Source organism: Somniosus microcephalus, chromosome 12 (assembly GCF_052327205.1).
Source record: "Somniosus microcephalus isolate GS21.2 chromosome 12, FLI_Smic_1.0, whole genome shotgun sequence".
Classification (NCBI taxonomy): domain Eukaryota; kingdom Metazoa; phylum Chordata; class Chondrichthyes; order Squaliformes; family Somniosidae; genus Somniosus; species Somniosus microcephalus.
The window spans coordinates 19,419,743-19,491,831 of record NC_140998.1 but is presented as its reverse complement, the minus strand read 5'-3'; the positions used below and the strand labels follow the sequence as shown (position 1 = coordinate 19,491,831).

The following is a 72,089-nucleotide window of genomic DNA, read 5'->3' as shown; positions in this document are numbered from 1 at the left end:
GAAACACTGCACCCTAGGCGTGAACAGTTGTATGCTCAGTGTGAACCATTGCATGCACAGCGTGAACCATTGCACGCTCGGTGTGAAACACTGCACCCTCAGTGTGAACCGTCACACACTCAGTGTGATGCATTGCACTCTCAGTGTGAACCATTGCACATTCAGCGTGAACCATTGCATCCTCAGTGAAGCATTGCACGCTCAGTGTGAACTGTCACACACTCAGCGTGAACCATTGCACCCTCAGAGTGAAGCATTGCACACTCAGCGTGAAGCATTCCTCCCTCAGTGTGAAACATTGCACTTTCAGTGTGAAACATTGCACTCTCAGTGTGAAGCATTGCACACTCAGCGTGAACCATTGCATCCTCAGTGTGAAGCATTGCATGCTCAGCGTGAAGCATTGCACACTCAGCGTGAACCATTGCATCCTCAGTGTGAAGCATTGCACACACAGTGTGAAGCATTGCACACTCAGTGTGAACCAATGCACACTCAGCGTGAACCATTGCAGCCTCAGTGTGAAACATTGCATGCTCAGCGTGAATCGTTGCACGCTCAGTGTGGACCATTGCACCCTCAGTGTGAACAATTGCACGCTCAGCGTGAACCGTTGCACGCTCAGTGTGAACCATTGCACACTCAGCGTGAACCGTTGCACGCTCAGTGCGAAACACTGCACCCTAGGCATGAACTGTTGCACGCTCAGTGTGAACCATTGCATACTCAGCGTGAACCGTTGCATGCTCAGTGTGAACCATTGCATGCTCAGCGTGAATCGTTGCACGCTCAGTGTGAACTGTTGCACCCTCAGTGTGAACCATTGCATGCTCAGCGTGAACTGTTGCACACTCAGCATGAACCATTGCACGCTCAGCGTGAACCATTGCACCCTCGGCATGAACCATTGCATGCTCAGTGAGAACCATTGCACTCTCAGTGTGAATCATTGCACTCTCAGTGTGAACCATTGCACGCTCAGTGTGAACCGTCACACACTCAGTGTGAAGCATTGCACTCTCAGTGTGAAGCATTGCACACTCAGTGTGAACCATTCCACGCTCAGTGTGATGCACTGCACTCTGAATTTGAAGCATTGCACTCTCAGTGTGAACCATTGCACGCTCAGTGTGAACCGTCACACACTCAGTGTGAAGCATTGCACCCTCAGCGTGAAGCATTGCACACTCAGTGTGATGCATTGCACTCTCAGTGTGAAGCATTGCACACTCAGTGTGAACCATCACAAACTCAGCGTGAAGTATTGCACACTCAGTGTGAATCATTGCACGCTCACTGTGAACCATCACACACTCAGTGTGAAGCAATGCACGCTCAGTGTGAAGCATTGCACGCTCAGTGTGAACCATTGCACGCTCAGTGTGATGCATTGCACTCTCAGTGTGAACCATTGCACGCTCAATGTGAACCATTGCACGCTCAGCATGAACAATTGCACGCTCAGCGTGAACCATTGCACCCTCAGCATGAACCGTTGCATGCTCAGTGAGAACCATTGCACACTCAGTGTGAAGCATTGCACCCTCAGTGTGAACCATTGCACGCTCAGTGTGAACCGTCACACGCTCAGCGTGAACCATTGCACCCTCAGCATGAACCGTTGCATGCTCAGTGTGAACCATTGCACACTCAGCGTCAAGCATTGCACCCTCAGTGTGAACCATTGCACCCTCAGTGTGAACTATTGCATCCTCAGTGTGAAGCATTGCACCCTCAGTGTGAAGCATTGCACCCTCAGTGTGAAGCATTGCACACTCAGTGTGAACCATTGCACCCTCAGTGTGAACCATTGCACGCTCAGTGTGAACCATTGCACCCTCAGTGTGAACCATTGCACCCTCAGTGTGAACGGTTGTACCCTCAGCGTGAACTGTCACACACTCAGCGTGAACCATTGCACCCTCAGCGTGAAGCAATGTACACTCAGTGTCAGGGGCAGAGCGGTACAACGAGCAGGAATGGGGAGTAAAGCTGAGACAGAGTGCATAGCAGCAGAAGGACGGGAGAGGAACTCAGTGAGACCGGGACCAAGGAAGACAGCCACTTCCAGCAGTTTTTATTCAATTTATTATCCCTAACGTGGGAGGCCATCAGGGCAGGAACTTTACACTGAAAGTACTCCCCGTTTCCTTGATTTTCCATTCCTCTCTCCACCGCCTTTTAATTTAAATTATTTTGATTGCTTCAGTTCCTGTAAAAGAAACCAGGAATCCTCAGCCAGAAAGTGGGTCCATATCAAAGATTCCGGCCCTGGGTGAATGCAGACTGTGTGCCAATGTACATTCCGACCAGCTCACATGGGACTCCCAGGAATTTCTCCAGCCAAACTGCCCCATTCTCTAAAGACCTGGCTTGTGTTACACCCGGCCAGGCAAGCAGGAATGGGACATTCCCACTTCTCTTCAGGCCGATCGATGTTTGATGAAAATTGACCGTCCTGTAGCGCTCCCCAGGTTTTCCAGAGACTGACAGATGCACGAGCCTGCGACATTCGCGAACAGTCAGCGACACTCTGGGTGGTAAGCTCCATTGTAACGTTGTCGTAAAACCCCATGCTGGGACTTGTCGCTTCACAACCAAACCAATTCACCCCTGCACGTGGAGCTGAGCCCTGCAGCCCAAAGTTTATCGGCTCTTCTTAAAGAAATCCTCATCGAAACTAGGAGGAAGATCGGACGAGGATACGTCGACATTGCTACATCTGGACCCAGCATCATTTCCCGGGCACCTCGGGTTGCGTGAAGTGAGCAGCTGACAGCGGGTCGCGCTCTCTTGCCTCTGAGTCAGAAGGTCGTAGGTCAAAGTCCCACTCCAGAGACTTGAGTGCATAATCCAGGCTGACACTCCCAGTGCAGTGCTGAGGGAGTGCCGCACTGTTGGAGGTGCCGCCTTTCGGATGAGACGTTAAACCGAGGCCCCGTCTGCCCTTTCAGGTGGACGTTAAAGATCCCATGGCACTATTTCGAAGACGAGCAGGGGAGTTCTCTCCGGTATCCCGGACAATATTTGTCCCTCAACCAATATCACTAAAAACAGATTGGTAATTTATCTTGTTGCTGTTTGTGGGAGCTTGCTGTGCACAATTTGCCTGCCACGTTCCCTACATTACAACAGTGACTACACTTCAAAGGTACTGCATTGGCTGTAAAGCAGTTTCGGACATCCTGAGGCTGTGAAACATAAGAACATAAGAAATAGGAGCAGGAGTCGGCTTTTTGGCCCTTCAAGTCTGCTTCGCCATTCAATAAGATCATGGCTGATCTTCTACCTCATCTCCACTTTCTTGCACTATCCCCATATCCCTTGATTCCCTTAATATTCAAAAATCTACCGATCTCTGTCTTGAATATACTCAACGACTGAGCCTCCACAGCCCTCTGGGGTAGAGAATTCCAAAGATTCACCACCCTAAATGGCCGACCCCTTATTCTGAGACTGTGACCCCTGGTTCTAGACTCCCCACAGCCAGGGGAAACATCCTCCCTGCATCTACCCTGTTAAGCCCTGTAAGAATTTTGTATGTTTCAATGAGATCATCTCATTCTTCTAAACTCTAGAGAATATAGGCCTAGTCTACTCAATCTCCCCTCATAGGACATTCCCCCCATCCCAGGAATTAGTCTAGTGAACCTTCGTTGCACTCCCTCTATGGCAAGTATATCCTTCCTTAGGTAAGGAGACCAAAACTGTACACAATACTCCAGGTGTGGTCTCACCAGGGCCTATATAATTGCAGTAAAAGGTGCTATATAAATACAAGTTCAAATCATAGGATGATACTGCACAGAAAGATGCCATTCGGCCCATCATGCCTGTGCCGGCTCTTTGAACGAGCTATCCAATTAGTCCCACTTTCTTTTCTTTTAACTGCATCTCACCTCACTTACTTTGTATGACTTTCTTAAGCTTCAGGTAAATTCAGCGACACCGCATCCCCAGCCTTGAGCCACGATGACGGGAGCACAGGTCAGAGATAAGACAATGGCACGGTGGCTCTGACACTCCAACCTGTGCTCACTCCAACCGTGGCTCCCTCTGGGAGTGAGGGATCACTGAAATTACCCGTTTGTAAGTATAACAACACCAACTTGCATTTATATAGCGCCTTTAAGGTAGTAAAACATCCCAAGTTGCTTCACAGGAGCGATTATCTGGCAAAATTTGACACAGAGCCACATAAAGAGATATTAGTACAGGTGACCAAAAGTTTGGTCTAGGAGGTAGGTTTTAAGGAGCGTCTTAAAGGAGGAGAGAGAGGTAGCGAGGCGGAGAGGTTTAGGGAGGGAGTTCCAGAGCTTAGGGCCCAGGCAGCTGAAGGCACGGCCGCCAATGGCGAAGCGATTAAAATCGGTGCACGAGAGTCCAGAATTGGAGGAGCGCAGAGATCTCGGAGGGTTATAGGGCTGGAGGAGGTTACAGAGATAGGGAGGGGGTGAGGCCATGGAGGGATTTGAACACAAGGATGAGAATTTTAAAATTGGGGCATTGCCGGACCGAGAAACAATGGTCGCAAGTATAGAGGTGATGGGTGAACGGGACCTGGTGCGAATTAGGACACGGGCTGCCAAGTTTTGGAAGACCTCAAGTTTTCGGAGGGTGGAAAGTGGGAGGGCGTCCAGGAGAGTGTTGGAATAGTATTTTTTGTTCCCACAGAGAGAGAAGAGCCAGAAATACAGACCAAGGGAGAATTTTCCACGTGCTACCAAATTTGGTAGGTTTTCCACTAGCCTGAATTTTCCAACCTGTACTTGAATGGCACATATAAGAACATAAGAAATAGGAGCAGGAGTAGGCCATTCAGCCCTTCGAGCCTGCTCCGCCATTCAATGAGATCATGGCTGATCTTCTGCCTCAATTCCATTCACCGGCCCTATCGCCATATCCCTTGATGCCCTTACTAGTCAGAACTCTATCGACTTCTGTTTTGAATATACCCAATGACTGAGCTTCCATGGCCCTCTGGGGTAGAGAATTCCAAAGATTCACCACCCTCTGTGTGAAGAAATTTCTTCAAATCTCAGTCCTGAATGGCCTACCCTTTATCCTGAGCCTGTGGCCCCTGGTTCTAGACTCCCCAGCCAAGGGAAACATTCTCCCAGCATCCACCTTATCAAACCCTGTAATAATTTTATATGCTCCAATGAGATCCCCTCTCATTCTTCTGAATTCAAGAGAATACAGGCCTAGTTTACTCAATCTTTTCTCATACGACAGTCCCGCCATCCCAGGAATCAATCTCGTGAACCTTTGTTGCACTTCCTCTATGGCAAGTACATCCTTCCTTAGGTAAGGAGACCAAAATTGTACACAGTACTCCAGGTGTGGTCTCACCAAGGCCCTATATAATTGGAGTAAGACTTCTTTACTCCTGTACTCAAATCCTTTTGTACTGAAGGCCATTTGCCTTCCTAATGGCTTCCTGCACTTGCACATTCACTTTCAGTGACTCATGTACAAGGACACCCAGGTCCCTTTGAGCATCTGCATTCCCCAATCTTTCACCATTTAGGAAATACTCTGCCTTTCTGTTTTTTCTACCAAAGTGGATAACTTCACATTTATCCACATTATATTCCATCTGCCATGTTCTCGCGCATTCACTGAGCCTGTCAAGATCCCCTTGAAACCTCTTCACATCCTCTTCAAACTGACACTGCCACCTAGCTTTGTTGTGGAGATGCCGGTGTTGGACTGGGGTGGACAAATTTAAGAAGTCACACAACACCAGGTTATAGTCCAACAGTTTTATTTGAAATCACAAGCTTTCGGAGCGCTGCTCCTTCGTCAGGTGGAGTGGAGAGATGCATAAAGACACAGCTTATATAGTCAGAGAATAATGCCAGATGATTACAGGTAATCTTTCTAACTGCCATTTATCACACCTCGGCAGAGAGATAATCACAGCAATCAAAGGTGTGAATGGTGTCCAAACAGATCAGTCAGGAAAACATTACATCAAAGAACAATGAGGTGGGGGTCACAAGGGGTCAAATGTTGCAGATGCTGGGGTCTGTATGAAAAACAAAAAACAGACAAAAAAACATTTTTTTTGCTGGAAATCACAGCAGGTCCGGCTGCATCTGTGTAGAGAGAACAAGCCAACGACGACTCGAGTCTGGATGACCCTACGTCAGGTGGGGTTACATGTAGCGTGACATGAACCCAAGATCCTGGTTGAGGCCGTCCTCATGAGTGCGGAACTTGGCTATCAGTTTCTGCTCTATGATTTCGCGTTGTCGTGTGTCTCGAAGGCCGCCTTGGAGAATGCTTACCCGAAGATCGGAGGCTGAATGTCCTTGACTGCTGAAGTGTTCCCCGACTGGGAGGTGTGATAAATGGCAGTTAGAAAGATTACCTGTAATCATCTGGCATTATTCTCTGACTATATAAGCTGTGTCTTTATGCATCTCTCCACTCCACCTGACGAAGGAGCAGTGCTCCGAAAGCTTGTGATTTCGAATAAAACTGTTGGACTATAATCTGGTGTTGTGTGACTTCTTACACCTAGCTTTGTATCATCAGCAAATTTGGAAATGTTACATTTAGTCCCCTCATCCAAATCATTGATATAGATTGTGAATAGCTGGGGCCCAAGCACTGATCCTTGCGGTACCCCACCAGTCACAGCCTGCCATCCTGAAAAGGACCCGTTTATCCCTACTCTTTGTTTTCTGTCTGTTCACCAATTCTCAATCCATGCTCGTATATTAACCCCAATTCCATGTGCCCTAAATTTTGTTCACCAACCTGTTGTGTGGGACCTTATCGAAGGCCTTCTGAAAATCCAAATACACCACATCTACCGGTTTCCGTTTGTCTACTCCACTAGTTACATCCTCAAAGAACTCCAATAGGTTTGTTAAACAGGATTTCCCTTTCATAAATCCATGTTGGCTCTGCCCAATCTTACTATTAGTTTCCATGTGCCCAGTTATTGCATCCTTTATAATAGATTCCAGCATTTTCCCAACTACTGATGTGAGGCTAACAGGTCTGTAGTTCCCCGTTTTCTCTCTCCCTCCTTTCTTAAATAGCGGGGTTACATTTGCTATCCTCCAATCTGCAGGAACTGTTCCAGAATCTATAGAATTTTGGAAGATGACAACCAATGCGTCCACTATCCCAATGGCCACCTCTTTCAAAACCTTAGGATGTAGGTCATCCAGTCCTTGGGATTTATCGACTTTTAGTCCATTAATTTTGCTAGTACTTTTTTTTACCAATAGTAATTTCTTTAAGTTCCTCATTCTCGCCACACCCTTGGTTTTCTCGTATTTCTGGGAGGTTTTTTTGTCATCCTCCTTGAAGACAGAAACAAAGTATTTATTTAATTTCTCTGCCATTTCCTCATATTTTCTGCACAATCCCCAGCACACATAAAGAGGGCAGACAGAGTCACCTTTAAACTAACAGTTCATACCTCGGGTGTGTGAACTTCAACCAGGTTTAAAAATACACAGTCTGTTGGTCTTTGAAATTGGTTGGGTCTCAACTGGAGTACAGCGCCCAATTCTGTCATCGTACTGCACTGGGGGTGTCCTGAGATAGTGGGGGCAGCAGAGGAGAGTAATAATCTGGAGACGAACAGAGGGAGAGGAGGAGTGTAGTAATCTGGAGACGGAGGGAGGGCAGGGAGGAGTGTAGTAATCTGGAGACGGAGGGAGGGAAGGCAGGAGTGTAGTAATCTGGAGATGGAGGGAGGGCGGGCAGGGAGGAGTGTAGTAATCTGGAGATGGAGGGAGGGAGGGCAGGGAGGAGTGTGGTAATCTGGAGATGGAGGGAGGGAGAGGAGGAGTGTAGTAATCGAGATGGAGGGAGGGCGGGCAGGGAGGAGTGTAGTAACCTGGAGATGGAGGGAGGGAGAGGAGGAGTGTAGTAATCTGGAGTTGGAGGGAGGGAGAGGAGGAGTGTAGGAATCTGGAGACGGAGGGAGGGAGGGAGGGCAGGGAGGAGTGTAGTAATCCGGAGAAGGAGGGAGGGCGGGGAGGAGTGTAGTAACCCAGAGATGGAGGGAGGGCGGGGAGGAGTGTAGTAATCCAGAGATGGCGGGAGGGAGAGGAGTAATCTGGAGAAGGAGGGAGGGAGAGGAGGAGAGTAGTAATCCGGAGAAGGGGGTAGGGAGAGGAGGAGTGTAGTAATCTGGAGAAGGAGGGAGGGAGCGGAGGAGTGTAGTAATCTGGAGATGGAGGGAGGGAGGAGTGTAGTAATCTGGAGAAGGAGGGAGGGAGAGGAGGAGTGTAGTAATCTGGAGAAGGAGGGAGGGAGAGGAGGAGTGTAGTAATCTGGAGACAGAGGGAGGGGAGGAGTGTAGTAATCCAGAGAAGGAGGGAGGGAGAGGAGGAGTGTAGTAATCTGGAGACGGAGGGAGGGGAGGAGTGTAGTAATCCGGAGAAGGAGGGAGGGAGAGGAGGAGTGTAGTAATCTAGAGACGGAGGGAGGGCAGGGAGGAGTGTAGTAATCTGGAGAAGGAGGGAGGGCAGGGAGGAGTGTAGTAATCCGGAGAAGGAGGGAGGGAGAGGAGGAGTGTAGTAATCTGGAGATGGAGGGAGGGCAGGGAGGAGTGTAGTAATCCGGAGAAGGAGAGAGGGAGAGGAGGAGTGTAGTAATCCGGAGAAGGAGAGAGGGAGAGGAGGAGTGTAGTAATCTGGAGATGGAGGGAGGGCAGGGAGGAGTGTAGTAATCCGGAGAAGGAGGGAGGGAGAGGAGGAGTGTAGTAATCTGGAGATGGAGGGAGGGCAGGGGGGAGTGTAGTAATCCGGAGAAGGAGGGAGGGAGAGGAGGAGTGTAGTAATCTGGAGATGGAGGGAGGGCAGGGAGGAGTAATCTGGAGAAGGAGGGAGGGAGGGCAGGGAGGAGTACTCTGGAGAAGGAGGGAGGGAGAGGAGGAGTGTAGTAATCTGGAGATGGAGGGAGGGCAGGGAGGAGTGTAGTAATCTGGAGATGGAGGGAGAGGGGGAGTGTAGTAATCTGGAGACGGAGGGAGGGAAAGGAGGAGTGTAGTAATCTGGAGATGGAGGGAGGGAGAGGAGGAGTGTAGTAATCTGGAGATGGAGGGAGGGCAGGGAGGAGTAATCTGGAGATGGAGGGAGGGCGGGCAGGGAGGAGTGTAGTAATCTGGAGTCGGAGGGAGGGAGAGGAGGAGTGTAGTAATCTGGAGTCGGAGGGAGGGAGAGGAGGAGTGTAGTAATCTGGAGATGGAGGGAGGGAGAGGAGGAGTGTAGTAATCTGGAGATGGAGGGAGGGCAGGGAGGAGTAATCTGGAGAAGCAGGGAGGGAGAGGAGGAGTGTAGTAATCTGGAGAAGGAGGGAGGGAGAGGAGGAGTGTAGTAATCTGGAGATGGAGGGAGGGCAGGGAGGACTAATCTGGAGAAGGAGGGAGGGAGAGGAGGAGTGTAGTAATCTGGAGAAGGAGGGAGGGAGGGGAGGAGTGTAGTAATCTGGAGATGGAGGGAGGGAGAGGAGGAGTGCAGTAATCTGGAGATGGAGGGAGGGAGAGGAGGAGTGGTGTAATCTGGAGGTGGAGGGAGGGAGAGGAGGAGTGTAGTAATCTGGAGAAGGAGGGAGGGCAGGGAGGAGTAATCTGGAGAAGGAGGGAGGGAGAGGAGGAGTGTAGTAATCTGGAGATGGAGGGAGGGAGCGGAGGAGTGTAGTAATCTGGAGATGGAGGGAGGGAGAGGAGAAGTGTAGTAATCTGGAGAAGGAGGGAGGGCAGGGAGGAGTAATCTGGAGAAGGAGGGAGGGAGAGGAGGAGTGTAGGAATCTGGAGATGGAGGGAGGGAGAGGAGGAGTGTAGGAATCTGGAGATGGAGGGAGGGAGAGGAGGAGTGTAGTACTCTGGAGACGGAGGGAGGGAGAGGAGGAGTGTAGTAATCTGGAGATGGAGGGAGGGAGAAGAGGAGTGTAGTACTCTGGAGATGGAGGGAGGGAGAGGAGGAGTGTAGTAATCTGGAGATGGAGGGAGGGAGCGGAGGAGTGTAGTACTCTGGAGACGGAGGGAGGGAGCGGAGGAGTGTAGGAATCTGGAGATGGAGGGAGCTGAGAGAGAAGCAGTAACTATTACTGCCGCATGTGATTCTTCCCACTAAACTCCAGATAACTTTGCAATCAATGCTCTAATGCTTCGCATATTTAAGGATATAGATTTGTTTTTACAATATTTTAGTACAGAACAAAGACAGAACAGTTTATGTTGCAGTTATGTTAAACCACATGAGTAAATCAGAATAGGTTTGACCTGTGCGCTGGCTGATTTTATCTTTTGATCACAGTGACACCCCTATAGTTCGGTAAGAGTAAATATTGGAAGCAAAGGTTGCTGAAGAATGAAACCATAGATAATGTAGCAGGATATTGAGCAGGATATTATCCAGGATATGAGGCCTTTTATCATTGTATGTTCGGTAATATAAGGAACACAGAAACAGGAGCAGACCATTTAGCCCCTCGAGCATGTTCCGCCATTCAATGAGATCATGGCTGATCTGCGACCTATCTCCACATACCCGCCTTTGCCCCATATCCCTTAATACCTTTGGTTAACAAAAATCTATCAATCTCAGTTTTAAAATTAACAATTGGCCTAGCATTACTGCCATTTGTGGAAGAGAGTTCCAAACTTCTACCACCCTTTGTGTGTAGAAACCGTTCCTAACTTCACTCCTGAAAGGCCTGGCTCTAACTTTTAGGGTAAGTCCCTTACTCCTGGACTCCCCAACCAACAGAAATAGTTTCTCTCTATCTACCCTATCTGTTCCCCTTAATATCTTGAAAGCTGCAATCAAATCACCCCTTAACCTTCTAAATTCCAGGGACTACAAGTCTAGTTTGTGTAATCCCTCCTTGTAATTTAACCCTTGGAGTCCAGGTATAAGAGGAATAAAACACCAAACAAAGTTGACCTCAGCAAGAATTAGACAATGAAAGCTTGTTTTTATAACAGTATAAAGGATAGATCGGAAGCAAAATTCAGTAGGAACTTCTAGGGGGAGAAATTCGTGTTCGCCAGCAAAGTTGACAGTGTCACCAGTAACTGGAGTTAACAGCCGCTGAAAATGGCCACAACGCTAATGGGACAAAATTGACCTGGGGGGGCATGGAGATTGACATGAATCTTGTCATTCATGTGGAAATTACTTATGAAGCAATACTGGGTGGCCTGCTGGTGGCGCTGTCCAGGGAGAGTATAAATACGCGGGCATGGGCCCAGCTTGCTCAGGACATTCTTTAACAGGAACTAGTGAAGGACACAACTCGATCTCCATGTTGAAAAACAGTTGATTAAAGCTTTGTTTAATGCTTAGACCAAGTGCCTAGTAGTTTTCTTGCATCAGAGATTGTTGGTGGCATTGCTGGAGGCATCCGAGGCAAAATTCGTGCGCAGGAGCGGCGTTGCAGCTTCCCACAGCCTCTGGAAGCGAGGCTGTGGAGCTCACAAGGAATTGTGGGCAATGAAGAGCTCTGAGAATTGAAGGGGCCACGCACAATGAAGCAATACGAATTAAAATGAAGTGAAACAATGCAGTTTTCTGCCCTTTCTGGCTTAAAAAAAAAAAAAATTAACGTTAAAAAGAAGTCCCAAATGTCAATATTCAGCTCTGAAAGCTGATTTCCCTTCCTAACCTCGAAAATGGGAAAAATGCCTCAGCACCAACACAAATGGCTCATCAAGCCGGGGAAGGGGCACCCAGGGTCTCGCACGCAGCACTCCAGCTTTCTGCAGGGGGTCAACACTGCAAGACAGTCCCTCTATGCACAGGGGGCCAGGAGGCCCTCCAGAAAGAAGGACGTGGGACCACATCACGGAGGCCGTCAACTGCCAGCAATATCGCCTCCGCCACCTGGCTCCAGTGCCCAAAGAAGCTTCATGACCTCAGACCACTGGTCAAAGTCAGTGAAAGCATCTTCAAAAGCCGTCTCCTACCAACTGCATCACTAGTCTCTTTCACACTGCTCAATGCACGACCACCACCCCCAATCACTCACCTACCAACAATCTGCACCAATCACGAAGCACATCTCCCATTTCTAGCCTCACCTCACCCCCTTGGAGGAGACGGTGCAGGCCATTCTTGGCAGGGGTATGACTGAACCCTTGGCCAGCGGCGGGGCTGAAAGAATGCAAGATGCTGGTATCCTCATACGTTATCCTCCTTCTGGCATGCACCTCTTGCTTTCCCACCCTCCCATCACCACAATTCCACCTTTGTGCCTTCCTCATTTCACACACCCAAGAAATGCAGCCTGCCCAGCCAGTGGGTCAACAAGAAGAGGCAGCCTGCCCAGCCAGTGGGTCAACAAGAAGAGGCAGCCTGCCCAGCCAGTGGGTGACAAGAAGAGGGAGAGGAGCGTGAAGAAGAAGAAGAAGATTGATCTGACACTTCCAGCCACTAACTCCTCAAGGTCAACCAACAAAGCCATTTGCAGTGTCCCCCACTGAAAGTCTGCAACCTTCTACCAGCCATGCTGCAGCCACTGGGGTAGCACTGCGTGACATCAGTAGGATAGGCAAAGGCTCACACAAGACAGTCACTAAGAGAATGCATACAGGTGATGAGTTGATTTCTTGATGTCACATTGGATGGATAGACGTATATAGGTGGATTGGAAAGTTTGCTTTGTGGTGGCTTTTATTTCAGCATCGTGACCAAGAGGACATTGTGATGGTCAGTAACAGATGGAAGGTAAGGTGTGGGACTAATTTTGAAAGGGTAATTGAGGTTGTGGTCACTGGGACCGCAGGCGGATGATTCCCTCCCAGATATCCGGTCACAAAGGGGCTGTCTGGGATGCATCCTTCCACCTGCTTCTTCTTCTCCTGCTTCCTCCTCTTCTGTGTCTTCATCTTCCCTCTGCAAGCGGTTGCTGTAAATGTGAAATGACAGCATAAAATGCTGGAAATACTCAGCTGGTTCGGCAGCATCTCGAACTGAGACGTTAACTCTGTTTTTCTCTCTACGGATGTTGCCTGACCTGCTGAGTATTTGCAGCATGTTCTGTCTTCTCAAAGGCCTTCATTTACCATCCGAGCCCTTGCAAGCATCCAGCAGTACTCCCTACACACTTAAAAAACTTTTCACATCTATTGCAGCAAGCCACCACTTCAAAAAGTGGAGACCAGAACTGTTCACAATACTTCAAGTGTGGTCTAACCAAGGTAAATTCATATTCACATTAATCTGCATTTTTTTATTTGGTCAGCTGGGTGCCTCCCCATAACCCTTGACTCAATAAAAAAATTTAAAAACCAGTCCAAAACCTTATATCCAAACTTACCTGAACGATGTGTGTGTCCCTTTACAAAGTGCTGACAGCGCCACTGTCAGCCTCCTTGCACGGCAGGTTAACCTGGCGTGCTTAGGACCCAGGGCCTAATTCAGCGCTAGGGTCGAAGTTCGCGTTTGTGACGTAGAGTTTGCGTTGTATGCCGATTTACGTCACAATGCCACTATTTTGTCCAGCATGGCACTGCCAGTTACCGGCAGCGTAAAGGTAACCACGGAAACAGTGGCTGCCGCAGGAACCACCAGCAGCTGGCAAAAGTTAAAAGCTCTATATCTGAATGCATGCTGCATTCATAGCAAGATAAATGAGTTGACGACACAAATAGACACAAATGGGTATGATCTGGTCGCCATTACGGAGACGTGGTAGCAAGGTGATCAGGGCTGGGAACTGAATATTCCAGGGTATATGATAATTCGGAAAGATAGAAAGAAAGGAAAGGGAGGTGGGGTGGCTTTGTTGGTAAAAGATGGGATCAGTGCAGTGGTGAGAAGTGATATTGGTTCAGAAGATCAAAATGTAGAATCGGTTTGGGTGGAGATAAAAAATAATCAGGGGAAAAGGTCTCTGGTGGGCATAGTCTACAGGCCCCCGAGCAGTAGCAATACCGTTGGACAGATTATAAATCAACAAATAATGGAGGCCTGTAAAAAAGGTATGGTAATAATCATGGGTGACTTTAATTTCCATATTGATTGGACAAATCAAATTGGCCATGGTAGCTTGGAGGAGGAGTTCATAGAGTGCATCCGGGATGTTTTCCTAGAACAGTATGTAATGGAACCAACCAGGGAGCAGGCCATCTTGGATCTGGTACTGTGTAATGAGACAGAATTAATAAATAATCTCATAGTAAAGGATCCTCTTGAAAAGAGTGATCATAACATGGTTGAATTTCAAATTCAGTTGGAGGGTGAGGAAGTTGTATCCCAAACCAGTGTCCTGATCTTAAACAAAGGCAATTATAATGGCATGAGGGCAGAACTGGCTAATGTGGACTGGAAAAACAAATTAAAGGGTAAGACAGTTGAAATGCAGTGGCGGACATTTAAGGAGATATTTTATTACTCTCAACAAAAATATATTCCAGTGAGAAAGAAAGATTTTAAGAGAAGGGAGCACCATCCGTGGCTAACTAAGGAAGTAAAGGATGGTATCAAATTGAAAACGAAGGCATACAATGTTGCCAAGATTGGTGGGCGACCAGAGGATTGGGAATTTTTTTTAAACCAGCAAAGAATGACTAAAAAAATAATAAAGAGAGAGAAGATGAATTATGAGAGTAAGCTGGCAAGACGCATTAAAACAGATAGAAAGATCTTCTACAGGTATATAAAAAGGAAGAGGGTAGCTAAAGTAAACGTTGGTCCCTTAGAGGATGAGACTGGGGAATTAATAATGGGGAACGAGGAAATGGCAGAGATTCTGAACAAATATTTTGCATCTGCCTTCACTGTAGAAGACACTAACAACATCCCAATAATGGATAATGGGTAGAACTGAGAAATACCAAGGGGCAGAAAACGTTAGTGGGAGTGGTATATAGACCTCCAAACAGTAATGCGGAGGTTGGGGATGGCATTAAAAGGGAAATTAGAGAAGCATGCAATAAGGGCACAGCAGTCATCATGGGTGACTTTATCTACATATAAATTGGGCTAACCAAATTAGTAACAATATTGTGGAGGAGGAATTCCTGGAGTGTTTACGGGATGGTTTCCTCGTGTCGAGGAACCAACCAGAGATCAGGCCATCTTAGACTGGGTATTATGTAATGAGAAAGGATTAATTAACAATCTTGTTGTACGAGGCCCCTTGGGTCGGAGCGATCATAATATGATCGAATTCTTCATTAAGATGGAGAATGAAGTTGTTGACTCAGAGACTAGGGTCCTGAATTTAAACAAAGGAAACTACGATGGTCTGAGGCGTGAGTTGGGTAGGATTGATTGGGGAATGTCACTCAAAGGGTTGATGGTGGATAGACAATGGCAAACATTCAAAGACCGCATGGATGAACTACAGAATTTGTTCATCCCAGTTTGGCATAAAAATAAAACAAAAAAGGTGACTCAACCGTGGCTAACAAGGGAAATTAGGGATAGCATAAGATCCAAGGAGAGGACATATAAATTGGCCAGAAAAAGCAGTAAACCTGAGGATTGGGAGCAGTTTAGGATTCAACAAAGGAGGACAAAGGGATTAATTAAGAAGGGGAAAATAGAATATGAGAGTAAGCTTGCAGGGAACATAAAAACTGACTGCAAAAGCTTTTATAGATATGTGAAGAGAAAAAGATTGGTGAAGTCAAGCATAGGTCCCTTGCAGTCAGAATCAGGGGAATTTATAATGGGGAACAAAGAAATAGCTGACCAATTAAATACGTATTTTGGTTCTGTCTTCACAAAGGACGACACAAATAACCTCCCAGAGGTGTCGGGAACATAGGGTCTGATGAAAGGGAGGAACTGAAAGAAATTGATGGGATTGAAGGCCGATAAATCCCCAGGGCCTGATAATCTACATCCTAGGGTATTTAAGGAAGTGGCCCTAGATATAGTAGATACATTGCTGATCATCTTCCAACATTCGATGGAATCTGGAACAGTACCCATGGATTGGAGGGTAGCTAATGTTACCCCACTATTCAAAAAAGGTGGTAGAGAGAAAACGGGGAATTACAGACCGGTAAGCCTGACATCGGTAGTGGGGAAAATGCTAGAGTCCATCATAAAAGATGTAATAGCAGAGCACTTGGAAAACAGTGACAGGATCGGACAAAGTCAACATGGATTTACAAAGGGTAAATCGTGCTTGACTAATCTACTGGAATTTTTTGAGGTAACTGGTAAAATAGATAAGGGAGAACGAGTGGATGTGGTATATTTGGACGTTCAGAAGGCTTTCAATAAGGTCCCGCATAAGAGATTAGCGTGTAAAGTTAAGGCACATGGGATTGGGGGCAAGGTACTGACTTGGATAGAGAACTGGTTGGCAGACAGAAAGCAAAGAGTTGGAATAAACGGGTCTTTTTCCGAGTGGCAGGCAGTGACTAGTGGGGTACCGCAGGGATCGGTCCTTGGACACCAGCTATTTCACAATATATATTAATGATCTAGACAAGGGAACTAGATGTAATATCTCGAAATTTGCAGACGACACAAAGCTGGGTGTGCGTGTGTGCTGTGAGGAGGATGCTGAGAAACTCCAGGATGATTTGGACAGGTTGGGTGATTGGGCAGAAGCATGGCAGATGCAATATAACGTGGATAAATGTGAGGTTATCCACTTTGGTGGCAAAAACAGGAAGGTAGATTATTATCTGAATGGCAATAGATTGGGAGAAGGGGAAGTGCAACGAGACCTGGGTGTCCTTGTGCACCAGTCGCTGAAGGTAAGCATGCAGGTGCAGCAGGCGGTTAAGAAGGCAAATGGTATGTTGGCCTTCGTAGCGAGAGGGCTTGAGTACAGGAACAAGGATGTCTTGCTGCAGTTGTACAGGGCCTTGGTGAGACCACATCTTGAGTATTGTGTGCAGTTTTTGTCGCCTTATCTGAGGAAGGATGTTCTTGCCATGGAAGGAGTTCAGCGAAGATTCACCAGGCTGATACCTGGGATGGCAGGAATGACGTATGAGGAGAGATTGGGTCGATTGGGCTTGTACTCGCTGGAGTTTAGAAGAATGAGAGGGAATCTCATTGAAACTTATAAAATTCTGACAGGACTGGACAGACTAGATGCAGGAAGAATGTTCCCGATGGTCGGGGAGTCCAGAACCAGGGGTCACAGTCTAAGGATAAGGGTAGGCCATTTAGGACAGAAATTAGGAGGAATTTCTTCACCCAGAGAGTGGTGAACCTGTGGAATTCTCTACCACAGAAGGCAGTAGAGGCCAATTCATTAAATATATTCAAGAAGGAGTTGGATATATTTCTCAAGGCTAAAGGGATCAAGGGGTATGGGGAGAAAGCAGGGACCAGGTACTGAATTTGGATGATCAGCCATGATCGCATTGAATGGCGGAGCAGGCTCGAGGGGCCGAATGGCCTACTCCTGCTCCTATCTTCTATGTTTCTATGTTTCTATAATCAAGGGGCCACAGGGAGTGGGGAACTAAAGACAATCACTATCACTAAGGAAATAGTACTCGGTAAAATAATGGGACTAAAAGACGACAAGTCCCCTGGACCAGATGGCCTGCATCCCAGGGTCTTAAAAGAAGTGGCTGCAGTGATAGTGGATGCATTGGTTGCAATATACCAAAATTCCCTGGACTCTGGAGAGGTCCCAGCGGATTGGAAAACCGCTAATGTAACACCCCTATTTAAGAAAGGAGGGAGACAGAAAGCAGGAAACTATAGACCAGTTAGCCTAACATCTGTCGTTGGGAAAATGCTGGAGTCCTTCATTAAGGAAGCAGTAGCAGGGCATTTGGAAAAACATACTGCAGTCAAACAGAGTCAGCATGGTTTTAGGAAAGGGAAATCATGTTTAACAAATTTGCTGGAGTTCTTTGAGGATGTAACAAGTAGGGTGAACAAGGGTGAGTCAGTGGATGTGGTGTATTTGGATTTCCAAAAGGCATTCGATAAGGTGCCACATAAAAGGTTACTGCATAAGATAAGAGCTCACGGAGTTGGGGGGTAATATATTAGCATGGATAGAGAATTGGCTAACTAACAGAAAGCAGAGAGTCGGGATAAATGGCTCATTTTCTGTTTGGCAAATGGTAACTAGTGGGGTGCCACAAGGATCGGTGCTGGGGCCCCAACTATTTACAATCTACATTAATGACTTGGATGAAGGGATCGAGTGTAATGTAGCCAAGTTTGCGGATGATACAAAGATGGGTGGGAAAGCAAGTTGTGCAGAGGACTCAAAGAATCTGCAAAGGGATATAGACAGGCTAGGTGAGTGGGCAAACATTTGGCAGATGGAGTATAATGTGGGAAAGTGCGAGGTTATCCACTTTGGCAGGGAAAATAAAAAAGCAAACTGTTATTTAAATGGAGAGAGGTTACAAAATACTACAGTTCAGAGGGACCTGGGGGTCCTTGTGCATGAAACACAAAAAGTTAGTGTGCAGGTACAGCAAGTAATCAAAAAGGCAAATGGAATGTTGGCCATTATTTCAAGGGGGTTGGAGTATAAAAGCAGGGAAGTCCTGCTACAACTGTACAAGGTATTGGTGAGACCACACCTTGAGTACTGCGTACAGTTTTGGTCTCCTTATTTAAGGAAGGATATACTTGCATTGGAGGCAGTTCAGAGATGATTCACTAAGTTAATTCCAGAGATGAGGGGTTTGACTTATGAGGAAAGGTTGAGCAGGCTGGGCCTATACTCATTGGAATTTAGAAGAATGAGAGGTGATCTTAACGAAACATATAAGATACTGAGGGGGCTAAACAGGGTAGATGCGGAGAGGATGTTTCCCCTCATGGGGAAATCTAGAACTCGGAGGTACAGTCTCAGAATAAAGGGTCGCCCTTTTAGAACTGAGATGAGGAGGAATTTCTTCTCTCAGAGGGTCGTAAATTTATGGAATTCTCTGCCCCAGAGAGCTGTGGAGGCTGGGTCATTAAATACGTTTAAAGTGGAGATAGACAAATTTTTGCAAGATAAGGGAGTGAAGGGTTATGGGGAGCGGGCTGGGAAGTGGCTTTGAGCCCAAGATCAGCCATGATCTTATTGAATGGTGGAGCAGGCTCAAGGGGCCAAGTGGCCTATTCCTGCTCCTATTTCTTATGTTCTTAAAGAGCGGTGGCCGCCGTTTTAGGGCCATTTAATGGCGCTACAGAGTGGCGCTAAGGCCACGAATTTCTAGCCCTAGGTTACCTCAAAGGAGAGCTACGGTGAATGGCTTTGGCTAAGCATTGCTCACGATACCCGGGGAGTTCTTTACACGTGAGTCTCCAGCCGTAGGCCAGCATGTACTGTCCTGTATGCAGTCTCAAGATTAATGATTTGGAACAGTAATAAATAAAGTTAATTGTCAGACATACTACTGTCTCTAGTTTCTTGAATCTGTTGTTAAAGAGGATGAAGTAATTATGATCCTCTAACAGATTGCTCATAGCTGCATATACACAGCTCTGGTAAGCTGTGCGTTAAACTCCAGCATTATCCCTCTGTTCACTTGGGAGTCCCTACGCCTCGTCTCCTCCAGCCTCTGGGTTTGGGTAAGTGCTGTGTGTCCCTATGGAGAGAGTGTGTGCTCGCTGCTGAGAAAACAGAAACCTGACTGGTTGGGTACAGAATTCTCAATAGCTTGAAAGGGAGACTCCTAAACATGGTAGCGGGTTTCTGTGTCTGTGTATTATGTGTGTGTTGTGTGTGTGCGTGTGTGGGTGTGTCTGTTTCTGTGTTGTGCGTATGTGTTGCGTGGGCGCACGCGAGTGTGTGCGTTGTGTGTGCATGTGCACGTGTGTGTATGGCGTGTGTTTGTGTGCATGTGTGTGTGTGTGTGTGTGTGTGTCAGGCACTCAGCTGACCAAATAAAAAATGCAGATTAATGTGAATATGAATTTAAATTCAGCTTGGTTAGACCACACTGTTATGTTCATTAATAACTAGACATTCTTATTATGAACACAGCTAGCTTCTAGCTAATTATTTATTCAGTACACGTTCTCTAGGTACAGTATCTGTAGAGGCGCAGCATTTGTGCTCCTGTGTGTAAGCTGCCATCTTGACTGTTGCCTTGTGGGTAGCCTAGTGCCTCATGGGTAATGTAGTCTTAATATCTATACAGCTGGGTAGTGTAGTCTTATATACATACAGCTATATACAGCTCTACGGCTCCACCTAGTGTCCACTATAGAATGACATGCTATTGATCACTACATCCCCCTTTCTTTGAGGTTTAACAAAATCAATATCAATCAACTTTCAAGAAAACAATAAAGATAATATCAGTAACACTTTTGTTAGTGCTCTATAAACATAAACATTTTCAAAACAGTCAACACATTTTCAAAGCTTTACATTGTACTCAAAGATTAAGTCTATCAGGCTCTTTTACTTCACGTGTGGATCTTCTCAACACGGGTAAGTCTGATGTGTCTTCATGAGATTGTTCTGGCGGTGAATGACAAGATGCAGTTGCGGCATTGTCATCAATCTGCTCTTGTATAGATCGAGGTCTCCTTGCGATCTTTGCTTGGAGAGGGTTTCAGTGTTTCCTTCACTCTTCATGCCATAACTCTCAATGTAGTCAATGCACTCTCGAAAAACTGCTGGCAGCTGGATCCCATCATACCGCATAGTCCTCTCAGCAGCCTCGGCTAATGGAACACCAAAGATTGGCCTGAGGGAAGAAGGAGTATCCACTGGAACTGCTTCCTGCTCTGGTGCAGGCTTCTTCTTTTTCTTTTTCTCTTTCCACTGCTTAATAACATCTGCTGCAGTTATATCTTTGGACTTTTTCTCCTTGTGTTTTTCCTCTTTGTGCTTTTCTTCCTTTGGCTTCTCTTTGACCTTAAAGTCTTTTTCTTTCTTCTTGGAGAAAGTAGGCTTTTTGAAGACATGGATACCCTTTGGCCTTTTCATCCTTGATGGGCTCTCTGCTTCATCACCTGAGTCATCTGGTCTGCTTATGGCACAGTTTATACGGTAGACTGTCTTGACCAGTTCTAAGTCTTCACAAGCTTTGTCACCTAGTATCGAATCAAGTCTTTCAACCACAACAGAAAACATGAGATGATGCACTTTGTCTTTGACTGTCACTTTAAGTCTGCATACACCTAAGCTATCTATTTTCTGTCCATTATAGTTCTTCAGTAGTACTGACTTTTTCTGTATTTTGGGCTTTTCTTTCATATTGTTAATGTCACTCATACTGATTAAGTTTGCTTTTGCCCCAGTGTCTAGTTTCAAGGTAATTAATGCTCCATTTACCTGCAGTGGGATCATCCATTTGTCCACTTTTACTGCATTGACTTTATGTTCAGCATTGTCCATTTCTGAGGGCTGCACATTTTCTGTATCTTTTTTGATATCGTCACATGACACCATTCCTACAAAAAATGTCTCACTTAAATCAGTGTCCTCAATTACATTAACTCGTTGCCCTTTCGTAGTTTGTACTTTTGAAAAGCATCGTTTGGCAAAGTGATTCTTTCCATTACACTTTGTGCACATTTTTCCAAACGCTGGGCATTGCCTTAACTGGTGTTTGTAACCACAGCGTTTACAATTAAAAATTTCATCCTCCGATTGCTTTTCATTTCTGTTCTGCCCACGTTTCTTCCCCTTGTAGGACACAGCACCGACAGCAGCATTATCACTCATTACAATCGCATCATTATTGATTTCACTGAAAGTCTTCGCGTGCTTTCGAGCTAGCTCGCTGGCTTGGCATATTTTCACCGCATTTTCCAAATTTAGTTCGGTTTCTCTCAACAGATGTTCCCTGACTTTTTTATCATGAATACCAAACACAATCTGGTCACGAATCATGGATGATTTCAGCTCAGAGAAATTACATGTCTTTGCTTTCAGTTTCAGATCAGTTATAAAGCTAACAAAAGTCTCATTTTGTTGCTGTGTCCGAGAACGGAAGATGTATCTTTCATAGGTCTCATTCTTTTTGGGAGAGCAATGTGCATCAAAATTTTTTAGCACATCTTCTAATTTTTCTCTGTTCTCTGCTGGATTAAATACAAATATATTAAATACCTCTATCACCTGTGGGCCTGCAACCGTAAGCAGCAACGCTATCTTCCTTGCATCTGGCTTCGTACCGAATCCGATGGCTGCAATGTAGAGTTCGAATTGCTGTTTAAAAGTCTGCCAGTTGTAGTCGATTTTTTCTGTGAGATTCAAACGCTCTGGTGGCTTCAAATTCTCCATGTCGCTTTTCACAATTTTCAGCAGATCTTCACCACCCTGGTACCATGTTATGTTCATTAATAACTAGACATTCTTATTATGAACACAGCTAGCTTCTAGCTAGTTATTTATTCAGTACACGTTCTCTAGGTACAGTATCTGTAGAGGCACAGCATGTGTGCTCCTGTGTGTAGGCTGCCATCTTGACTGCTGCCTTGTGGGTAGCCTAGTGCCTCGTGGGTAATGTAGTCTTAATATCTATACAGCTGGGTAGTGTAGTCTTATATACATACAGCTATATACAGCTCTACAGCTCCACCTAGTGTCCACTATAGAATGACATGCTATTGATCACTACACACACTTGAAGTACTGTGAACAGTCCTGGTCCCCATATTATGGGCTCTTTTCTCTAGAAAAAAGATGGAGGGGTGACCTGATAGAGGTCTTTAAGATTATGAAAGATGTCTCTACTTGCGATCGAGACCAGAACTGTGGGCCATAAATCTAAGATAGTCACTAATAAATCCAATAAGGAATTCAGGAGAAACTTCTTTACCCAGAGAATGGTGAGAATGTGGAACTCGCTACCACAGGGAGTGGTTGAGGCGAATAGCATAGATGCATTCAAGGGGAAGCTAGATAAGCACATGAGGGAGAAAGGAATAGAAGGATATGCTGATAGGGTTAGATGGAGATGGGTGGGAGGAGCTTCGTGTGGAGCACAAACACCGACATGGACCTGTTGGGCCGAATGGCCTGTTTCTGTGCTGTAAATACTTTGTAACTTGGCAATAAATAATGTGTTCCTTGAGGGTCCAAGATAATCAACTAAGACATCAAGCTTGGCTATTCCTGTAGTCAATTTTCAATGGCCAAGTTGACTTTTCTGTCTAATATCACATTCATCAGGCCATTGAGATGTACGCTATGCCTTGTGACTTCTTGTTAAAGAACAGGGGTGACTCTGGTATCCAAAGATACTAGTTATCGATATCCTTCATAGGTTAGTTATTTCCGCATTTGCTGTTTGTCTCATTCCTCCCCTGCCTCCCTCTCCCTTAACATTTTTTCTGCAGGTTTAAATAAATTCCTTCCCAGATTGTCCCAAATGTCTGGTTTGCTTGATTTAATAAAGAAAGACTTGTATTTACATTGCGCCTTTCACAACCACCTGACAACCCAAAGCCAATGAAGTACTTTTTGAAGTGTTGTAATGTAGGAAACGTGGCAGCCAATTTGCGCACAGCAAGCTCCCACAAACAGCAATGTGATAATGACCAGATAACCTGTTTTCATTATGTTGATTGAGGGTAAATATTGGCCCCAGGGCGAACTCCCCCTTGCTCTTCTTCGAAATAGTGCTATTGGATCTTTTACGTCCACCTGAGAGGGCAGACAGGGGCCTCAGTTTAACGTCTCATCCGAAAAGCAACACCTTCCGACAGTGCTGCACTCCCTCAGTACTGGCACTGAAGTATCAGCCTAGATTTATTGTGCTCAAGTCTCTGGAGTGGGACTTGAACCCACAAACTTCTGATACGCAGCCAAGGGTGCGACCCACTGAGCCACAGCTGACACTTCAAATGGCGTGAGTAATACCATGAAACATGAGGGGCATAGGAATAAAAATGTAAGTCAGATAATGTGATGAAAAGTAGGAAATCACTGCAGTAATACTGAATGATTCTTCTAGAATTCCTGCATGACTTGACATACAGAGCTGGGAATATTCTATTCATATAATTCTTAAAATAGCGTATTCAAAATTATGAAGGGTTTAGATAGAGTAAATAAGGAGAACTGTTTCCACTGGCAGGAGGGTCGGTAACCAGAGGTCACAGGTTTAAGGCAATTGGTAAAAGAACCAGAGGGGAGAAGAGGAGAATTTTATTTTACGCAGCGAGTTGCTGTGATCTGGAATGCGCTGCCTGAAAGGGCGGTGGAAGCAGATTCATTAGTAACTTTCAAAAGGGAATTGGATAAATACATGAAGTGGAGAAATTTACAGGGCTACAGGGAAAGAACGGGGGGAGCGGGACTAATTGGATCGCTCTTTCAAAGAGCCGGCACAGGCACGATGGGCCGAATGGCCTCCTCCGGTGCTGTATCATTCTATGATTGAGGATCCAAATATTTACTTTTAAATAAAAACTAAAACAACACACTTAGAGCTCGCCTCTGAGTCAGACGTTTGTGGGTTCAAGTCCCACTCCAGAGACTTGAGCACAAATACCTAGTCTGACTCTCCAGTGCAGGGCTGAGGGAGTGCTGCACTGCCGAAGGTGCCGCCTTTCAGATGAGACGTTAAACCGAGGCCCCGTCTGCTCTCTCAGGTGGACGTAAAAGATCCCATGGCCACTATTTTGAAGAAGAGCAGGGGAGTTCTCCCCGGTGGCCTGGGGCCAATATTTATCCCTCAATCAACATCACTAAAAACAGATTATCTGGTCATGATCACACTGCTGTTTGTGGGAGCTTACTGTGCGCAAATTGTGAAAGGTGCTACATAAATGCAAGTCTTTCTTTTTTTCTTTCTGTCTGTAATTGGTTCACCTGTTCCTTTTGGAGATCATTGATGGCCACTATTGAAAGGGTGAGCGGTTGAGTCCGCTATTAACACTCAGAGTGTTGCTGCCTTCGCTTTGGACACCACCCTCTCCTTAGGCAAAAACACATCTGATTATGGAAGCTGGCACCTCTAGAAATATGGGAGGAGGGGGGCGGAGCTGGGTGGAAGGGGGTTGCGGGAGGGGGGGAAAATGGGTGGTGGTGGTTAAGGCAGGGAAGGTACTGTAAATGTACAGTATTCACAGGGAACAGACTAGCACTGTTCAATTAATCATAAGTTGAAAGGCTCTTCTATATAGTCCGTCAGTTCATGAAAGTACTTGTGTTCTACTGATATCAGTCAGGGTGGGGTTGGGGAAAGAGTTTCTCACAGATCGTGTCTGATTGACATGACTGAGTTCCGGTAAGGTGCTATATTAACAGACTGACCACAGTCTTTCAAAGTAGCCCCTGCTGAATTTTATTGCTGATCATTTCTATTAGGTGCAGATATGTTCAAAGCAGAAAAATCATGTTTATTTCTTATTCATTCATGAGATGTGGGCGCTCCTGGCAAGGCCAGCATTTATTGCCCATCGCTAATTGCCCTCGAGAAGGTGGTGGTGAGCCGCCTTCTTGAACCCCTGCAGTCCGTTTGGTGAAGGTACTCCCACAGTGCTGTTAGGGAGGGAGTTCCAGGATTTTGACCCACCGACGACGAAGGAATGACCGATATATTTCCAAGTCAGGATGGTGTGTGACTTGGAGGGGAAGGTGAAGATGGTGTTGTTCCCAAGCGCCTGCTGCCCTTGTCCTTCTAGGTGGTAGAGGTCGTGGGTTTTGGAGGTGCTGTGTGTGTGACTTTAGACAATAATGAATGGGTAGATAGAACCTGCATCTATATAGCAACTCTCACATCCTCAGGAAGTCCCAGTCAATGAAGCTGTATACAAGAAAAAGTCAAAGGTCATTCACCCATTGAAGCTCATTTCTCTGTACCTTGTGGCATCTCATTATACTTTGAAATGCTTATCCTCTCATTACCTTATCTGGTAGGTTATTCCAAACATCTATCATCTTTGAGCAAAGAAGTTTTTCTTGATAGCTGGTCTAAATTTATTTTCATTGGTCACTGAAAGTTGCAACGCAGGTTAATCATAGAATCATAGAATCATAGAATGGTTACAGCACAGAAGGGGACCATTCGACTCGTCGAGCCCATGCCATCTCTCTGCAAGAGCACTTCAGCTAGTCCCACTCCCCCACCCTTTTCCCGTAGCCCTGCGACTTTTTTTCCTTCAGGTACTTATCCAATTCCCTTTTGAAAGCCATGATTGTGTCTGCCTCCACCACCCTCTCAGGAGGGATATAATTGAAAAGTAGTGAAGTTATACTTAACTTGTATCGAACCTTGGTTAGACCACACTTGGAGTACAGTGTACAGTTCTGGTTGCCATATTATAGAAAGGATATAAAGGCACTGGAGAGGATGCAGAGAAGATTTACAAGGCTGGTACCAGAAATGCGAGGGTATACATATCAGGAATGAGTGAACAGGCTGGGTCTCTTTTCTCTTGAAAAGAGAAGGCTGAGGGGTGACCTAATAGAGGTCTTTAAAATTATGAAAGGTTTTGATAGAGTGGATACAGAGAGAGCGTTTCAACTTGTGGGGAAGAGCAAAACTAGAGGCCATCAATATAAGATAGTCACCAAGAAATCCAATAGGGAATTCAGAAGAAACGTCTTTACCCAGAGAGTGGTGAGAATGTGGAACTCGCTACCACAGGGAGTGGTTGAAGCGAATAGTATAGATGCATTTAAGGGGCGGCTAGACAAGCACATGAGGGAGAAGGAAATAGAGGGTTATACTGATAGAGTTAGATGAAGAAGGACGGGAGGAGGCTCGAGTGGAGCATAAACGCCGGCATGGACTGGTTGGGCTGAATGGCCTGTTTCTGTGCTGTATATTCTATATAATTCTATGTAATTCTATTCATGTTACACTTTGTTGGCTTATTATGAAGTAACAATCTCCATAAGATTCAATATTTTATATAATTAGACAAGGGCTCCCCCGCCCCCCCTTTAAGCATTTCTTTTTATACTTCAAAGCGTAAGCTCCTCTCTGACCATCCTCTTTACAACAACAATAACTTGTATTTATAAAGCGCCTTTAACGAATTAAAATGTTCCAAGGTGCTTCACAGGACTGTCAACAAACAAAAGTTGACACCGAGCCACATAAGGAGATATTAGGACAGGTGACCAAAAGCTTGGTCAAAGAGGTAGATTTTAAGGAGCGTCTTGAAGGAGGAGAGAGAGGTGGAGAGGCGGAGAGGTTTAGGGAGGGAATTCCAGAGCTTAGGGCCCAGGCAGCTGAAGGCACGGCCACCAATGGTGGAGCAAAGGGAATCAGGGCTGTGCAAGTGGCCAGAATTGGAGGAGCGCAGAGATCTCGGAGATTGTAGGTCCGGAGGAGGTTGCAGAGATAGGGAGGGGCGAGGCCATGAAGGGATTTGAAAACGAGGATAAGAATTTTTAAAACGAGGCTTGGGATTACACTTGGATACAGTCTTGGTGCTATTCCTGTAACTTTCACAAGTATATCTTCTGTGTCATGGTGACCATGGTATTCTAAATATGCTTTAAGCGGTGCATTGAAAAGCCTTACATAACTTCTGTAGATGGGCACACTGTTAGCCGGGACAACAGCCGCATCTCCGACCCACACTTCCTATAAGCGCAGGTTCCCACTGGTAGCGTCAAGGAAATAAGCTGAGAATAAAAGTGATATTAAGAGATAAAACGTGTGTGTGGCTAAAACTTGGCTGTGAACAGATTCCGCTGACTCTTGAGCCATGGGTCTGCCAAAGTAATTTTTATTAATTCCCCCTTTGGCTTGGAGGAAGTGGGTGATATAATTAACATCAAAGCGCCTTTACTATACTCTACCAAGAACTTTAACTGTTTCGGCAGCAGGGACAGAGGTTAACATCCAACTGCATGGCCAATTTCAAAGCCTCGTCCCTCTGGGGTTTCTGTAATAACTTCACGGCTGATACTGCTGCACGTACAGCTGTAGAAATTGCCCCAAGCAACAAGTCCATATCGGAAACTGGACACAATCGAGGTTTGACGAACCCAGCACCCAGTTATCCCTTTCGGAGCTAGCACGTGGCATGGCTATGGCAGCCTGGCAGTTATGGTGCTGGGCTAGCAACCAGTGATTGTGTAGTTCAAATCCCACCGTGGCAAATTGTGAAATTTGACTTGAATAAAATTTGGTCATTTATGGGCTAGCAGAAGGGTTGCTGTGACAGCTACTGGGTTATTGTACAAACCCAACTGGTTCACTAATGTCCTCCAGCGAAGGGAACCATCCAGCCTGGTTTACAGGAGACTCCAGTCCTGCAATATGTTCTTGACCCCTAATGGCAACTCAAAATATGTCAAAGAATCAGAAACTACATATCAAAAGTATTTCATTGGTCGTAAAGCACTTTGAGGCATCTTGAGATTGTGAAAGGCACACTATCAAAATGCAAGTCTTTCTTTCCATCTGAATATGGCAACAAGAGTGGGTCCATGAACATCTGGAGCCAGTTGTTCAGGCTGTGCTGCCAGCCTCGCCCTTGTTAATCTGTGAATTCTTGATCTGACTTCTAGGGCAGGATTTTCATTGAGCCGTGGAGGCGGGATTGGAGGCATGTGTGGGGTTAAAATCTTGAAATCGGGGGTGGGGGGCACGTCCCCAACCGGCCTCCATGCCAGTTTCAAAGGAGGCGGGTACCCGACCCGCGCTGGGACCCGGGATTAGTGCCAATTAACTGCCTGTTAACAGGTAGTTAACAGGCAGTTTTTAGCCTAATCTCTATTTCTATTGGTGAAGTGTGGGATTCCCGATGGCTCCAAACCACGCCAAGTTAGCGAGGCGGGCCGTCGGGATGAAGGGCTTGGAGGGATCGAGATGTCCAGTGTTCAGGTGAGCGATGGGTGCATGAGTGCAGAGGTAAGTGTGTTTGTTGTGTGCAAAGTGTTTAAATAAGTTTTACTTACATGTACTTACCTTTACAGCCTTCCTTCCTTCAGGTCTCGGGAGTCCCTCATCTCACCGGCACAGAAAGCAGAATGGCCGCCAGCTGTCAAAATCTGCAGCATTCAGCTTTCTGTTCTGGAGAGATGTCTAAATCAGCCTGAGAGGAAGGAATTAACTTAGAGTACAGATTGTCAGTGTTAGACAGCTTCAAATAGCTGTGAAACGCTGATATTTCACCTGTCAAAAGCTCTTGACAGATGAAATATCAATCTGTGACGTCACCTGTTGCCGGGTGGCCCTTAATTGGCCTGCTGAGCCCGCTGGGCGGGCTCAACAAGGTCAATCAAGTGAAAATCGTGTGGGTTGGCCACAACTCGATGGAGGCGGGACTACAACCCCGAAAGTTGTAGTCCCGCCTCCTACACGCCTCCTCAATGAAAATCCAGCCCCTAGCGTCTAACCAGCGTACCATCAAAATTAAAGCTCTCTGATTGTGGTCTGGGTTTTATCATCCGATAGCACATTTGATAAGGAATCCTCCCCGAGATGTACTCGCCTGGCAGGTTCTGTGAAAGATGTTGGGGATTGGAGCACGGCATCTCCCGCAGTGAAGCGGTTTCAGGTTTTTTGTTTAAAAAAATATATATCAATAGAGCAGATGACAGCCAATGCCTCTCAACTCCAGGGACTTGAGCACACAAAGCTAGGCTGACACTCCCAGTGCAGTACTGAGGGAAGTGTTGCACTGTGAGAGGTGCCGTCTTTCAGATGAGACATTAAACCGGGGCCCCGTCTGCTCTCTCAGGTGGATGTAAAAGATCCCACGGCACTATTTCGAAGAAGAACAGGGGAGTTAGCCCCAGTGTCCTGGCCAATATTTATCCCTCAACTAACAAAAACAGATGATCGGGTCATTATTACATTGCTGTTTGTGGGAGCTTGCTGTGCGCAAATTGGCTGCCACGTTTCCCACATTACAACAGTGACTCCACTTCAAAAAGTACTTCATTGGCTGTAAAGCGCTTTGAGATGTCCGGTGGTCGTGAAAGGCGCTATAGAAATGCAAGTCTTTCTTTCTTCAAGAGCCAAGGCAATCTCTGGTCTTGCGTGCAGTCACTCACGCGCACGGCACTGCTTAGCGAGGTACAAAGGGGTGCATGCCAATAACACAGAGTGGGCTTTCACCTTACCCACAGTTTAATTAAGGTTAAGCCTCCCTGTAAAATAAAAAAACACCAAACAGCCTTCTGTTGAATTGGAGCCAGATCTAAAACTGCTCTTTCGTCCAACTCAGCAGCTGTGTTAAAGCTCACTTCAGCACCAACTTTCCATTACAAAAAAATAAACAATCTGCACCCGAGCCCAGCAAGGCTGAAGCCTGGCTCACTTACACTGGCCCTGCCATGTTTAGACAAGCCTGGATTTGCGCAGCTCCAGGCTCAGTTTTAAAGAAAGTTCCTCTTTCTCCTCCGCCCCGCTTTTATCCCCCCCTTTCCCCCCCCCCCCACCCCCACCCTTGTCCCTTGTTGTCCCCTCTTCTCCTGAAGACATTGGCTCCTACTGGGCTTTCGTTCCATCTGGTACCTCACTCTAGTGGACGTTCCTCGTAGCTGAGCCAAGACAGTGAGTGTTGGCGAGTCGTTCACCCACACAGTGACCCACAGCAGAGCCCAAGCCTGATGCCCAGATTTTTGTGCTCTCCAACTTGGGTCACTGAAAGACGATCAAGAGCGGGAACCCTGCTTGATTATTTTTCTCTTTACAGGATGGTGATCATAGAAACATAGGAGCAGGAATAGGCCATTCGGCCCCTCGAGCCTGCTCCGCCATTCAATGCGATCATGGCTGATCATCCAAATTCAGTACCCTGTCCCTGCTTTCTCCCCATACCCCTTGATCCCTTTAGCCTTAAGAAATACATCATCTCTTTAATGCTCAGAAACTCAGTTAAGTCCATGCTTCTCGCTGAAATAGGAAAACTGAACCCTAACTTATAAATTCCACTGCACTTCCCCCAATAGCGGCCGTGCCTTCGGCTGCCTGGACCCTAAGCTCTGGAATTCCCTCCCTAAACCTCTCCGCCTCTCTCTCCGCCTGTAAGACGCTCCTTAAAACCTACCTCTTTGACCAAGCTTTTGCTCACCTGCCCTAATATCTCCTTGTGTGGCTCGGTGTCAAATTTTTGTTCGCTAATGCTCCTGTGAAGCACCTCGGGACATTTTATAGGTTAAAGGCGCTCTATAAGAGCACGTTGTTGTTGTTGTTGGTGGTTTACTCAGTACGTCTACTGGCTAGCGGGGGAACTGAGCCATACAGATCAGGAAGATCCCAGGTGCACCTCCGCGGTCCGTGCTGGTCTCAGCCGGGTTGGTGGTGAAGGCTACTGCCGATGGACCCAGAAACCTCTCAAACCCAAACAGCTTCCCGCCAGGCTAGCAAGAGCCAGTCAAATTACTGAAGTGACAAAATCAGATGAGCACAACGTTAATTTTCCATGTTATTACCAGCGTTATTATTAAGTATTCGCTTACGTAATATTAAAAGTGAACTCTTTTTCTTTTGACAGCCGATTCATGGAGACTCAACTCAAGACAATCCCCACTGAAGCCTTTGCAAAGCTCCCAAACATTTCAAGGATGTAAGTGACATGAATCTTGTCATTCATGTGGAAATGACTTATGAAGTAATACTGGGCGGCCTGCTGGTGGCGCTGTCCAGGGAGAGTATAAATACTCAGGCATGGGCCCAGCTTGCTCAGGACATTCTTTAACAGGAACTAGTGAAGGACACAACTCGATCTCCATGTTGTAAAACAGTTGATTAAAGCCTTGTTTAATACTCAGACCAAGTGCCTAGTAGTTTCCTTGCGTCAGTAAGTACTTGTGATTCCTATCGGTCCATTTACCACTCTCTTTATCCTAGACTAGACCTGTCACTTAGTGAAACTACTCGACTGAACAAACTTGCGTGGCCAACCTTTCGTTTAATGATTTTCGTTTCCCAGTTTTCTCTCCTGGTCTCCTGAAGTGCTGGGGTAAAGAAAGGATGAGCTTGCTTTTATTTTGTGCTTTTCACATCCTTCGCACTTCGCAGCCAATAAACTACTTTTGAAGTGTAGTCACTGTTGTAACGCAGGGAAACGCGGCAGCCAATTTGTGCACAGCAAGCTCCCACGGACAGCAATGAGATATATTAGCAGTTAATCTGTTTTAATGATGTTGGCTGAGGGATAAGTTTTGGCCAGGACACCCAGGGAGAGCTCCCCTGCTCTGCTTCAAATAGTGGCCGTGGGATCTTTTACCTGAGAGAGCAGACGGGGCCTCGGTTTAACGTCTCATCCGAAAGACGACACCTCCGACAGTGCAGCCAGCGCTCCCTCAGCACTGCACTGGGAGTGTCGGCCTGGATTGTGTGCTCAAGCCTCTGGAGTGGGGCTTAGAACACACAACCTTCTGGATTCAGGAAGGCAAGAGTGCTGCCCACTGAGCCACGGCCGACACCTGGTCTAATTTCATTAGTGCTGGCTGTATTCTGGCACCTACCCCAAAGGGCCTTTCTTCCTGTGTGAGCCTAGAGACAGAAGGAACGATTTTCAGGTCTGTGTATGGACCTGGTGGGACCCGCATCCACCCAACCCCCTGGGGACTTGTAGGGTCAGCCTAATTGTATCCTGTCCCTGCATGAATAGCTGGTGACTCGTATTCACGAACTAGCTGGAGGTGTGAATCATAGCATGTGGTCGGCCGTGATATGTCTATTACCGATGTGCACAGAACACAGAAAGATTTTTGAATATTAAGGGAATCAAGGGATATGTGGATAGCGGAGGATGAGGTAGGAAAGTGGAGATGAGGTAGAAGATCAGCCATGATCTCATTGAATGGCGGAGCAGGCTCGAAGGGCCAAATGGTCGACTCCTGCTCCTGATTCTTATGTTCTTATGTTAACAGGCCTCCACTTTAACGCAGTCTGTGACAGCAAACTTGTAGCCATCTTTTTATCCCTCATGTCTGGAGCTTTAACCTTTAATTTAATCAACAGGGGCAATCGCCTCGGTTTAACATCTCATCTGAAAGGACTGCACCTCCGACAGTGCAGCACTCCCTCAGTACTGGCAGCCTGGATTATGCGCTCAAGTCTCCGACACACTAAGCATGAGATACCGATTTTTGAGATCACTCGCCTGAAATTTAATTGGTTTGAGGCATTGACCGGCAGGGTACTGAGCCATTCCCATCAAGGAGGTCCCAGGTTTAAAAAAAAATGTATTTATTCATTCACACGATATAGGCGTCGCTGGCAAGGCCGGCATTTATTGCCCATCCTTAATTGCCCTTGAGAAGGTGGTGGTGAGCCGCCTTCTTGAACGATGTGGTGAAGGTACTCCCACAGTGCTCTTAGGGAGGAAGTTCCAGGATTTTGACCCAGCGACGATGAAGGATCGGCCGATATACTTCCAAGTCAGGATGGTGTGTGACTTGGAGGGGAACTTGGAAGTGGTGGTGTTCCCATGCGTCTGCTGCCCTTGTCCTTCTGGGTGGTAGAGGTCACCGGTCTGTGCTGAGTTACTCGATCTCCACCTGGGCAGCAACTAGAACAATAAAACTGGCCTCAACACCCCTGGGCCGGGGCAGGAAGTGAAATGTCAGCCAATGGCCTTGATCGCATTCACATGCTGGAAAATACACGTGTTCGGTGAGGACAGAATCAGACTCGGCTGTGTTGCCACCCATGGTCAATTAGCTTGATGACACTCATTATCTAAACTCAAACATGAAGGTTGACCAGTTTGAGAAGATACTTGTGGTTTACCTCCGTGGTATGAATCAGTAGCTTCAACAACAATTTGCATTTATATAGCGCCTTTAATGTAGTAAACTGTACCAATGCGCTTCACAGGAGCGTCATCAAAACAAAATTTGACATCGATCCACATAAGGAGATATTAGGAGAGGTGACTAAAAGCTGGTCAAAGAGGTAGGTTTTAAGGAGTGTCTTAAAGGAGGAGAGAGAGGCAGAGGGGTTTAGGGAGGGACTGAAAGCACAGTTGCCAATGGTGGAGCAATGAAAATCAGCCATGCTCAAAAAGTCTGAATTGGAGGAACACAGAGATATCAGAGGGTTGTAGGGCTGGAGGAGGTCACAGAGGTAGGGAGGGGAGAGGCCATGGAGGGATTTAAAAAGAGGGATGAGAATTTTAGGAAAAGAGGAGGAAAAAAGTGATAAAGAAATAAATCTAGTATCAAGGTGACATATGAAACTACAATAACAGGAATAAACTAATAAATATTTGTCTAAATGTGGCAAAATAGAAATTGGGAAAAAATGGGTACCCCTCTTATATAAAGTGTTTCATTTCTCACCCCAGCCTTTTCCCATTTCTCTTCCAGATATATTTCCATCGATGCAACACTTGAGAAAGTGGATGCACGTGCATTCTTCAATCTAGATAAAGTCACACACATGTGAGTATTCATTCACTAAGGCTCCAAAGGCCCGGAGATTGATGTTACAAAGGGGTAGGGGAAATCTGGAACTCTCAACCCCAATTAGCTGCTGAGGCTGGGGGTCAATTGAAAATTTCAAAAGAGGGTTTAAAGGGTTAAAGAACCAAGACGGGTCGATGGAGTTGAGATACTGATCAGCCATGACCTACTTGAATTGGTGGAACAGGCTCGAGGACAACTTTGAGCACAACTTTGCATAGACAAATCATTCATCCACTGCAGAAGATGCGATGATCTACAAATCTTGAATTCCAAGAAAATGGACATTTTCAAGTTAATATAAATCTACTTCATAGACTGATTAGGTCCAAAGAGAATTATGGTGTCAGAACATGTGCATATTGCAGTATGGTTTACGCAAGTAAAACAAAACCAATTTCAAAATAAATTCAGCTGTGGGCTATGCTCAGAGGGGTTGATTGGCCTTCTCCTGGTCCTATGTTCCTACATTGAGTAAAAGCTCAGCACCTCCTTCTCAAGGGCAACTAGGGATGGACCATAAATGCTGGCCTTGCCAACTACACTCACGTCCCAAAAACAAATACAAAAAAAACTAACACCAGAGTTTGAGAGGCAGTTGCAGCATTTCAAGGTTTAGGCAGCTGTTCGGTCTTCTTAGCTATTTTGGTGTTGGGCGTGCGAGGGAGTTCTGTATGGATCCAATCCTTCCATAATTTGTTGTGGTATATATTCTAGATATTCAGTCCACTTGCTGTCTAGAGGCCACTTCCCTTCCAAGCTTCTCACACTGTGTTAAGCAAAAATAGAAAAAAAAAGTAGAAAGGCTTGAAATTATTTTGCACTTGGTCACATCTCTCAGAAACATCACAAAGTGCTTCACACAGTGTCTGTGCTCAGCAAGATCCCACACACAGCAATAAGGCAGTCAAGCTGTTTTTTTGGCGATCTTGATTGAGGAAGCAATTTGGCCAGGACACCAGGAAGAAATTCCTGCTCTTCTTCAAATGGGATCTTCAACATCCACCTCAATCCCTGGAACAGGAGGGCAGGAACTCAATTTAACATCCCCTTAACATTACCCCTCACCACGTCCAACAGTTCAGACCCGTGGAACAGACAACACAAAACCCAAGGATTTCAGGGGGAAACTTTAGTTTGATTAAAAATCAGCAAGAGATTACCAGTAAGCATCCAATAGTACTGTTGCGTATAACAATTCCCGATTATATTTAAGCATACACAGATCTTTTTTTTTATATTCGTTCACGGGATGTGGGCGTTGCTGGCATGGCATTTTAGCCCATCCCTAATTGCCCTTGAGAAGGTGGTGGTGAGCTGCCTTCTTGAGCCGCTGCAGTCCGTGTGGTGAAGGTACTCCCACAGTGCTAATTTTATTGTCGTGGTTTGGTACAACTGAATGGCTTGCTAGGCCATTTCAGAGGGCAGTTAAAAGTCAACCTGTGGGTCTGGAGTCACATATAGGCCAGACTGGGTAAGGATGGCAGAGTTCCTTCCCTAAAGGACATTTTATGACAATCCGGTAGGTTCTAGTTACTAGCTTTTTAATTCCAGATTTATTTAATTAACTGAATTTAAATTTCCCCAGCTACTGTGGTGGGATTTGAACTCACAGATCTCTGTGATTATTAGCCCAGGCCTCTGGATGACTAGTCCAGTAACATAACCACTATGCTACCATACCCCATGAATTATTCCTTTACTTTAATCTCAAGCGATCATAAGCAAACTCCACATATGTACTAACACCAGCGAGTGATCGGTTCGGCAATGACTAGACGTACGACTTTAACTGGCAACTGAAAAAGTTGCCCCGACTGCAGCCGCGAGTGTCTTTTAGCAGCACTTTTTATACCTCAAAACCTGGGCAGGCCCCTCAATGCATATGTGTCCCAAACTGTGTGACAAATGGTTGGCAGTTGTTTTCTTCTTATTATTATCACCTAGTCAGTTAATCAGCAGGCCCCAAGGCCATTCACACCATTTGCCTGAAGATGTTACCGTCCTTGTAATGCCCAACTGTTTGTTCCTGCTCAGGGTCTGTCGCTTCCTTATCTGATTAACAGCTTGCAGCCGCAGCAGTTTTATTTTAACATTTGTTCAGCCGAAAGTCTCTTGGCTTCTCAAGGCATGCTGGTACATTAAATTTGGTCAACTTTTAAGTTTGGTCAAGTTACAGCAAACTTTTACAGTAAATGATGTATTCTTACACTCCAAAGGATGGCACCTCTGACATTGTAGCACTCGCTCAGCACTGCACTGAAGAATATGTGCTCACGTTCTGGAGTGAGGTTTGAACCCATGACCTTCAGAATTTGTAGGTGTGAGAGCGACTAACTGAGCCAAGCTGATAGCAAGCTCCACCATTGGTGGCCGTGCCTTCAGCTGCCTGGGCCCTAAGCTCTGGAATTCCCTCCCTAAACCGCTCCGCCTCTCTCTCCTCCTTTAAGACGCTTCTTAATACCTATCTCTTTGACCAAGCTTTTGGTCACCTGGCCTAATATCTCCTTATGTGGATCGGTGTCAAATTTTGTCTGATAATGATCCTGTGAAGCACTTTGGGATGTTTTACTATATTAAAAGGCACTGTATAAATGCAAGTTGTTGTTGTTGTTGAATAAGTAGGCCCTAGATCACAACAGAAATTGGAAGGATCAACTACACTGGTTTTAACCATCAAAACCAATTTAGTCAAAGTCAGAGTGGTTTGTGCAATGCTGTGGTTATCAGTTAGAATGCAAGTTACACTTGGAACATAGGATTAGTTGGCGTGGGGACCTGATATGAGATAATTGTATCTCACTTGTGTTAGACTGCAATTTGGTGAGGGAATACACGATAATGGAGAGGGGGAGGGGGGCTACACAATTCTGTTCTTCTCATTGACAATTCCTTCAGAGCCACCTCCTGACTTTTGTCATTCGTGATTTCTAAGCGTTCAGTCATGGAACAAACTGCACGGAGCCGTGCTACCCATTGCGTGTGTCGTTCTAATCAACTTCAGGCAATCATTGTCAGTAATGGCAGGGGGGGGGACAATGGGAAACAAATACCTCCTATGCACTGGCTTAATAGCTGGATCAAAATATAATTAATAACCTTCAAATTACAATTGAATGGAGGAAAATCCTCCTTTTATTATGTCTGCTCTTTGCTCGATTGAACCAGCTTCTTCGACCTTCACTGAAGATGGCCAGACAAACTAGCATTGTTCCGTGCTGGGCTAATAGGAGTCACGCTCACTGTAAGTGCATTGGACAAACTAGGTCAGCCTGGCACTGTGGGTGAGTTGTCTCTCGTGGAATCTGTTTAGAACTGACACAACTCACCATATTCATATCACTCGGTTTCAAACGCGGTCTGCGCTTCAAAAAGTGGCTGCAAAAGCACTTTGGGACGTCTCCGATGTTGTGAAAGGTGCCACATAAACCCGTGCTGAGACGCAAACCTTCAATCTCAGTGGTTTGAAGGGACGCTCCTACGTGTTATGTTGCTGGGCTCGGCTTTTAAACAGAAGTACGTTTTAGCAGATTGTTTTGATTTGAGGGTGAATTTTATAAGGAGAGGAAATGGCCATTTTAGAACCCCATCCATTTCCAATTGATCTCAAACATATCAACCCGACCTTTTTATATATTCAGTCTTTTCCTTCTCCAGAAACGCCTCTGGGCTAGGGAGGGAAAAGAAGGAAAAATTAACCCTGGTTCCCTGCTCCTGATCAATATCCGGAGTTCCCTGCTGGAAAGTGTACTTGTGCGGAGGGCGGGATTGGTCTTGGCTGTGATGCTGTTCATAGCCAAATAGCCTGTTAACCCTCACCATCTAGGCTTACGTATGGTCACTTGGCTGAGGTACCAGAGAATGAATAGTACCTTTCACAGCCTCATGTGGAACTGAGCCACACTAAGATTATGCAAGCCCCAAGGTTTGATCGCCGATCTGTTCTGTCCCTTCAGGAGGGGTAGAAACTAAAGAGAGGAGCAACTACAATAACAAAATGCACTAATAAACGTGTTTTCTTTTAAAAACAGAGAGATACGGAATGCAAAGAGTTTGAGTCACATCGACCCAGATGCTTTCAAGAATCTCCCAGTTCTAAAATACCTGTGAGTACAGCAAAACAGAAACCAATGCCTGTCAACGTTTTGTGTAATAGATTATTGGGCGGTAAATATTTCTGGAGCAATAGAAGGCCTCCTAAATTGGTACATAATGGTTGTTATCCCTTACAACTTTGTTTGTCTTTAAAGGCACAGTGCTCCCGTAAACTTGAGCTCATCCAAAACTCTGCCGCCCGTGTCCTAACTCGCACCAAGTCCCGTTCGCCCATCACCCCCTGTGCTCACTGTCCCATGTCCTAACTCGCACCAAGTCCCGTTCGCCCATCACCCCCTGTGCTCGCTGACCTACATTGGCTCCCGGTCCGGCAACGTCTCGATTTTAAAATTCTCATCCTTGTTTTCAAATCCCTCCACGGCCTCACCCCCCCTCCCTATCTCTGTAACCTCCTCCAGCCCTACAACCCTCCGCGATCTCGGCGCTCCTCCAATTCTGGCCTCTTGAGCATCCCCCCCGATTTTAATCGCTCCACCGTTGGCGGCCGTGCCTTCACCTGCCAGGGCCCTAAGCTCTGGAATTCCCCCCCTAATATTTTCTTATGTGGCTCAGTGTCAAATTTTGTTTGATAACATAGGATTACATCGGATATACGGCACAGAAAGAGGCCATTCATCCCAACCAGTCCATGCCGGCGTTTATGTTCCACGCGAGCCTCCTCCCGTCTTTCCTCATCTAAATCTATCAGCGTAACCCTGTATTCCCTTCTATTCCCTCTATTCCCTTCTAACGCTCCTGGGAAGTGCCTTGGGATGAATTCCTATGTTAAAGGCGCTATATATAAATGCAAGTTGTTGTTGTAGTTGCTTTTGCCTTGCTGGCCCCTTCACTGCACTTGTATGGAGTGCAGAGGCACAGTTGGGGGTGGCCCCTGTATCACTGACCTATGTTCAGTTCTAATCCTACCTTGAATGAAAATAGAGAGAAATAATCTGGCTATTTCAGCAGAATTGTCCAAAGTGAATGCTCCAGGAGATGTGACTAACATGAAAAATGTCCTCAGCATAGAGTTCAACAATTTCAGATCATAACCTCGGCCCCTATCACATATATATATATTGTTTTATCCACACTTTGTTTGGCCTTTTTTTCTTCCCTCCCACAGGGCAGCTGTCCTTCATTCTGCCAGCGCAATTCACACTTCATCTAGAGCCATCCTTTGTTCCTTAACCTCTCCCGTTACCACCTCCTCTCGCCTTGAATATCTCTTAATATCTCTCAATGTCTCTCAATCTCTCCTGCTTTCTATCCTATCACTGACCTTCCCTTTTGTTCTTTCATCCCCTCCCCCTTTTCCCAGCCCCTAAACTTGCTTTCCATTTCCTGCTTTTTTCCAGTTCTGACGAAAGGTCTTCGACCTGAAACGTTAACTCTGTTTCTCTCTCCATGGATGCTGTCTGGCCTGCTGAGTTTTTCCAGCGTTTTCTGTTGTTATTTCGGATTTCCAGCATCCGCAGTATTTTGCTATTGAAAAATGTCCTGCTGGTTGTGAGCACACTCCACTGTAAGCTGAGCCCTACCGCTCAGGAGAACCCTCTGCTTCAACCCTCAGGGGTTGGGATCCTGGGTTTTATAAATAGAGGAGCTGAGTGCAAAAGCCAGGAAGTTTTGCTATAAAATACTAGTTCGGCCCGCTAGAGTACTGTGTCGTAAAGGCTTTGGAGAGGGTGCAGAAGAAATTTACTAGAAAAATATAGCACCTTTCACAAGCACCAGACATCCCAAAGTGCTTTACAGTCAATGAACCTTTCAGGTCCACTTGAGAGAGCAGACAGGGCCTCGGTTTTAACATCTCATCCAAAAGGCAGCACCTCTGACACTGCAGCACTCCACAGTCAGAGGCGAGCCACAGCTGACACTACACTACCATGTCAAATAAGAACATGTTTATCGTTCGCACCCATTATCTGACAAATATATTTATTTTATGGACACAGTCCAGTGGAAGTGTGGTACTGTTGGTGAAATTGTTGGAGCGTCCCGCTTTATAGCAACATCACAGAGCTGACTTAACTCATTTCCCACTCATAGATAGAAAGATCAGGACGTCCCAAAGCACCTTACAGCCAATGAAGTGCTTTTGAAGTGTCGTCACTTTTACAATGTAGGAAACACGGCAGCAAATTCAGGCTCGGTGGGTAGCACTCTCGCCTCTGAGTCAGAAGGTCGTGGGTTCAAGTCCCACTCCAGAGACTTGAGCACAAAAGTCTAGGCTGACACTCCAATGCAGTACTGATGGAGCGCTGCACTGTCGGAGGTGCCGTCTTTCGAATGAGACATTAAACCGAGGTCGCGCCTACTCTCTCAGGTGAATGTAAAAGATCCCACGGCTACTATTCAAAGAAGAGCAGGGGAATTATCCTCGGTGTTGTGACCAATATTTATCCCTCAATCAACATCACTAAAACATTATCTGGTCATTATCACGTTGCTGTTTGTGGGAACTTGCTGTGCATAAATTGGCTGCCGCGTTTCCTACATTGCAACTGTGACTACATGTCATAAGTATCTAATTGGCTGTAAAGCGCTTTGGGACATCCTGAGGTCACGGAAGGCGCTATAGAAATACAAATTCTTTCCCGTTCCATACATTTACCATGGGTGGAGGGTGGTTCTGATGTCGAATCTTTTTGCTCCGTTTTCAGCGGGATTTTCAACACTGGGCTGAACGTATTTCCTGACCTGACAAAAATCTGCTCCACTGACCTCAACTTCCTGCTGTAAGTAGTTCAAAAGATACCTGTTCCCACACGGATAGTCACAGATACTGAACCAACCAACCGAGGGATTCCAGACACATCCAGCTTTCCCGATTTCCTGGCAAAGTGTCTCCCGCTCCCCACGGTTCATTCAATGTCTGTGTTTGGAACGTTGTTATTTTACGTGGTAACGGGCTCTGAAAGACGAAGATCTTTTACTTTACTCCATTGTCAATGATTCTCAATGGACGGCACACTCAGAAAAGCAATGGGTGGGGGGAGGGGTAATCATGATTAATGGTGGCCGTGGCTCAGTGGGGTAGCACCCACAAGTAGCAATGAGATGAATGACCGGATAATTTGTTTTTTTTTAGTGATGTTGATTAAGGGGTAAATATTGGACAGAACACCTTGGATAACGCCCCTGCTCTTCTTTGAAATAGTGCTGTGGGATGGTTCTACGTCCACCTGAGAGAGAGGGTGGACGGGGCCTCGGTTTAACATCTCATCCGACAGCACAGCACTCCCTCGGTGCTGCACTGGGAGTGTCAGCCTGGATTATGTGCTTCAGCCTCTGGAGTGGGGGCTTGAATTCACAACTTTCTAACTCGGAGGCAAAGGAGCAACCTCCTTCACTCATAGTTATCTCTGTGATTAGCACTAACTACAAGGCAAAATAGTAACAAAATATTTCGAAGCATGAATTCATAGATTTAACTACAGTTCACTTCCCATTTAGCTTATTGCCTCTAGTTTGCTAAGAGTCTTGTTTCCAGGATCAGGATCATATTCCTCAGACTGCTAAAACACACCACTGTCCGATGATTGAAATCTGGCAGTGGGTTTAACTATATTTAGTAAGCAGAGCATTAAAAACAGGATAGTTGAAGGGGAAAAATCTCTGCTTAGAGCAGTAATTTATATTTAAATGTTATGCTTGGATTAAGGATCCAATACAATAGGAATGAAAGGGAAGTGGTTTGATCTATTGGAATTCTATGCTGGGTATATAATAATAGTTGGATGGAGTTCACGTTTATCCAACATCGACTCCATAACTTCATTTAAAATTCCTTACTATCCAAATAAAGCTGAAATCAAGCACACTGGGGGAGTCTTTTCAACTAGATATGGATATCACTCCATTATACTCTCCTCCCAATGCACGGGTGGATGGGTGAGCACACAAGTAACTATCGGGGGGCTAGTGTAATGAATGCTCTCTCAAACCCAAAATATCTCACTCCATCATTGAAAATACTGAGAATGTCAGGGTCTCTTTTCTCTTGAAAAAGAGAAGGCTGAGAGGTGACCAAATAGAGGCCTTTAAAATTCCAAAGGAATTTGATAGAGTAGACACAGAGAGAGTGTTTCCACTGTGAAGTGTTGTGCCGGAAAAACGAAAGCCATTCTGCTTAGTTCAGTGGGAAGCCAAACCTACAGTTTGATGAAGAATCTGCTCAGTCCTGAAAAGCCTGGCGACAAATCATTTGTTGAATTAGTGGCCTTGCTAAAAGAACATTTCAACCCTAAGCCTAGTGAGATTGTACAGCGGTTCAAGTTTAATTCAAGGAACAGGAAAGAGGAAGAGAGTTGGAGGACACTGACACAGCAGTTGTGACTGCAGAGCAAGTAAGAACATGGACAGGTAAAGATCCAATACTGTCTAGAGTTCGAGAAGATGTGGTGAGAGGATGGCCACAGCATCCGGAAAGGGCTGACTTCACACCCTACAGTGTGAGGAAAACCAAGCTGAGTGTGCAGGATGGTTGCGTGTTGTGGGGAGCACAAGTGATTATTCCATAGCCAGCACGACAGTCTATCCTAGAGCAACTACATCAGTGTCATCCTGGGGTCTCGCGTATGAAAGCCTTGGCTAGGAGTTACTTGTGGTGGCCAAAGCTAGATGAGGAGATAGAAAATCTAGTCAAGACATGCAGCACTTGTCAGGAACACCGGAAGGCACCAGCAGCGGCTCCTCTCCACCCCTGGGAGTGACCAGATAAACCATGGAGAAGATTGCACTTAGATTATGCGGGTCCATTCATGGGGAAGAAGTTTCTCATAATCATTGATGCACATTCCAAATGGATGGACGTTTATCCTGTAAATTCTGCTTCCGCCACTACTACTATAGACTGCCTGCGTCGGAGCTTCAGTAATCAAGGGCTACCGGAGATCGTGGTGAGTGACAATGCCACTTGTTTTGTGAGTACAGAGACAAAAGAGTTCTTGAGAAAAAATGGCAAAGTGCAGGTGACCTCGACTCCATATCATCCGCCCTCGAATGGACTTGCAGAGAGAGCCGTACAAACATTTAAGGAGATGATGAAAAAACTGCAGAAGGGAGTTTAGCAGCCAAAGTGTCACGGGTTCTGTTCAGCTACAGAATAACACCTCAATCCACCACAGGACTCTCTCCTGCTGAGATGTTATTAGATCATAGACTACACTCCACTCTTGACCTTGTCCACCCAGACCTAAAAAGGAAAATGGAAAACAGACAAAACAAACAAAAAGAGAACCATGACAAAAGAACAAAGAGCCGAAGTTTTGGAGAAGGAGATGCAGTCCTTACCAGGAATTTCAGTTATGGACCAAAGTGGATTCCTGGCTTCATCGACTCAATGACAGGTCCAGTATCATACAAGGTCATGTTGGGAGATGGTAGGGTAGTACGCAGACATGTAGATCAGATACTTCCCAGACAAGGGAAAATTGAAATGAAGGTTCCAGATGCAATGACTGAAGACAGGGTTGCCCCCAGTTATCCAAGTGCATCTGTGGTGCCACCACCAGAGACAGAGACAATTCCACAGGAACCTATTCGTCAAGAGGAAACCATCGTTGCAGAGTCAGATACTCTGAGCACTGCTCAGGAGCAGCTGGTGGCTTCACCACAAACAATCAGGAACTTTACTGTTAGACGTTCACAAAGGTCTCGCAAGCCACTAGAGAGATTGATACTGAACTGTTAGATTCGTCAAGTATGCAACATGATGAATGGAGACTCTTTATGTGACCCTCAGGAATGGTTGTTTGTTAAGAAATTCATACTGAAATCTTAAGGGAGGAGGGATATAGTAATCTGGGATGTTATGATTAAGGTTATCCACCAGGTGGTGCTGTAGCCAAAGCTGCTGCTAAGGTCAGAGGTTTGCTTCCTGTTAAGGTCAGAGGTTTGCTTCCTGTATAGGTCAGCACAAGGTGGAATGCCAGGATGCTGATGCAGGCTGTCTGTAAATGTGTTTCCCAGTTGTTAATAAAGTACTTGTGTTAATTCTAACATCTAGCCTCTTTGAGTTCCTTGTTCCACTTTCTGGATTTATCACAGACTGGTTGGGCCGAATGGCCTGTGTCTGTGCCGTATATCCTATGTAATTCTACGTAACCTCATAGAGGGAACAGTTTTGTCACCTTACCTGCTTTCTTCTACTGTAAAGGAAGAGTTCGACCACAAAACAAGCCTACCATTTAATCTGGAATATAAGATCCAAGCAGTCTTCAATATGATGAATCATTGGCCCCGTATTGAGGCTTTCTATAGTATCATAGCTGTTTGCAGCACAGAACGGGGTCATTCAGCTCATTGTGTTTGTGTTGACTCTTTGCTAGATTGATCCAAAATGAATCCCACTGCCTGACTTTCTCCCCATAGCCCTGTATCTCCCCCTGCTTCAAATTTTCCTTTGAAAAACGTCTCTGGCACAACCACTCGGTATGGCAAAGCATCCCACAGTAATTCGTCATTGGATCGTGGGTTTATAGGTATGGTAGTGTAGTGGTTATATTCCTGGACTGGTAATACAGCGCCTTAGACTAATTAGTAAGAACGAGAGTTCAAATCCAATCTTGGCAGTTTGAGAATTTGAATTCAATTTCGAAAAAAAATGGAAATAAAAATCTGGTCTCAGTAAAAGTGAGCAAGAAGCTGTAGTCTCTGGCCCAAGACCACACAAAGTGGAGGAGAAGCATCCGGGAAGGCGCCAAACACCTCGAGTCTCTTCGCCGGGAGCAAGTGGAAGCCAAGCTCCAATGGACTGGCCACATCGTCCGCATGCCCGATACGAGACTCCCAAAACAAGCGCTCTACTCGGAGCTCCGACACGGCAAGAAAGCCCCACGTGGGCAGAGGAAACACTTCAAGGACACCCTCAAAGCCTCCTTGAAAAAGTGTAACAGCCCCACCGACACCTGGGAATCCCTGGCCCAGGACCGCACAAAGTGGAGGAGAAACATTCGGGAAGGCACCGAATCCCTCGAGTCTCTTCGCCGGGAGCAAGCGGAAGCCAAGCGCAGGCAGCGCAAGGAGCGCACGTCAACCCAAGCACCCCACCCACCCGCCCCTTCAACCACCGTCTGCCCCACCCTGTGACAGAGACTGTATGTCCCGCATTGGACTCATCAGTCACCTGAGAACTCATTTTTAGGATGGAAGCAAGTTATCCTCGGTTCCGAGGGACTGCCTAAGAGAGAGAAATACTACTGAACAGATATCTTAAAAGTTGTTGTAAGTGTTATAATATTTTTATGTCTTTCCATTAGAAATATAAAGAGAAATCTGTGACAGACAAAAACACAGGCTACATATGTCATTTATATATTAAAAATATGCGTACACTTCCTGCCAACTTTTTCCATTGTAAATTCCTATATCCCTATTTATAAGAACATAAGAAATAGGAGCAGGAGTCGGCCATTCGGCCCCTCGAGCCTGCTCCGACATTCAGTAATATCATGGCTGATGGGGAGATAGAGGAACAGATATGTAGGCAAATCTCAGAGAAGTGTAGCAATAATAGGGTAATAACAGTAGAGGATTTCAACTTCCCCAATATTAACTGGGATAGTCAGAGTGTGAAAGGCTTAGAGGGTGCGGAATTCTTAAAGTGCATCCAGGAGAGCTTTTTGAGCCAACATGTAGAAAGTCCTACAAGAGAGGGGGCACAAGGATCGGTCCTAGGACCCCAGCTGTTCACAATATATATTAATGATCTGGACGAGGGAATTGGATGTAATATCTCCAAATTTGCAGACGACACAAAGCTGGGTGGGAGGGTAAGCTGTGAGGAGGATGTCGTGAAACTCCAGTATGATTTCGACAGGTTGGGTGATTGGGCAGAAACATGGCAAATGCACTATAATGTGGATAAATGTGAGGTTATCCACTTTGGTGGCAAAAACAGGAAGGCAGATTATTATTTGAATGGCAATAGATTGGGAGAAGGGGAAGTGCAAAGAGACCTGGGTGTTCTTGTGCACCAGTCGCTGAAGGTAAGCATGCAGGTGCAGCAGGCAGTTAAGAAGGCAAATGGTATGTTGGACTTCGTAGCAAGAGGGTTCGAGTACAGGAACAAGGATGTCTTGCTACAGTTGTACAGGGCCTTGGTGAGGCCGCACCTTGAATATTGTGTGCAGTTTTGGTCGCCTTACCTGAGGAAGGACGTTCTTGCCATGGAGGGAGTGCAGCGAAGATTCACCAGGCTGATACCTGGGATGGCAGGAATGACGTACGAGGAGAGATTGTGTCGATTGGGCTTATACTCACTGGAGTTTAGAAGATTGAGAGGGGATCTCATCGAAACCTATAAACTTCTGTCAGGCCTGGACAGACTAGATGCAGGAAGGATGTTTCTGATGGCCGGGGAGTCCAGAACCAGGGGTCATAGTCTAAGGATAAGGGGTAAGCCATTTAGGACTGAAATGAGGAGGAATTTCTTCACCCAGAGAGTGGTGAACCTGTGGAATTCTCTACCACAGTGGGCAGTTGAGGCCAGTTCATTAAATATATTCAAGAAAGAGTTGGATATATTTCTTGAGGCTAAAGGGATCAAGGGATATGGGGAGAAGGCAGGGACAGGGTACTGAATTTGGATGATCAGCCATGATCACATTGAATGGCGGAGCAGGCTCGAAGGGCCGAATGGCCTACTCCTGCTCCTATCTTCTATGTTTCTATGTTTCTATGGACCTAATTCTAGGGAATGTAGCCGGGCAAGTGGTAGAGGTATCAGTAGGAGAGTATTTTGGTGACAGTGACCATAATTCGGTGAGATTTAAGGTAGCCATGGAAAAGGTCAAAGATGGACCGGAAATAAAGGATCTAAATTGGGGAATGGCCGATTTTAATATGATAAGGCAGGATCTGGCCAAAGTGGATTGGGATCAGCTACTTGTAGGAAAATCCACATCAGAGCAGTGGGAGTCTTTCAGAAAGGAAATAGAGAGAGTACAACGGCAACATGTTCCCGTAAAGGTCAAGGGTGGGACCAACAAGCCCAGGAAACCCTGGATGTCAAGGGATATACAAGAATGGATCAGGGAATAAAGGGAGGCTTTTGGCAGGTAGAAAGGACTAAAAACAGTGGAAGCCCTAGAGGAGTATAGAAAGTGCAGGGGGGTACTTAAAAAAGAAATTAGGAGAGCAAAGAGGAGGCATGAAAAGCACTGGCGGGCAAAATAAAGGAAAATCCCAAGGTGTTTTATAAGTATATTAAGGGCAAGAGGATAACCAGGGAAAGAGTAGGGCCCATTAGGGACCAAAGTGGCAATCTGTGTGTAGAGCCGGAAGATGTAGGTAAGGTTTTAAATGAATATTTTGCATCTGTGTTCACTATGGAGAAGGACAATGTAGGCATAGAAATCAGGCAGGGGGATTGTGGTATACTTAAACAAATTAGTATTGAGAGGGAGGAGGTACTAGCGGTTTTAGTGGGCTTAAAAGTGGATAAATCCCCAGGCCCAGATGAGATGTATCCCAGGCTGCTGGATGAGGCAAGAGAGGGGATTGCAGGGGCTCTGACACAAATTTTCAGACCTCTCTGGCCACAGGTGAGGTGCCAGAGGACTGGAGAACAGCTAATGTAGTAGCATTATTCAAGAAGGGTAGTAGGGATAAACCAGGGAATTACAGGCCAGTGAGCCTAACATCAGTGGTAGGGAAATTATTGGAAAAAATTCTGAGGGACAGATTTAGTCTCCACTTGGAGAGGCAGGGATTAATCAGGGATAGTCAGCATGACTTTGTCAGGGGGAGATCATGTCTGACCAATTTGATTAAATTTTTCGAGGGGGTGACTAGGTGTGTGGATGAGGGTAGTGCAGTTGATATAGTCTACATGGACTTCAGTAAGGCTTTTGACAAAGTCCCACATGGGAGACTGGTCAAGAAGGTAAGAGCCCATGGGATCCAGGGCAATTTGGCACATTGGATCCAAAATTGGCTTAGTGGCAGGAGGCAGAGGGTGATGGTTGAAGGTTGTTTTTGTGACTGGAAGCCTGTGTCCAGTGGTATACCACAGGGATCGGTGCTGGGTCCTTTGCTATTTGTAGTGTACATTAATGATTTAGATATGAATGTAGGAGGTATGATCAGTAAGTTCGCAGATGACACGAAAATTGGTGGAGTGGTAAATAGCGAGGAGGGAAGCCTCAGGCTACAGGATGATATAGATGGGATGGTTAGATGGGCAGAACACTGGCAAATGGAATTTAACCCTGAAAAGTGTGAGGTGATGCATTTTGGGAGGACTAACAAGGCAAGGGAATACACAATAAATGGTAGGACCCTAGGAAGGACAGAGGGACCTTGGTGTGCATGTACATAGATCCCTGAAGACAGCAGGACAGGTAGATAAGGTGGTTAAAAAGGCATATGGGACACTTGCCTTCATTAGCCAAGGCATAGAATATAAGAGCAGGGAGGTTATGATGGAGCTGTACAAAACGCTAGTTAGGCCACAGCTGGAATACTGTGTGCAGTTCTGGTCACCACACTGTAGGAAGGATGCGATTGCATTGGAGAGGGTGCAGAAGAGATTCACCAGGATGTTACCTGGGCTGGAGCGCTTCAGCTATGAAGAGAGACTGGACAGGCTGGGGTTGTTTTCCTTAGAGCAGAGAAGGCTGAGGGGGGACCTGATGTGTACAAAATTATGAGGGGCATAGATAGGGTAGATAGAAAGGAACTTTCCCCTTAGTAGAGGGGTCAATACCCAGGGGGCATAGTGTCAAGGTAAGGGGCAGGTGGTTTAGAGGGGATTAAAAGAAAAACTTTTGGAATTTGGAACTCACTGCCTGAAAGGGTGGTAGAGGCAGGAACCCTCACAACATTCAAGAAGCATTTAGATGAGCACTTGAAACACCATACCATACAAGGCTACGGACCAAGTGCTGGAAAATGGGATTAGAATAGACAGGGCTTGATGGCCGGCGCGGACACGATGGGCCGAAGGGTCTCTTTCTGTGCTGTATAACTCTATGACTCTATGACTGTATCTCCACTTTCCCGCCCGATCCCCATATCCCTTGATTCCCCTACAGTCCAAAAACCTATCGATCTCAATCTTGAATATATTCAACAACTGAGCCTCCACAGCCCTCTGGGGTAGAGAATTCCAAAGATTCACCACCCTCTGAGTGAAGAAATTTCTCCTCATCTCAGTCCTAAATGGCCGACCCCTTATTCTGAGACTGTGACCCCTGGTTCTAGACTCCCCAGCTGGGGAAACAGTCTCCAAGCATCTACCCAGTCAAGCCCTCTCAGAATCTTATATGTCAATGAGATCACCTCTCATTCTTCTAAACTCCAGAGAATATAGGCCTGATCTACTCGATCTCGCAATTTATAGTAAATCCAAGCTGAGATCGATCAGAGCTTAATTGCTCTTTGTCGAGGGATGTTGCAGGTCAGAAGTTTCTTGTAAATTTTAGGCTGCAGGTCACTAAGATCAGTCAGAGGCTAGAGATCTCATGTGGAAATAATAAAGTATGTTCAGTTGCTGGGGAGTTTCTCTGTCCAATGCAATTGGTTTGCTTCCCCCCCCACCAGCCCCGCCCCCCCCCCACCGCCCCCCCCCCCCACCCCCCACCCCGCCAATTTTTTAAAAATTCATTCTTGGGATGTGGGCATCGCTGGCAAGGTCGGCATTTATTGCCCATCCCTAGTTGCCCTTGAGAAGCTGGTGGTAGGACTTCTTCTTGAACCACTGCAGCCCCGTCTGGTGAAGATAACAATGTACAAATTTGATAAAATCATGAAGGGTTTAGATAGAATTAATAAAGAGAACCTATTTCCAATGGCTGAAGGGTCGATAACGAGGGGGCCACGGATTCAAGGTGATTGGCAAAAGAACCAGAGGCGACATAAGGAAAACTCTTTTACGCAAGGAGTGGTTAGGATTTAGAATGCACTGCCTGATGGGGTGGTAGATACAGAGTCAGTAGTAGCCTTCAAAAGGGGAATTGGATAAATACATGAAGGAGAAAAATTTGCAGGGATATGGGGGAAAGAACGGGGGGAGTGGGACTAACGGGATTGCTCTTCGAAAGAGCCGGTGCAAACTCGATGGGCCGAATGGCCTCCTCCTGTGTTATACTATTCTATGATTCTATGAAATACAATACAACAGGGGCTGTAAGAATCTGCAGCGCAACCACTTTGTGTTCCCTCCTTGAGGAAGACAGATTGAAAGTGGCATTTAGAAGAGGGTAACCGTGAATCTTCTAATGTTTCAGATAACATAGAAACATAGAAGATAGGTGCAGGAGTAGGCCATTCGGCCCTTCGAGCCTGCTCCGCCATTTAATGAGATCATGGCTGATCATCCAAACTCAGTACCCTGTCCCTGCCTTCTCCCCATATCCCTTGATCCCTTTAGCCTTAAGAAATATATCCAACTCTTTCTTGAATATAGTTAATGAACTGGCCTCCACCGCCCTCTGTGGCAGAGAATTCCACAGGTTCACCACTCTCTGGGTGAAGAAATTCCTCCTCATTTCAGTCCTAAATGGCTTACCCCTTATCCTTAGACTATGACCCCTGGTTCTGGATTCCCCGGCCATCAGAAACATCCTTCCTGCATCTAGTCTGTCCAGGCCTGACAGAATTTTATAGGTTTCGATGAGATCCCCTCTCAATCTTCTAAACTCCAGTGAGTATAAGCCCAATCGACACAATCTCTCCTCATACGTCATTCCTGCCATCCCAGGTATCAGTCTGGTGAATCTTCGCTGCACTCCTTCCTTGGCAAGAACGTCCTTCCTCAGGTAAGGCGACCAAAACTGCACACAATATTCAAGGTGCGGTCTCGCCAAGGCCCTGTACAACTGTAGCAAGACATCCTTGTTCCTGTACTCGAACCCTCTTGCTACGAAGGCCAACATACCATTTGCCTTCTTAACCGCCTGCTGCACCTGCATGCTTACCTTCAGCGACTGGTGCACAAGAACACCCAGGTCTCTTTGCACTTCCCCTTCTCCCAATCTATTGCCATTCAAATAATAATCTGCCTTCCTGTTTTTGCCACCAAAGTGGATAACCTCACATTTATCCACATTATAGTGCATTTGCCATGTTTCTGCCCAATCACCCAACCTGTCCAAATCGTACTGGAGTTTCACGACATCCTCCTCACAGCATACCCTCCCACCCAGCTTTGTGTCGTCTGCAAATTTGGAGATATTACATCCAATTCCCTCGTCCAGATCATTAATATATATTGTGAACAGCTGGGGTCCTAGGACCGATCCTTGTGGTACCCCACTAGTCACTGCCAGCCACTCGGAAAACGACCCATTTATTCCAACTCTTTGCTTTCTGTCCGCCAACCAGTTCTCTATCCAAGTCAATACCTTGCCCCCAATCCCATGTGCCTTAATTTTGCACGCTAATCTCTTATGCGGGACCTTATCGAAAGCCTTCTGAAAGTCCAAATACACCACATCCACTGGTTCTCCCTTATCTATTTTACCAGTTACATCCTCAAAAAATTCCAGTAGATTAGTCAAGCATGATTTACCTTTTGTAAATCCATGTTGACTTTGTCCAATCCTGTCACTGTTTTCCAAGTGCTCTGCTATTACATCTTTTATAATGGACTCTAGCAGAAACAAACAGAGTACTAGCTCTCTGGTAGATTTTTTTTTTGTCTCTTTTGGCTTCTGAATTTAAAACAGAGAGATCAGCCTGGACCTTTATGCTGGCAATGTGTAAAACATATTTTAAACTATGTGAACCTGACTCATAGAATGATACAGCACAGAAGGAGGCCCTTCGGCCCATCGCGCCTGTGCCGGCTCTTTGAAGGAGTTTCCCTGCTCTTTCCCCGTGGACCTGCAAATTTTTATTTTCAAATATATGTCCAATTCCTTCTGCCCGTCGACCCTTTTGGTTTTTTTTCAGGATGCAGCGTTCCCTTTTCCTAGTTCTCTCCCAGAGTTTGAGAGGTCAGGATTGGCAGCCTGCTCCCAGTCTTTCTCAATCGTTGCCCTTGGACAGCTGCGGGAGGGGGGGGCGGGGGGGGTGGCGGGTACCTGGTATAGTGGTGGGTTGAGGAGGAGGGATCCCAAACAGGTATTCCCATAGGAACAGAGGATCAGGAGTAGGCCATTCAGCCCCTCGAGCTTATGGCCGATCTGTGTCTTAACTCCATTTACCCGCCTTGGTTCCATATCCCTTAATACCCTTGACCTAACAAAAATCTATCAATCTCAGTTTTGAAATTTTCCATTGACCCCCAGCCTCAACAGCTTTTTTGGGGAAGAGAGTTCCAGATTTCCACTACTTTCTGTGTGAAAATGTGCTTCCTGACATCACCCTTGAACAGCCTAGCTCTAATTGTTTCGGACTCCCTCCGCCAAAGGAAATAGCTTCACTCTATCATTGCAGACTCGATGGGCCAAATGGCCTCCTTCTGTGCTGTACTATTCTATGATTCTACCCTATCAAGTCCTTTAATCATGTTAAATACCTCAATTAGACCGCCCCTTAATCTTCCATACTAGAAACCTGTGCTCCAGTCTGTCGCGATGACCATGCAGTTTGATTCCTCTGTTTCACTAATATTCAATCGGGAATTCAGGAGAAACTTCTTTAGCCAGAGAGTGGTTAGAATGTGGAACTCGCTACCACAGGGAGTGGTTGAGGTGAAGAGCACAGATGCATTTAAGGAGAAGCTAGACAAGTGCATGAGGGAGAAAGGTAGGTATCTAATCATAGGTTATGCTGATGGGGTGAGAGGAAGAGGGGATGGAGGAGGCTCGTGTGGCATGGACCTATTGGGCCGAATGGCCTCTTTCTGTGCTGCACATTCTATGTAATTCTATGTAATGTTTTCATCACTGAACCTGTGCAGTCTTTCTGAAGCACTCTGTGAATGTTCAGCTAATTCCAAACTCATATTTTCCGCGGTTCATGGAATCAAACTCGATCCGGTCGTTTGCTTGGTTTGGAATAGCTCTGGGCAGCTTGATATGATCGCTGTTTATATTATTCTCTTTTACAGTGAAATCGCTGACAATCCTTTCATTTCAACCATCCCTGCAAATGCCTTTGGTGGGTTGTCCAATGAATCGCTCACTCTGTAAGTACAGCAGCTCGTGGTTGAAGGGCCACTTTACTGTGAGCCGCGGGAGGGGGTGGGGAACCAGGCCAGGGCAGATGGTTCACTGACATCGATCCCTCACTAATGGAACCAGTTCCGTACTCCACACTGGGGCTCTCTGTTTAGCACAGGCCATGATTGTTGTGCAGGTTAGGTGAAATTCTGCAAAGTTAGGGGAGAACTTTCTCGGGAGTCATTATAACTTTGGGCGATAGCGTAAAATCTTGGATATCGGATCAGCTGCCCATTGTACGTCTCTCCTGATATTCATCCCCAATGGAAACCAAAATCGGGAGAGATGTGCAACAGGCGGCCATTCCGACGTACGAAAACGTACGAATAGGAAAAAAACCAGCTGCTCCATCAAACCTGCCCCCCACACCACGATCGCTCGGCCATCGTGGCTCAACACTCCTCCCCTCCCCACTCACACCCACCCCAGCAGCCACGTAATCTCCTGGGGTTTACAATATCGCCTAAAGTCAAAACTCCCCCCCCCCACCCCTCGGAAATTTATCAAACTCCACAAAGTTAACTGAAGAATTTAATGGGGTTCCCTTTAGACTCCAAGTAACTAGTACAGCCCCTAATAAACATTGGCCGGAGTGGTGAAGGGAGGGTGACAACTAGTGGAGGGAGGGTGATAACTAGTGAATTACTAGCGGAGGGAGGGTGATAACTAGTGAATTACTAGCAGAGGGAGGGTGATAACTAGTGAATTACTAGTGGAGGGAGGGCGATAACTAGTGAATTACTAGTGGAGGGAGGGTGATAACTAGTGAATTACTAGTGGAGGGAGGGTGATAACAATAAATTACTAGTGGAGGGTGGGTGATAACTAGTGAATTACTAGTGGAGGGAGGGTGATAACTAGTGAATTACTAGTGGAGGGAGGGTGATAACTAGTGAATTACCAGCAGAGGGAGGGTGATAACTAGTGAATTACTGGTGGAGGGAGGGTGATAACTAGTGAATTACTAGTGGAGGGAGGGTGATAACTAGTGAATTACTAGTAGAGGGAGGGTGATAACTAGTGAATTACTAGTGGAGGGAGGGTGATAACTAGTGAATTACTAGTGGAGGGAGGGTGATAACTAGTGAATTACCAGTGGAGGGAGGGTGATAACTAGTGAATTACTAGCAGAGGGACAGTGATAACTAGTGAATTACTAGTGGAGGGAGGGTGATAACTAGTGAATTACTAGTGGAGGGAGGGTGATAACTAGTGAATTACTAGTGGAGGGAGGGTGATAACTAGTGAACTACTAGTGGAGGGAGGGTGATAACTAGTGAATTACTAGTGGAGGGAGGGTGATAACTAGTGAATTACTAGTGGAGGGAGGGTGATAACTAGTGAATTACCAGCAGAGGGAGGGTGATAACTAGTGAATTACTAGTGGAGGGAGGGTGATAACTAGTGAATTACTAGTGGAGGGAGGGTGATAACTAGTGAATTACTAGTGGAGGGAGGGTGATAACTAGTGAATTACTAGTGGAGGGAGGGTGATAACTAGTGAATTACTAGTGGAGGGAGGGTGATAACAATAAATTACTAGTGGAGGGAGGGTGATAACTAGTGAATTACTAGTGGAGGGAGGGTGATAACTAGTGAATTACTAGTGGAGGGAGGGTGATAACTAGTGAATTACTAGTGGAGGGTGGGTGATAACTAGTGAATTACTAGTGGAGGGAGGGTGATAACTAGTGAATCACTAGTGGAGGGAGGGTGATAACTAGTGAATTACTAGTGGAGGGAGGGTGATAACTAGTGAATTACTAGTGGAGGGAGGGTGATAAGTAGTGAATTACTAGTGGAGGGAGGGTGATAACTAGTGAATTACTAGTGGAGGGAGGGTGATAACTAGTGAATTACTAGTGGAGGGAGGGTGATAACTAGTGAATTACTAGTGGAGGGTGGGTGATAACTAGTGAATTACTAGTGGAGGGAGGGTGATAACTAGTGAATCACTAGTGGAGGGAGGGTGATAACAATAAATTACTAGTGGAGGGAGGGTGATAACTAGTGAATTACCAGCGGAGGGAGGGTGATAACTAGTGAATTACTAGTGGAGGGAGGGTGATAACTAGTGAATTACTAGTGGAGGGTGGGTGATAACTAGTGAATTACTAGTGGAGGGAGGGTGATAACTAGTGAATCACTAGTGGAGGGAGGGTGATAACAATAAATTACTAGTGGAGGGAGGGTGATAACTAGTGAATTACCAGCGGAGGGATGTTGATAACTAGTGAATTACTAGTGGAGGGAGGGTGATAACTAGTGAATTACTAGCGGGGGAAGCATGATAACTAGTGAATTACTAGCAGAGGGAGGGTGACAACTAGTGAATTACTAGCGGAGGGACAGTGATAACTAGTGAATTACTAGCAGAGGGAGGGTGATAACTAGTGAATTACTAGCGGAGGGAGGGTGATAACTAGTGAATTACTAGTGGAGGGAGGGTGATAACTAGTGAATTACTAGCGGAGGGAGGGTGATAACAATAAATTACTAGTGGAGGGTGGGTGATAACTAGTGAATTACCAGCGGAGGGAGGTTGATAACTAGTGAATTACTAGCGGAGGGACGGTGATAACTAGTGAATTACTAGCGGGGGGAGCATGATAACTAGTGAATTGCTAGCAAAGGAGGGTGATAACTAGTGAATTACTAGCAGAGGGACAGTGATAACTAGTGAATTACTAGCGGAGGGAGGGTGATAACTAGTGAATTACTAGTGAAGGGAGGGTGATAACTAGTGAATTACTAGTAGAGGGCGGGTGATAACTAGTGAATCACTAGTGGAGGGAGGGTGATAACTAGTGAATTACCAGCGGAGGGAGGGTGATAACTAGTGAATTACCAGCGGAGGGAGGGTGATAACTAGTGAATTACTAGTGAAGGGAGGGTGATAACTAGTGAATTACCAGCGGAGGGAGGGTGATAACTAGTGAATTACCAGCGGAGGGAGGGTGATAACTAGTGAATTACTAGTGAAGGGAGGGTGATAACGAGTGAATTACTAGCGGACGCAGGGTGATAACTAGTGAATTACCAGCGGAGGGAGGGTGATAACTAGTGAATTACCAGCGGAGGGAGGGTGATAACTAGTGAATTACTAGTGAAGGGAGGGTGATAATGAGTGAATTACTAGTGAAGGGAGGGTGATAACGAGTGAATTACTAGCGGACGCAGGGTGATAACTGGGGCCTGGGATTTGCTGTTTGCTTCAGCCAGTCACGAGGCACAGGTGAGCCTTGGCGTTGCTCCATTGGGTTGGTTCTTTGAGCGACAGTTCAGATCATCAGAAACCAGATGAAATAAGCACCACTCAGCTCTCCCCAGTGAAGTATTCGGTAGATCCACTGGCCTATGTGGATCTTGACCTTTAGACCTAAGGGGTGATCTAGTCGAGGTGTTTAAGATGGTTAAAGGAGTTGATGGGGTAGATTGTGAGAAACTATTTCCTCTGGTGTGGGGGCTCCAGAATAAGGGGGCATAATGTTAAAATTAGAACCAGGCCGTTCGGGGATGATGTCAGGAAGCACTTCTTCACACAAAGGGTAGTGGAAATCTGGAACTCTCTCCACTAAAAAGTTGTTGAGGCTGGGTCAATTGAAAATTTAAAACTGAGATTGATAGATTTTTGTTAGGCAAGAGTATATTAAGGGATACAGAACCAAGGTGGGTAGATGGAGTTAAGATGCAGATCGTCCATGATCTAATTGAATGATGGAATAGGCTCGAGGGGTTGAATGTCCTACTCCTCCTGTTCCTATGCCTTACAGTCTGTGCTGTGTTGGCTGGCAACAGGAGTGCTACAGCTAAACAAACCTCAACACCCCATAGGCTAGGGAGGTTTAAATTAGCCAGGGCTGCCACTCCAGATCACCACGTAGAGTCTCCTGCGGAGAAGCAGGGTATGGCGGGGTGAGGGGGTGTCAATGGATGTGGAGTGAGGATAGGATCGGGCTTGACTGTGATATCCCCGCTCCCCCACCCCACCGCCCTCAACATGCAGCCAAATGGCATTCCGTAACTCAATGTTCTGGGCTCACACACAAGGAAGGCCTACTTGGGCAAGGGACTGGATTGTGCTCGAAGCCAGTGGAATCATACCCAACACCAGTCACACCCGTCAGGAGAGGAGGGAAGGAAAATATCGTCAACTATCGAAAACAGGTGACCTTTTGTAAAAAAATTAATTCTCGGGATGTGGGCATCACTGGCAAGGCCGGCATTTATTGCCCATCCCTAATTGCCCTCGAGAAGGTGGTGGTGGGCCGTCTTCTTGAACCGCTGCAGTCCGTGTGGCGAAGGTACTCCCACAGTGCTGTTAGGGAGGGAGTTCCAGGATTTTGACCCAGCGACGATGAAGGAACAGCCGATATATGTCCAAGCTGGGATGGTGTGTGACTTGGAGGGGAACTTGGAGGTGATCCCGTTCCCATGCACCTGCTGCCCTTGTCCTTCTTGGTGGTAGAGGTCGCGGGTTTGGGAGGTGCTGTCGAAGAAGCCTTGGCGAGGTACATAGAATATTCCAAATGTTATAAAAATATAAATGAATGGGCAATTTACATGTGCTGGCACAGTCAACAACAACCACATAGTAAAACGTATCAAGGGGCTTCACAGGAATGTTATCTGACAAAAATTTGACACTGAGCCACATAGAAACATAGAGGATAGGAGCAGGAGTAGGCCATTCGGCCCCTCGAGCCTGTTCCACCATTCAATGAGATCATGGCTGATCATCCAAATTCTGTACCCTGTTCCTGCCTTCTCTCCATATCCCTTGATCCCTTTAGCCTTAAGAAATATATCTAACTCCTTCTTGAATATATTTAATGAATTGGCCTCTACTGCCTTGTGTGGTAGAGAATTCCACAGGTTCACCACTCTCTGGGTGAAGAAATTCCTCCTCATCTCTGTCCTAAATGGCTTACCCCTTATCCTTAGACTGTGACCCCTGGTTCTGGACTCCCCGACCATCGAGAACATCCTTCCTGCATCTAGTCTGTCTAGTCTTGTTAGAATTTTATAAGTTTCGATGAGATCCCCTCTCATTCTTCTAAACTCCAGCGAGTACAAGCCCAATCGACCCAATCTCTCCTCATACGTCATTCCTGCCATCCCAGGTATCAGCCTGGTGAATCTTCGCTGCACTCCCTCCATGGCAAGAACATCCTTCCTCAGGTAAGGTGACCAAAACTGCACACATAGAGAAATATTAGGAAGGGTGACCAAAAGCTTGGTCAAAGCGGTAGTTTTAAGGGAAAGTCTTAAAGGAGGAGGGAGAGGTAGAGAGGCGGAGAGGTTGAGGGAGGGAATTCTAGAGCTTCGGGCCCAGGCAGCTGAAGGTACAGCCGCCAATGGTGGAGCGATTAAAATCGGGGATGCGCAAGAGGCCTGAATTGGAGGAGCGCAGAGATCTCGGAGATGAGATGTGAGCCAAGGGGATGATCGTGGATTTAAAAAGGTGAATGTGTATTTGAGGAAAGGATGAGCAGGCAACTCTGTCTCGGTGGATTGTTTCAGTCTGGTTCCACCTTAGCTGACTCCTGCTCATCAACCTCGAATTCAGCTCCAAACCACTAAAAAAAAAACTGCCAGGCCAAAATCAGCATCGCAGCCCCCAAACCTGACTGGGCTCTGAGCTGCTCATTACACAGAGAAACCTGCCCTTTTTCCAAGAAATCCAATCCAGGTTTATTGAAGCTCGCTTGCACCTTTGCCAAGGACTCTGGCCAAGTTATTCATAGTGCCGTGTCCTTAACCTGATATAATAATCCGAGTGTGTTGCAGCATTCCTGTCAGAAAAGGGTATTCGGTGTGCTGTACTTGGTTACGGCGCACGTAAGATTGCCATCTTTTGCCAAGTTCGAAGGTAGACAGGGTCAGGAAAAGGGGCAGGGCAGGGTCAGGAGAGGGGTCAGGATAGGGGTCAGTCTAGAGGGCAATGCAGGGTCAGGGCAGGTTTGGGATAGGGGTCTAGGGGTCAGTGTAGGGCCAGAATAGGGGTCAGTCTAGAGGGCAATGCAGGGTCAGGGCAGGGTTGGGATAGGGGTCAAGCTAGGGGTCAGTGCAGGGCCAGAATAGGGGTCAGATAGAGGGCAATGCAAGGGTCAGGATATGGGTCAGAATAGGGGTCAGGATGGACGAGGGATGGGGGCAGTGCAGGGATAGTTGTTGGTGTATGAGGTGGAATCTGGGTTTCTCCGCTGATGAAAAATTAATTAAAACTGTTAGGGGGCAAAATTGGGTCGCACCCCCTTTGGGGCGCTAACTTCGCCGGGGCGCTACTTCTGGTGCCCCAAAAAAGTTAGCGCCCCCGCGCCCGAAATTCACTGGTAGCGCACCAAGAGGAAGGCGGACACTTCTGAAAGCGCCCCGCCTCCCTCTTGGGGCGCTGCAAGTGAATATCGCGGTGCTACGTCCCGCAGCGCCATGCACAGTGGCAGGTCGCGATGTGGTACTGCAGGCCTTCCTCCCCTTATTAAAGGGGAGGGGCCTGGCGCAGCACAACCCTGGGCCCAGCTGGGCCACCAGGGATCGGAGTGGCAGCAAAAGAGCCCGGCACTGAAGAGAAGTGCCAGGCTCACGGAGCGCAGCCGGCACTCCACGGCGGGGCTTCACAGAAGGCCGGGGACAGCAACGGGGGCAGGTGCTGGCAGGTGGCCAGCAACAAAAATGGCCGCCCGACACCTCCCCTTTAATTTGCGCCGCCCCGGCCGCAGGTAAGCCTCCCTGACCCTGTCGGACATAGCGTCCGGCGGTAAGTCAGGGGGCGCTACCGAAGATCGCGACTGGGGCGCGAGCGGGGTGCTACGCATGGCAATGATGTCATCGCCGGAGGCGCAGCGCAGCGGGGCGCTAACGGTTACCGCCGCCGCTAACCTCCTGCTGAATTTCACAGGAGACTTTAGCGGTGCCGCGCCCAGGCGCTCGTTGCTTTGCGTCCCGTTAGCGCCCCCTTAGGGCACTCATGGGAGGCGCAAATCAACCGAACTTTTCCCCGTTAATAACATCTCCACATCATGAAAGATGCACTCGGTGCCGCTAATATGCAATCTAAAATAGAAAGGGCCAGTCCTACATCTTGCATTCATTGAATTGTTTCTTTCCCTATATAGACTGACACTCTAGAGCAGTGCTGAGCGAGTGCTGCACTGTCGGAGGTGCCGTTTTTCGGATGAGATGTTAAACTGAGGCCCTGTCTGCCCTCTCAGGTGGACGTAAAAGATCCCACGACACTATTTTGAAGAAGAGCAGGGGAGTTATCCCCGGTGTCCTGGCCAATATTTATCCCTCAATCAACATCACCAGAACAGATTGTCTGGTCATTATCACATTGCTGCTTGTGGGATCTTGCTGTGCGCAAATTGACTGCCGCGTTTCCTACATTACAACAGTGACCACACTTCAAAAGTACTTAATTGGCTGTAAAGCGCTTTGGGAAGTCCTGAGGTTGTGAAAGGTGCTATAGAAATACAAGTCTTTCTTTCAAGTGTCCTATCCATGAAAGAATCTCCCGAACCGTGACAGAGAGGAAGAAGTGGGAGAAAATCTGCAATAAATTAACCAGAGAAAAAAGTTTCAGACTTCAGATGCAATTTAAGGCTTTTAAACTTCTAATCATTTCTTTTCATATCCATGAAGTATATGGTCTTCAGTTGAGGAGCGCGATGCTTGCAATCTGAGCCTCATTGTGAAGCACTCACATACAGGATCCTGGGCTTCATGAATAGAGGTATAGAGTACAAAAGTGTGGAAATTATGATGAACCTGTATAAAACACTGGTTCGGCCTCAACTGGAGTATTGTGTCCAATTCTGGGCACCGCACTTTAGGAAGGGTGTGAAGGCCTTAGAGAGGGTGCAGAAAAGATTTACGAGAATTATTCCAGGGATGAGGGACTTCAGTTACGTGGATAGACTGGAGAAGCTGGGGTTGTTCTCCTTAGAGCAGAGAAGATTTTGAAGAGATTTGATAGAGGTGTTCAAAATCATGAGAGGTCTAGACAGTAGATAGAGAGAAACTGTTCCCATTGGCAGAAGGGTCGAGAACCAGAGGACACAGATTTAAGGTGATTGGCAAAAGAACCAAAGGCGACATGAGGAAAAGCTTTTTTACGCAGCGAGTGGTTAGGATCTGGAATGCTCTGCCTGAGAGGATGGTGGAGGCAGACTCAATCATGGCTTTCAAAAGGGAATTGGATAAGTAGCTGAAGGAAAACAATTTTCAGGGCTACGGGTAAAGGGCAGGGGAGTGGGACTAGCTGAAGTGCTCTTGCAGAGAGTTGGCACGGGCTTGACGGGCCGAATGGCCTTCTTCTGTGCTGTAACCATTCCACGATTCTATGATTCTATGGTCAAATTGGATTACATGTACTTTTTAAATTTTATCGCTAACTTATTGCTTTCTCATGTATTTTCCTCCCTACAGAAAACTCTACAATAACGGGTTCACTAAGGTCCAGGCTTACGCTTTCAATGGAACTAAACTAGATGCTGTGTAGGTATTACATTTAGTGGATTAAAATCGGGGATGCGCAAGAAGCCAGATTTGGAGGAGCGCAGACAGCTCGGAGGGTTGTAGGGCTGGAGGAGGTTACATTCACGGTCCTCCCTATGTTGAGTTGCCTTTGCTACTATGGAGATGGTTCGGAACACACAGAGGCAGGGAAAACTTCAGGCATTGCTCGGTGGGTAGCACTCTCACCTCAGGGTCAGAAGGTCGTGGGTTCAAGTCCCCACTCCAGAGACTTGAGCACAAAAACCTAGGCCGACGCTCCCAGCGCAGTACTGAGGGAGAGCCGCACTGTCGGAGGTGCCGTCTATCGGATGAGACGTTAAACCAAGGCCCCGTCTGCTCTCTCGGGTGGACGTAAAAGATCCCGCGGCACTATTCGGAGAAGAGCAGGGGAGTTGTCCTGGCCAATATTAATCCCTCAGCAAACATCACTAAACACAGGTCATTATCACATTGCTGTTTGTGGGAGCTTGCTGTGCGCAAATTGGCTGCCCCGCTTCCTACAGTCACTGCACTTCGAAAAGTATTTCATTGGCTGTAAAGCGCTTTGGGATGACCGGTAGTCGTGAAAGGCGCTATAGAAATGCAAGTTCTCTCTTGAGCACAGCAGCCCTACCTCAGCATAAAGCAAGAGACCTCGCGACACAGGATGAAATAGAATCTGACTGACTGATATTCTGGTCAATACTGAAGCAACAGCGTTCAGGAGGAGGAGGAGGGGGAAAGAAAAAATATCCCAGGAACTGGCGAAGCCTTCACAGTAGCAACAGACAGCCGTGGAAATCTGCTAAATTTAAGAAGGAACTGCGGGTGAAGCGCGGTTTATTTACCCTGGCAGGCTGGCACTGCCTCGTCTCAACTCACTTTCCGGTGGCGTCCAAGACCTGAGCCGTGTTTAAACAGATGGGCCCACAGCACTTTGAAACTGTAGTCGCACGGCACTGAACTTTGAAATCGGATATCGCTGACCTGAATCCTGGTGCTTATAATAATCGCACGTACTGTTCCCTCTTTAGACGCCTGAGAGGTGTTGTCGGCCCTCCTCATGGTAAACAAGAGTTGGAATTTATTTCTATCAGCTAGTGAATCCCACTTCCCCCCACAAAGGGGCTGTTCACAGCCAGTCTGAGGATGAGGTGGTTTTAATAAAGGACAGGGACATTATATCACAGGGCAGAAAAGCTGCGGCCCCTCCTGACGTACTGTCACGGTGTCGCTGGTGAAACCTGGGCGCATCCACCTGGCAATCGCGGCAAGTGGGCCCCGGGCCTGAATCATGGCCTAGACCCTCGAAGAAATGGACTGCCGTTTAAAAAAAAAAGCATTTAAACGCTGTCCCCTTAAGTGTCACGTGGCTCAGTGGGCCGCACTCTCTCACCTCTGAGTCAGAAGATCGTGGGGTCAAGTCCCCACTCCAGAGGCTAGAGCACAAAAATCTAGGCTGACACTCCCAGTGCAGCGCTGAGGGAGTGCCGCACTGTCAGAGGTGCCGTCTTTCGGACGAGACGTTAAACCGAAGCCCCGTCTGCCCTGTCTGGTATACGTAAAAGATCCCATGGCGCTATTTTGAAGAGAAGCAGGAGAGTTATCCCCGGTGTCCTGGGGCCAATATTTATCCCTCAATCAGCATAACAAAAACCACAGATGATCCGGTCATCATCACATTGCTGTTTGTGGGAGCTTGCTGTGCGCAAATTGGCTGCCACATTTCCCTACATTACAACAGTGACTACACTTCAAAAAGTACTTCATTGGCTGTAAAGCGCTTTGGGACATTCTGAGGTCATAAAAGGCGCTATAGAAATGCAAGTCTTTCTCTATTTTCTTACAAAAGGACCTGCTGGGCGGTGGGGGCATGGTAAAATTCTTTCTGGGAGGATGGGTGGGGGGTGGTGAGGGGGACACCCTCCCCCCAGGAAATGACATTGGCAGTTACAGATGCAGCGCTCGCATGAACCAAGAGGCGGGAGTTGACCCACAAGCCTCATCTACAAATTTGAGGGGGAACTCGCCCCCACGGGGAAAATCAGTGAGCCTCGGGTAAGATCTGGGAGGTGGGGGGGGGGGGGGGGGGGGAGGAGGGAGTCAGAGGGGGAGGCTGGCGCGACTAACAGGGTGGGGGGGTTGGGGGAAGAATCCGATCGCCAGGACCGTGGAGTCGGGGCGGTGGGGGGGAGCAGTCCTGCTCCTCCTTGCTCCATAGAATGTTTTTATTTCTTCACTAGTCGTGAAACAGTCTCCAACATTTTTATATAACTAATAAATGAAAGCTTTTACAGGAAATGAAAAAACCCACCATTTTTAATGGCTCCCTATGATTTTTCTCCTAGGTTTGCTCACAGCAGTATCATAGGATCGTAGAATAGTACAGCACAGAAGGAGGCCATTCGGCCCATCGAGTCTGTGCCGGTTCTTTCAAAGAGTGATCCAGTTAGTCCCACTCTTTCTCCATATCCCTGCAATTTTTTCTCCTACAAGTATTTATCCAATTCCCTTTTGAAGGCTACTATTGAATCTGCTTCCACCACCCTCTCAGGCAGCACATTCTAAATCCTAACCTCTCGCTGTGTAAAAAAGCTTTTCCTCATGTCGCCTCTGGTTCTTTTGCCAATCATCTTAAATCTGCGCCCTCTGGCTATCGAGCCTTCAGCCATTGGAAACAGGTTCTCTTTATTTACTCTATCTAAACCTTTCATAAACACCTCTATCAAATCTCCTCTTCGCCTTCTCTGCTCTAAGGAGAGCAACCCCAGCTTCTCCAGTCTATCCACGTAACCGTAATCCCTCATCCCTGGAACCATTCTAGTAAATCTCTTCTGCACCCTCTCCAAAGCCTTCACTTCCTTCCTAAAGTGTGGTGCCCAGAATTGGGCACAATACTCCAGCTGGGGCCGAACTAGTGTTTTATAGCGATATTTCCTGGCTTTTGTCCTCTGCCTCTGTTTATAAAGCCCAGTATCCCATATGCTTTATTAACTGCTTTGTTAACCTGTCCTGCCACCTTCAAAGATTTGTGCACAAACACCCCCCAGGTCTCTCTGTTCTTGCACCCCCTTTAACATTGTACCATTTAGCTTGTATTATCTCTCCTCATTCTTCTGACCAAAATGTATCACCTCACACTTTTCTGCATTAAATTTCATCTGCCACGCGTCTGCCCATTCCAGCATCCCCTTGTAATCTATTACTATCTTACTCACTGTTTACTACTCTTCCAAGTTTCATGTCATCTGCAAATTTTGAAATTGTGCCCTGTACCCCCCCAAGTCCAAGTCATTAATGTATATCAGAAGCAGCAGTGGTCCTAGTACTGAACCTTCGGGAGCTCTTCCACTGTACATCTCCCTCCAGTCCGAAAAACAGCCATTCACTGCGAATCTCTGTTTGCTATCCCTTAGCCAATTTTGTATCCATGCTGCCACTGCCCCTTTTACCCCATGGGTTTCAATTTTGCCAACAAGCCTAATTATGTGGCACTATCAGGAGTTCAATTCTTGGAGCCTCCAGGACAACCCTGAAGCTGCCACACATGCTCCAACACGTAGGCATCTTTTTTGCAGACAAGGCTCGTATCTAAAATGTGTTTACAACAGAGTCTCAAGTTTGAAAAGTGTCAGAATAAAGAGATGCTTGAACCCTGTTGTTTTTAACAGTTACCTGCACAAGAATAAGCTCTTGTCATCCTTCAGTGAAGATGTCTTCGCAGGAGTCTTGAGTGGCCCCACTCTGCTGTAAGTGATTTCCAGTCAGTGCTTCCACAAGAACCTATCAGAAGTGATGTTTAAGATTGATTCAGTCTTGGGAGAGTTTCTCGAAGACAAAAGCCGAATGTATAACGTACAGACCAAATGTCTCCAGATTTGGTGCGTAGGCTTTCAAATGAGTGGGTGGGGGGGGTGGGAGACTGCGAGGAGAATGCAGGGAGTCCGTGGGTTGGTTGGACATCTGTGTTGATTTGTTTACCAATACTGTCGCCGTGTGTGCTCTCCTAATAAAACGTTTTCTGCAATGGTAGCACCATTATTGCTTGGGAAGCCGGTACCGCCTTTCATTCCTACGGAGAGAGAGGTGTATAATGCGCGGCTGAATCGATACCGCCTGTTTTACACTGTGAGCCCACGTCAAAATGAGCCCCCAATCAATCTGTGAAACTTAACGTGCTAGTCAGTTTCAGGGAGTGACAGTGATGGTTTTGGGGGCATTTGAGGCGCGGTAGTAGCAGGCGGCCGATGGAAATTGTGGCGTTACCTCGTTACCTTGGGTTTTTGCCCCGTTAAGGGATGTCCTGGGGTTTCCTCTGGGGAAGGGGGTTAGTGAGGGGTGCCGAGGGGGCAGGCTGGGCAGTGCCAGCGTCCACCCGCTTTGCCGCTGGCATCACAGATGGAGGCAGGGCTTACGGGATGACTCTGCAATTCCCACCAGCCTCTAAACGTACCGTATACCTCAGTGTAGCAGGCGGGACTGGACCCCCACCAGGTGCCTCTGCTTCAGTCTCCAGGCTTGTCGGCACTGCTCCCCAGCGACTTGCCAATGCTTCAACTTACACCCCCTCCCCGTCCCGTCCCGTCCCCCTTCCCACCCTAGTGGTGTGAGCATCCCACCCACTTTATGGAAATGCCCCTGACCCTGGGAACACGGATGCAGTCGTGGGTGGGATGGTATTTACATAAAGTGGGCGGAGCCACCGAACATAAGAAGATACGAATTAGGAGCAGGAGTCGATCATACGGCCCCTCGAGCCTGCTCCGCCATTCAATAAGATCATGGCTGATCTTCAACCTCAACTCCACTTTCCCGATCCCAGTATCCCTTGATTCCCCTAGAGTCCAAAAATCTCTCGATCTCAGCCTTGAATATACTCAACAACTCAACATCCACGGCCTTTTGGGGCAGAGAATTCCAAAGATTCACAACCCTCTGTGTGAAGAAATCCCTCCTCATCTCAGTCTTAAATGGCCGACCCCTTATCCTGAGACTATGCCCCCTAGTTCTAGACTCTCCAGCCAGGGGAAACAATCTTTCAGCATCTACCCTCTCAACCCCCTTCAGAATCTTGTATGTTTCAATGAGATTTTTTTTTCGTTCATGGTATGTGGACATCGCTGGCAAGATCGGCATTTATTGCCCATCCCGAGTTGCCCTTGAGAAGGTGGCGGTGAGCCGCCTTCTTGAACCGCTGCAGTCCATGTGGTGCTAGGGAGGGAGTTCCAGGACTTTGACCCAGCAACGATGAAGGAACGGCCGATATATTTCCAAGTCAGGATGATGTGTGACTTGGAGGAGAACTTGGAGGTGGTGGTGTTCCCATGCGCCTGCTGCCCTTGTCCTTCTAGGTGGTAGAGGTCGCAGGTTTGGGAGGTGCTGCTGAAGAAGCCTTGGCGAGTTGCTGCAGTGCATCTTGCAGATGGTACACACTGCAGCCACGGTGCGCCGGTGGTGGAGGGAGTGAATGTTTAAGGTGGTGGATGGGGTGCCAACCAAGCGGGTTGCTTTGTCTTGGATGGTGTCGAGCTTCTTAATCACCTCTCACTCTTCTAAACCCCAGAGAGTATAGGCTCAATCTCTCCTCCTAGGACAAACAGAAGTCCCGGACTGCCACGGTTACCAGGATCGATACCTGACCCCCTTATCAAACAGTTTGATTTAATCTTGGGAACTGGCCACTAAATACAGGTGACTGAGGATTACCCTTATAACACGGTGTTGATATTGGTCTCTTTCTTCCCTTCTTCCCACGGCCCCCTTCTTCCAGTGATGTGTCCCAGACCAGTGTAAACTCCCTACCGAGCAAAGGGCTGGAACCGCTGAAGGAATTAATGGCAAAAAACACATGGACTTTGAAGAAGCTTCCTCCCCTGAAGACCTTCCTTCACCTGACGAGAGCGGACCTCACGTACCCAAGCCACTGCTGCGCATTTAAGAACTGGAAGAAAAGGAAGGGGTGAGTTAGCGCCCATGAAGAAAGCCACGTCAAAGTGGGTGACGTACTCCTCTGAACGTGGAACTCCTGGTACTGAAATCCACCAGTGTATATTCTTTTAAAGTTTTCAGTGCATCTGCTAAGTTGATGTTTCGTCGTGGGGAAGCCTGCTGCCCTTAGGGAGTGAGGGGTGAATGAACGGGACTGAGGCTGTTAGCTTTTCCCTCAGCCTTAAGATGGTAATGCTGCATAAAATGGGCAATTGTTCCCCTGTAGCTCAGTGGGTAAGTGTAGTGTCTGACGTGGCACTGAACTATACAACAACAATTAGCATTTATACGGCGCCTTTGACATAATAAAACGTCCCTGGGCGCTTCACAGGAACGATTATCAAACAAAATCTGACACCGAGCCACATAAGAAGCCATTAGGACAGTTGACCGAAAGCTTGGTCAAAGAGGTAGGATTTAAGGAGCGTCTTAAAGGAGCAGAGAGTGGTAAAGAGGCACAGAGAGGTTTAGGGAGGGAATTCCCGAGCTTAGGGCCTCGGCAGCTGAAGGCACGGCCGTCAATGGTGGAGCGATAAAAATCGGGGATGCGCAAGAGGCCAGAATTTGAGGAGCGCAGATATCTCGAGGTGGTTGTAGGACTGGAGGAGATTACAGAGATAGGGAGGGGCGAAGCCAGGGAGGGATTCGAAAACAAGGATGAGAATTTTAAAATCGAGGCATATAAAATAAAAGCCTATAGATTGCAGGCAGAAAGGAAGACTGAGGGAAGTAAGGAGGGAGTTCCAGTTTTGAGACGTTAAGAAAGAGTTACAGTAGGGGACAGTGCACTGTGCCCTGAATTCATGGTGATGATGAGGCGCTCATCTGATTTATTTCAATGATAAAATGTTATTCCCCAAATGTTTTGTTTTTATCCCCAGTGAGTTTCTGGCTAAGATAGGACGATCAGATACTGAGCTCCAGCACTCATGGCTTGCCCTCCACGTAGACACAGCCTTAAGTTTAGTTTCTTGCACACCACTAGGGCAGGAGAGGAGTGCTTTAATATTTCATAAACCACCTGCTCCTAACATGTGGCCCATTTCTTTAAAAAAAAACAATTAAATAAACACAGATTTAAGGTGATTGGCAAAAGAACCAGAGGCGATGTAAGAAAAAACTTTTTTAGGCAACGAGTGTTTAGGATTTGGAATGCGCTGCCTGATAGGGCGGTGGATACAGATTCAATAGTAGCCTTCAAAAGGGAATTGGATAAATACTTGAAGGAGAAAAAAATTGCAGAGATATGGGGCAAGAGCGGGGCAGTGGGACTAACTGGATTGCTCTTCGAAGGAGCCGGGGCAGATTCGATGGGCCGAATGGCCTCCTTCTGTGCTGTACTATTCTATGATTCTATGTTTTATGAGACTAACGTGTATCTTTTCGGTCTTCAGTTTGCCCTACAGGCTTTTAGAGTCAATGATGTGCAACCACACCATTGGTCATGGTCTCAGGCAGAGAAGATCCTTTAATTTGTACAATGGGCCTTTTTACCATGACTACACTGAGGAAAACACTGCAGGTCACACCTCTGACCAAGGTTCAAAGCTCAGAGATTTCCATAGCAACTCCCACTATTACGTGTTCTTTGAAGAACAAGGAGATGGAGATGTTGGGTTTGGCCAGGAGCTGAAGAACCCTCAAGAAGACCACGTGCAAGCTTTCGACAGTCATTATGATTACATGGTGTGTGGAGGTAACGAGGAGATTGTATGCAAACCGGAGCCTGATGAGTTCAACCCTTGCGAGGACATCATGGGTTACGACTCTTTGAGAATTATTGTGTGGTTTGTTAATCTGTTGGCTATTTTGGGCAACATTTTTGTGCTCCTGATTTTACTGACCAGTCACTACAAGCTCACGGTCCCTCGTTTTCTGATGTGCAACCTGGCCGTGGCAGACTTCTGCATGGGTATTTACTTACTGCTGATTGCCTCGGTGGACCTCTACACCAGAACTGAGTATTACAATTATGCCATAGACTGGCAGACGGGGCCAGGGTGTAACACCGCGGGATTCTTCACCGTCTTTGCCAGTGAGTTCTCGGTCTACACTCTTACCGTAATCACGGTGGAGCGCTGGTACGCAATCAACTTCGCCATGCGTTTGGACAGGAAGATGCGGCTGCGGCACGCCTTCATGGTCATGGTCGGAGGCTGGGCGCTCTGCGTCACCTTGGCACTTCTGCCCATTGTAGGAGTGAGCAGCTACATTAAGGTTAGCATCTGCCTACCAATGGATACCGAGACCCTGCTGGCTCAAAGCTACATCATTTTGGTTCTGTTGGTCAACATCTTGGCGTTCGTCATAATCTGCGCCTGTTACGTCAAGATCTATGTCACCGTAAAGAACCCGCATTACAAATCTGGCAACAAAGACACCAAAATTGCCAAAAGGATGGCCGTGCTGATCTTCACCGACTTCACCTGCATGGCCCCCATCTCTTTCTACGCGCTGTCCGCCATCTTGAACAAGCCTCTGATAACCGTGACCAACTCCAAGATACTGCTGGTCCTCTTTTACCCCCTCAACTCCTGCGCCAACCCATTCCTCTACGTCATCTTCACCAAGGCGTTCCGCCGGGACGTCTTCATCTTGCTGAGCAAGGTGGGCCTCTGCCAGCACCGGGCCCAGCTCTACCGGGGGCAGACTGTCTCCGGCAAAAACGGCAGCGGTGCCGGCGGGAACCGGGGCGGCAGAGGGGCACCGCGCGACCTCACCAACGTTAACCACTTCTCTTGCGGCCTTCGCCCGCACCACAGTAGCTGCCGGCCAACGACGGCGGCTACCGGAGGTTGTAAAGTGAGTGAACTGTAACCATGGGGTGGGGGTGGGGTGGGGGAGGAAGGGATGTATCTTGGACGGTTAACTGGTGACCGAAAGGGCTGTCGTAGTTAGCAATAAAAATACATAGGCCGAGAAATTGGCCTTGGGCGTTGGAGCAAAGCGGGCGGTATCGGATCGCACTCAATGGAACTGAATATCGGGCGCTGTGTGTAACGGGCGGCCAATCCGATACCGCCCACTTTGCGCCACCGCCCCCAGGACGAATTTATAAGCTGTGTATATTTGTATTATTGCCAAATGGTTCATTTGTCCCAATGTGGTGCTCTGGTTCAAACTGACCGTTGAAATGACCCCATCAATGTTAGCTGTAGGGGGAGGTGGGGGGGGGGGGTCGACTTCAATTGAGCTTGAGCGATCTCAATCCAACTCCCAGGCTACGTGGGCCCTCAGCACAACCCTGCTTCTGATTAGACGCATACAGCGCAGGAGGCGGCCATTCGGCCCATCGTGCCAGTGCCGGCTCTTTGAAAGAGCCATCCGATTATAGTCCCACTGTTTCTAATTGGCAATAAATTGGCAGTCTCGCTCAGAGAGGCCACTCAACGGCTGGTGTTTCTTTTTTTATTCACTCACGGGAGGTGGGCGTCGCTGGCAAGGCCGGCATTTATTACCCATTCCCAATTGTCCTTGAGAAGGTGGTGGTGAGCCGCCTTCTTGAACCGCTGCAGTCCCGTGTGGTGAAGGTACTCCCACAGTGCTGTTAGGGGGGCGAAGTTCCAGGGCTTTGACCCAGTGACGATGAAGGAAACGCAATTTATATTTTTTTAATCCACACTTTCGTCTGGGCTTTTTTCTTCCCTCCCACATGGCAGCTGTCCTTCATTCTGTCAGGGCCATTCACACCTCATCTAGAGCCATCCTTTGTTCCTTGAATATCTCTCAATGTCTCTCAATGTCTCTTAATCTCTCCTGCTTTCTATCCTATCACTGACCTTCCCTTTTGTTCTTTCATCCCCTCCCCCTTTTCCCAGCCCCCACTTGCTTTAAAATCTATCCCTTTTCCTGCTTTTTTTCCAGTTCGACCTGAAATGTTAACTCCGTTTCTCTCTCCACGGATGATGCCCTGGCCTGCTGAGTTTTTCCAGCGTTTTCTGTTGTTATTTCGGATTTCCAGCATCCGCAGTATTTTGCTATCGCAATATATTTCCAAGTCAGGATAGTGTGTGACTTGGAGGGGAATGTGGAGGTGATGGTGTTCCCATGATAGGCATTGCGTTTTAGATGGACTGAACTGCAGGTGATTTGATACTTTACAGATTGCATAACTTATGTGTTACTTTGTATGGTAAACCATGAAATAGAAATATATGTAGATAAATACACAGGAAACTTTGTGTT

At 46.8% G+C, this 72,089-nt stretch overlaps 1 protein-coding gene across 1 annotated transcript; it reads left to right on the top strand.

Moving 5' to 3' along the window:
* The first annotated feature begins 25,094 nt into the window (after positions 1 to 25,094).
* On the top strand, positions 25,095 to 70,721 carry tshr (thyroid stimulating hormone receptor). Its single transcript, XM_086004175.1, has 7 exons — positions 25,095 to 25,108; positions 31,287 to 31,358; positions 34,111 to 34,185; positions 53,306 to 53,383; positions 65,588 to 65,665; positions 67,687 to 67,875; positions 69,311 to 70,721. Exons 1-7 carry the CDS (start codon positions 25,095 to 25,097, stop codon positions 70,719 to 70,721), a joined length of 1,917 nt encoding a protein of 638 aa, XP_085860301.1.
* Positions 70,722 to 72,089: the final 1,368 nt, after the last annotated feature.

Excerpts from the sequence above, each read along its gene's own strand:
- tshr (XM_086004175.1), top strand. Across the intron at positions 31,359-34,110 it reads CTCCCAAACATTTCAAGGAT|ATATATTTCCATCGATGCAA; the intron begins GTAAGTGACATG and ends TTTCTCTTCCAG. Across the intron at positions 53,384-65,587 it reads TCCAATGAATCGCTCACTCT|TTACCTGCACAAGAATAAGC; the intron begins GTAAGTACAGCA and ends TGTTTTTAACAG.